The sequence below is a fragment of the Phragmites australis genome, chromosome 21 (genome assembly GCF_958298935.1).
Source record: "Phragmites australis chromosome 21, lpPhrAust1.1, whole genome shotgun sequence".
NCBI lineage: Eukaryota > Viridiplantae > Streptophyta > Magnoliopsida > Poales > Poaceae > Phragmites > Phragmites australis.
The window spans coordinates 25,795,738-25,867,826 of record NC_084941.1 but is presented as its reverse complement, the minus strand read 5'-3'; the positions used below and the strand labels follow the sequence as shown (position 1 = coordinate 25,867,826).

Here is a 72,089-nt window from a genome sequence, read left to right as displayed (position 1 = left end):
ATGTTCCGGTGAAAGCAACGGAGAGCATCGGAGCATTTGTCCAGTTGGTGCCAAATTTGAAGAGGTGCACCGGATAGTCTGGCGTTTCCTGCAGAGAGCATTTGTCTAGTTGGCGCCAAATTTGAAGAGGTGCACCGGATAGCTAGAGTGAGCGCCAGAGTATTCACCGGACCGTTTCCTGTAGAGAGGATGTAGATGGGTATTTCAGAGGAGATAAACACACCTGATGATCCGGTGTTGGATTGTGCTCACGCTGGAGCATGTCACCGGAACATTTGTTGTAGAAAAAAACGTTTTCTCAGGGTGCATGAGTATTACACTCTCCGGATGTTCCGGTGCTCAGTGAGTGAAAATAGTGGAACATCCGATGTTCATGTTTTTCTAAAGGATGTGCTCTGAGCTGAGGTTTTTGTGATTTTGTGGTGGATTAACTTGGTTTGGATTTGGAGAAACATGTTTGAGCAAACATGTTTGAGCAAACATGTTTCTCCAAATCCAAACCAAGTTAATCCACCACAAAATCATAAAAACCTCAGCTCAGAGCACATCCTTTAGAAAAACATGAACATCCGGCCTCCTTGATCGTCTAGCACCAAGCCTCCTATGTGGATTAACTTGGTTTGGATTTCGACAGCGGAATGATCGGGGCCAAATAGGAGGCTTGGTGCTAGACGATCAAGGAGGCCGGATGGAATCAAAGGTGATCCTAGCAGTACACGTGGAGGTCAAGCAAAGCATAAAAGATGGAGATAGCGTGTTGATAAAGTCAAGCGAAAGGGATGCCAGTGCAAGTGATAAGGCGGCCCGAGGGATCGGGAGCGAGAGAGACTTGCTGGTGGTCAGGATCACAAGATGGAGTACATGTGTCGACATCGAAGCGCTTGCTTAAGGTGTAAGCAAGGTAGCGAGTCACGCTTTGAGAAGTGTGCTAGGGTTCTGTGGTTTGGTCTCAAAACAGCAGGAGGACTTGAGGAGTACGTGGCACCAACGTGAAGCTTACATTGAGGCGAAGCTAAGTTGTGAAGGCATCGTGACCGTCTGATGAATGGAGAAGAAAATAGACTAAAATACCCTCGATGGTAGGTAAGAGTATACTACAAGAGAGGGGTATTTTGGGAACAAGCTAGGAAACTTAGGAGTCAAGTTTTCTAGGTCTATAAATAGAAGGGTAGGGCTAGAGAGAGCTTAGAACCAGCCACTTGAGCCTCCTGTGCTAGTCTTTCGAGAGCCTTATGTTTGAGTTTTAGAGGAGAAGAGGATGAGTATTTAGCCTATGTAGTAGGTGAGAGTCTTGAGAGATAAATCTTTGTAATCCGTCTAAAATAGGGTTGACCTCTTTGAGCAATGAAGATAATATTTTTGCATATACTTGGATTCCCCTCATTCTAGTTTCCCTCTATTGGTTCTCTTACTTTTTTTGCAACTTTTTCCTTTCCGGTTGTAATTTTCGCTTTTGGATTTGAGCTTTGATTTCTCCATTGTAGAAAGGTGATCATCTTGTTGTTAGAGGCATAAACATTCACATGCTCAAGTGTTTGAGAGGGTCTTGAATCCCCTTGTCTCTAATCCATCAACTCAGTGTTCATCTTTGTTCTTTCGGTGATTCTTCTCAAGATCCAAGATCTGCATGGGGTTGTGCCATCGATTGGTTTAATGAGGAATCTAGGATTCTATTTCAACCATGAGACCCACCTTTCGTTGGATCTTCAAGTTTGGTTTTTGAATTTTTGATCGCAGTTCTGCTAAATCTTCTAGACTCTCCGGACCCTCCTGAACTTTCGGGTTGGATATAGAATTTCCACTGTATTCTTGTTGCGCTTTGTCTTGATTCTCTTTTAGAGGTGCATTGGGTGACTAAATAGGAGAAGGCCATCTGTTTCTAAAGAAATTTGTTGAGGCGCCTATTCACCCCCCTCTAGTCGCCGTTCTTGGTCCTACACGGAGTCATGACCATTTACGCATGAACCTATAGGGTCATACACTTAACGAGTTGGAACTATTGATTTGGATCACTAGATCCCGTGTATACTTATTCGGACAGTGATTCGTGAGCGATACACATGAACCTTCAGGGTCGTACACAAGGGTCGCACACATAACAAGTTGGAAATATTGTTTCTCAAAGCCAATAAGGACATGTTTGATAGAGCTCTCCCTGATTCAAATTATCTGCGAAGAGTGATTCTCTAAGAGAAGTGATTCTGTAGCTGAAAGTGATTCTCTAGAATAAACTAGTATATGAGAAAGTGATTTTATGCGGGAAATGAATCAGAGGAAGATGTTTTTTTCAGCTCTCTAGCTTCTAATTCATTCTATGGCTGAAAGTGATTCTCTAGAATAAACTATATATAGAAGGTTGTGGATGAATTACACAAAAAATACCTCCAAAAACCCTAGCTGCCACTTCCACCTGACCTCCCACCTACCCTAGCCATGCGCACTGGTGCTAGAACACCGAGGCATGGTGCTCCACCTCTGGATGTGCAGATACCGGTAGAGATATCGTTGTTGTGGCTGTGTTGATGGTTGACTACACAAGGTAAGGCTACTGCTAGGATGATCATGTACTTCCGTGCAGGGAGAAAGCAATTGGCTTTATGAGATTGATTATTTGTTCTAAATAGATGCACACGACGACGTTTTGGAAAGCCTTCTTTGACTATTCTTTAGCTGCACTACGTCTTTAATGGTAATGATCTATGATTTTTTTACTTGCATAGCTTTAATTTCCTGGTCATTGTAACTTGCGCTAGTGTAGCGTACCTATTCCCAACAATAGCTTGCTCAGTTGCTTGACCATCTTGTTTGCTAAATATCTGGTGTATGTTTTGTGGTGTGTCTTAATGTGATGTGATTTGGTACAGGCAGGAACTTATACACATTGGGCGAATTAGGTAGTGGTCCGACTATATCAATTCCCCACGTTGAAAATGGCCATGACAAGGGTATTGTGTGCATAGCTGGTTGGTTAATGGGCCATTTAGAAAAATGCCACTAAACAGTGAAAATGCCACGACACATGAACAGTGGTATTTTTTTGTTTTATGATATTTTTCCAATTTTCCTTTGGTTAATTGATGCACCTGTTTTCCTCACATTGTACACGAGTTTTCAAGTGATTTGTGATTTGATAAAAGTTTTTTGTTAATTAATTCAACCAACGCACTAGGGCACGCGATGCAATGCTTGGGAAGTCAACAAGTATACATCGAACCTGCCATGTGATCCGTGATTACGTACTATGATCAGCAGATGCACGGGCGTGGAGTTACAGAATTATTACTTGAATTATACATTTATAGCACTGACAATTTTTTCCTGTCTAACAGCAACTCGTGTTTAGTGATTCAATAAATTTTGAGGGATTTGACTGTGTGTATCCTGGTTATGCAAAGGCCACGATGAACTCGTATGCGATTGTCTCTTCTTATGTAACGATATGTTGACGCGAAAAGATGTCACGCCAAACACTGAGCATCTCGTGTGCACTCCATAGCATCACATGCAGGGCGTTCAGCAACAGCGATAACTATTGCGCTTTCGCGGCAACAAGCGACCGATTTACGAGCAAGCCGGTAAATGATAACTAACCCGGCGAGCAACATTTGGGAAGCCCAGTCTAACACTATGACGACGGATCTTCATCAACAAATCGTACCCGGGAGGGACCTGTCAGGGCACAGTCAGCCGACGGCTTGTCCTCGGTCATCGAGATCAAGAACATAAAGCAATATAGATGGAAAAAGATAACAGGTCTACAGGAGCTAGGCAAAAGACGAAAGATAATGTAAATTGTGTTTGATAAATTGGATGATACCCTCAATCGGCCATGTCCCTCTCATATTTAAAGGGCAGCAGGTCTTAGCCGCAAGAGATTAGAACTTCTAAATCAAATCGAACAAGACTTACATATATGATTCGGCTATGGCTGCCTGATCTTCAAACTTTCTATAACTAAGTTATCTTTCCTATTTGAACATGTAAAACTCCTATATATCTACCTGAATACACTTTAATGTAGTTCAGCCTTCTTGAATTTGACCAACTCTTCAATCCGTCCGAAGACCAACTGCAGGAACAAACCGTGGTCACTGGTCACCTGGTCATTGGTCATGAGACTACTTATTGTGGTCACTGATCGCGGTCACGTAGTTACTGTTCACTGGTCAGAAATCACTGTTAACTAGTCTGGAACCACTGTTCATTGTGGTCAGAACACTGTTCAAAGTGGTCGGAGGTACTGTTTACTGGTTGGGGGTACTGTTCACTGGTAAAAAAACTTTTAGAACCAAAATTCTTCACAATCACTACTATGAAATCTATTTAGTGGGACGCCGCTGTACAGATGGATCTATTGAGCTGCCTATACAAATGGTAATGGCTCCAAATTAGAAACGTATGAGAAAATGGCAACTAACAGTTGCAATAAAGCTGGACGCTACAGTACAGACGGTTACAAACTACAACCGTCTGTACTGTTCCTTTTTCTACAAACGATTTTAAATTAGAACCGTCTATACTATTGATAGTAATAGTACAGATTGTTCTAAATTAGAACCGTCTGTAAAAAAAGAATAATACAGACGGTTCTAAACTTAGAACCGTCTGTACTAATAATGTCTCACTCATTTTGAGCGTATATCTTATATAGATTATTTTCATACAATGGTCAGTAATGAACGACAGGTGAGGCGGTAAGGAAGGTTCGTGCGAGGTTAGAGGTTGGGAGTTCAACTCCTAGAAAACGCGTTCGTGGTATTTCGTGTAAAAAATCATGTGACTTGCGACCACACCTACATATAATAATATAGGGGGCTGGTGTCGGTAGGAAAAATATATTTTTTAGTTTTTTTAGCTCTAGAAAACTTAGTATAGATGGTTCCGATAACGAGCCATCTATACAAATCTGATTTGTACAGACTTTTTTCCACAGACGATTCAAGAAAGTGTCCCGCACGGGGTTTCAAACTGTCTATACAAATCATTTTTCTACTAGTGAATATGCCAATTTCGATCGTCAACACACCCCCTGTTTTCTTGGTAAAGCTTGCGTGCTAAAAAACATATCTTCTCTACTTCTACGTTTCTTAGGGCGATGATCAAGACATCAGCCATGAATACCTTAGGATGATGGTAACTAATACATCGGCCTTATGTCTTTGCTTATTGATTCACTACATCATTTGACCGAAACTCTGAAGGTAACATAAAAATCATATTAATGTCCATACCTTCGGTTGGTGGAGCATCATTAGTATGCATCATCGACTTTCCATAATCAAGTAATTCTTCAACTTTCTTGTCACCTTGTATAGGCACCAGCGTTGTTGTTGGTGAAGGGGTTGTTGTAGGAACTATTGTGACATCTAGCTTTGGACTCCATACCTGTTTTGCGAGTTGCATTGGCTTAACCTCATTGAAAGCAGCATCCCGTAACTCTTTAACTTGTTGCTCCATCAATTCTTGCTTGTGTAGCCGCTGTAATCTTCTCTTCTTTGTGTGAGATAAGCCTGAGGGACATCACCTCGACTGTAGGTATTTAAAAAGCATTTTGGTGCTACTTGCTTCATGATCATTAGCCCTTGGAACAACTTGGACAACAGTAGATATGTGTTTAGACTTGACCGATTTCAGTCCTTTGCCAAGTTCTTCGGCCAATATTTTTATTGAACCAATCTTAATAATATCAGCAGTAGTAGCACATACTTTATAAACATTAGAATCTAAAATTTGAGTAGAAGCACTATCCTTTGCGGCCTGGTATACTTTCTTCACATCTCTAGTATATTGAACATCACTAGACCAATTTGTACGCTTTAATCGACCATGGACTCGATGTGATATTCTATCAAATACCGGCCTTTGTGGTACTGTCCACATCAAATAAAAAGGATTAAATTGCATAGGAGGGGGTGACATCCACATACCGTTATAGCCCCAAGTTGGGAAAGGAGGAAAAGCCATTTGAGGAGGCATCTAGGACTATGGAACCATACTGAACGACAGGTAGATGTTAGTAGCATTATCCTCCCTTTATTGATGATGATTGCGCACTCCTTGCCTTAAAGGTGATCTTGATCGCTTAGCTCCACTTGGCCGATTGGTATTTACTTGGACCACCTTTTCTTTCTCATATTTAGATAAGAGTTGTTTGAAAGTGGGCTTCAATTTCTCAACCTTGTCATGTTTCTTCGTCTCATTGAGTTTCCACTTGCCAACCTCCGGATTCTTTGGCTTGATCATCTTTGGCTTAGCATTGACATGCCCCCCAGCGACTGAAGTCTTCTCCGCGGTCTTGACCAATCCTTTGCCTTCGAGAGTTTTTTCATGTAACGCCTCTTTCAACAAGTATTTGTTCTCCCCCAAAGGCTTTGGCCTTTCTTCATCAATGATTATATTTTTCCCTTTAGTTGATTCGTCTTGATTTGACCAAATTAATATGCTCTTGTCTTGTAGATCAACCATATTAACCGAGAATGGTTGAAGGTCTACTTGCATCTCTGTAAATATCAATCATCCTTCATTAATGGCCGATTAAATCTGTCGATGGAAAATATTGCAATCATTAGTAGCATGAGAATAAGAATTATACCACTTACAATAAGTTTGCCTCTTTAATTCATCTAATGGTGGAATTATATGACCATAAGGTAGCTTAATTTGTTTTTCATGTAGCAAGTAATTAAATATTCTATCACACTTTGCTACATCAAAAGTAAACTTAATTTCTTCTTGCCAATTCTTAGGAGGCATTGGCTTAAGAGCAGAGCAAATGAATGGTATCAACTTAAAAGACCAAGCCCATTCGGCCACACATACATCAACATCACCGTCGTCCGAATTCTCAGATTCATACCGAAGCATGTGCACATTAGGACGATCCTCTATTACTCTATCATTTGATCTATGAAAATTTCTAGACTCTTTAGTTCAGCTTTCTTGAGCCAGAGCTTTTTGTAATACTTGGCTAACATCTAAGAAATCGTGATTCTCTAGCTTTTCCTTTAAATGAGAAAGTAAACCAGAATAAACTTAGTCGGCCAAATCTCTATTAGAAATTGTCAAATTAAAACATCGTTTTCTTGTTTCTCTAAACCTTCGAATGTATTCAGCGACGGACTCATTGTGTTTTTGTTTAACCAATGTTAAATATGACAATCTAAGCTCAGTGTCCCTAGTATAAAAATACTCATGAAATTTCTACTCTAATTGGGGCCACATATAAATAGAATTAGGTGCCAAAGAAATAAACCAGGTAAATGTAGGACCAGACAATGATAAAGAAAACAATCTCAATTTTAACATGTCACTAGCACTAGCTTCGCCACACTGAAAGATAAATTGAGTGATATGTTCTAAGTAGTTCTACCATCATCCCCAGTAAACTTAATAAACTCAGGCACTCTATACCCTCTAGGATACTGAATATTATCATAGAAATTAGGGTATGGTTTTTGATAGACACGTGCTCTACACTTAGGTTCTACCCCAAAGTGTTCCTTCAAAATACTAGCTATTTTCTCTCTAATATTTTCATGTCCCATAGGTTGCTCGGCCAGGGGCCGAGCAGGAATCACATTAGTTTGTTGTTGATGCCCAAAAGAATGTGGTGGTGTATCATGAGAATGTGGCATAATAGGCTGCGTATATAGAGTACTTTGTGGAGGCACTTTGAAACAAGCTTTCGGCAATGGACCATAAGGGATACCGGAGCCTTGTGGAGCTATAAGTGGTGTACTATATGCAACGGTATTATATGGAGCTACCGGCATGTTTGCTGAAATTTTATTAACTTGGTTGTTACTATTAGCTACATGTGGATGAGTTAATTATACTAGATGTAGTGTTTGATAATGGAAAAATAAATGGTGTGACCTTTGATTTAGTGGCATCTACTGAAGTAGGCGGTGGTGTCACAGCATTGGCCGAACCTACAACATTAGTTCGGCTATAAATTTGTTCCATCAGCATACGTTGTTGTGTAGGCCTCGCTGAATTCTACCATAATTATTAGAAGTTGAAGCACTAGCATCATGTGATAGAGGTTGTTTTAGTGTATCCTTAATATTTTGCATCTTAAGAAAAATAGACTCTAAACGGCTACTGAGTGATTGATTAAAAACCTTAACTAATGCATCGAACTTGTTACTCATAACAACAACTATGACGATCAATCATCAAAGCAACTTTCTCTTCAGAAGGAGGTACTTTACTTAAGGTGGAAGTTACCTCAGTCTTGGTATAGATAGGCGTGAAATCTCCTACCTTCCAGACGATGCCATGCCTCGTATTTTGGTAGCGCGAAGCGAACACCCTGTCGAACTCCATCTTGCATCTTTCATATTCTTGTTGTGCCTCCTCATCTAGCTCCTTGATGGAGGGCACAATGACATTGTCGGGGTCGACTTTGGATCCGTTTGTCACGGCTAAGGTTTTTAAATTCGGCTAAAAGGTAGTTGAAAGATTCTTCCCTAGTGGAGTCACCAAAAAGTGTATTGACGCGAAAAGATGTAATGCCAAACACCGAGCACCTCGTGTGCACTCCGTAGCACCACGCATAGGGCGTTCAGCAACGGAGATAACGTGACAACGAGCGACCAATTTATGAGCAAACCGGCAAATGATAACTAACCCGGCGAGCAGCACCTGGGAAGCCCAGTCTGGCACTACGGCGGCGGATCTTCGTCAGCAAATCGCACTCGGGAGGGACCCCATCACGGTATGGTCAGCCGATGACTTGTCCTTGGTCGTCAAGATCAAGAACATGAAGCAATACATATAGGAAAAGAGAACGGGACTACAGGAGCTAGGAAAAAGATGAAAGATAATGTAAATTATGTTTGAATGATTTGATGATACCCTCAATCAGCCATGACCCTCATATTTAAAGGGCAGCAGATCTTAGCTGTAACAGATCAAGACTCCTAACTCAAACTGAACAAGACTTACAGATATAATTTGGCTATGCCTATTTGATATCCAAAATTTGTATAACTAACATATCTTTCCTATTTGAACACGTAAAACTCCTATATATCTACTCGAATACACTTTATTGTAGTTCAGCCTTCTTGGATTCGACCAACTCTTCCATCTGTTCGGAGACCAACTACAGGAACAAACTATGGTCACTGGTCTCCTAGTCATTGGTCGTGACCACTGATCATAGTCACTGGTCGCAGTCATTGGTCGAAATTACTGTTCACTGGTCTAAAACACTATTCACTTTGGTCGGAACACCGTTCATAGTTGTCGGAGGTACTATTCACTGGTTAGAGTACTATTCACCAGTCAACCAGGAAACTTTCAGAACCAAAATTCTTCACAATATTCCAATTTCGGTCGTCAACACGATGAGAGTCAGTAAAATTTTCATTATCGAAAAAAATAAATTTTGAAGGATACAAAATAATAATCATTACTCCCGAATCAGTGCGCCTCCATGCTTAGCGTGGAGATTTACTGAAGATTGTGGGGATCTACTAAATTTGGGGAGAAAATTTTCTGATAATCAGAAGCTATTTTACACCACCTAGAATCATAGAAGAACAACATAGGATTTACTAAACCCGAACCTTGATGTGTGCATAGGCTATGAGCCCACGTTTTGGAAATGTCGGCTGTAAGCAATGAGCTAGAAAGGACCCTGTGTCCATCAGCTATACAACTTGTGCACTAGCTGGATGGATGTAGCTTCCTAAGGAAACCACCCTTTATAATGATAAAAGCCTTGCATATGATGTATTTCATTCAAACACCTGCACAACTTAAGACACCTTGCATAAAAACTAGATTTCTAACAAACACTAAAGCCCTATGGCCTTATCCTTGAACCTCTCCTTACACATCTATTAATACCTTAAAGTAGTGCTAGGACATACTAAGTATATATCTTTCGTACTCACCTTCGTTGCCCTTCAGATCAAGAACCGGAATACGACTTCACCAATGACATGGACAAGAGTGAAGATTAAGAGTTACGTCTGCACCCAAAATTGCCTGTAGACTTGGGCTTTCCTTGTTTCCACTGTAGAGTTCTTCTATGTGTCGGTCTGTTGGCCATGGTTGTAATAAACCTTATGATGTAAGGCTTTATATGTGTAGTCAAATCTATTTGAAGTATGGTGTGATGCTATCCTATAAGATTCAGTGCATATTGTTGAGGAACAACTGCTATTGGGTGTACTCCAGCGATCCCTCAAGAGAACAATTGTAAAAGGAGACACAATGTAGGAGAAAAGCTTCTATTCTTTATTTATCTGTGTTTACAATGAGAGGTTCTGCCCTGTATATAGTGAAAAAACTCCTAAGAGATAGAATCGATCTCCAAGAGATAGAGACATATTCCAATAAGGTCAAATCTTTAGAGATCGAGACGGACCCAAATTCTATTGTAAAACTCCATGTTTCCCAACACTCCCCCTTGGGCACTTCTCACGAAATGCATATGTCTCATCAAAACTTCCCAAAATCTAGTGGGAAACATTGGGAGAAAGAGTACATATCACATGAATTGTCTCATTAAAAACCTTATCATGGGAAACTTCAGGAAAACTCATCCAAGGGAAAAGAGTACAATTCACCCAAAAATACTTTATATAATCTTCATGATTAACTTTGGGTACTTAATCTTCTTGACTAAGATTTAAATTCTTCATATATATATTATGTGAAAATTCTCCCCCTGAAATGTGCAACTCTCTAAGCCTCATCATCCCAATGCAACGAATACATCTTTCAAAACTAGATGCAGGGAGAGACTTAGTGAATAAATCTGCAAGATTTTCACATGACTTGGTATGCATTGCCTTTATTTCATTCATCTTATGTAATTCATGAGCATGAAAGAACATGGGGTTGATATGCTTCGTTAAGTTATTTTCACATATCCCGATTGCACTTGTGTAACACCTGCTGTATTATCTCCATGGATAATGGTCGGGGTGTTAGTAGTGTTCAAACCACATGACTGCTGGATATGATTGATCACTCTTCTAAGCCATGCGTATTCCCATGCAGCTTCATATAAAACTATTATTTTTTAGTGGTTCGTCAAAGTAAATACAAGACTTTGCTTTGATGATTTCTAGGATATTGCAGTTCTACCACATAGGAAAATATAGCTAGTCTGTGATTTTGTTGTATGCAGGTCTGATAGATACCCACCATCTATGTATCCAACTAGACATAGGTCCTGATTCTTTCTGTAGAACAGACCTAGATCTTTGTACCTTGCAAGTAACGCAGAATATTCTTCAAGCCCTTCCAATACCTTTAAGTGGACTCTGCATTATATCGTGCAAGTAGGTTCACTGCAAACGCTATGTCTGGCCTAGTGCTATTAGCCAGATACATCAGCGCACCTATTGCACTTAAGTATGGGAATTCTGGTCTCAATACTTCCTCCCCCTATTCTCTAGGTCTATAGGGATCTTTATCTGCTTGCAATGACCTTCTAACCATGGGGGTTTTAGCGGGAAATGATTTTTCAAAACCAAACCATTCTAACACCTTCTGAGTGTAGTTTGACTGATGTACAAAAATTCCATCTACCATATGCTCTAACTGCAGCCCCAAGCAAATTTTTTTTACCCAAATCTTACAAATTCAAACTTCAAGTGCGAACTTGCTTCCTCAATTTCTTCTTCTGTGATATTAAGATCATCTACATATACAGATATTATATAGAATCCATTCTGGACCTTCTTATGAATACATAAGGACAATCCTTGCTATTTGTGTAGCCTCATTTTTTGAGAAATTCGCTCAAACGATTGTACCACATTCTACCTGACTGTTTCAACCCATAGAGTGACTTCTTCAATTGTACGCTATCAAGGTGTCTATTTCTTCTATCCTGATCCAGCAATGGTATTCATTTAGGTACCTTCATATAAATGTCTGAATCAAGGCTTCCATAAAGATATGTGGTCACAATATCCATCAATTTTATTTTTAATTCTAGGTTGACAGCCATTGAGATTAAATATCTAAAGGTAATGCCACCCATCACCAGGGAATATGTTTCTTCATAATTAATAAATGCCTGGTTGTTGAGTGAAACCTTGTGCAACTAGTCGTGCTTTGTACCTCACAATTTCATTCATTTCATTACTCCTACGAAAAAAATGCACTTGTATCCTACTGGTTTGATGTGGGGAGGTGTGCAAAACCTCTCTTTTGTTCAGGGACAACAGTTCACTTGTTATTGTCTTCTGTCAGTCTTCCCAATCTGACCTCATTCTACATTCAGTGAGAGATGCAGGCGCAGGGTCATGATCTATAACTGTGGCAATTTTATTTGTGAAGTATATAGCAACTATTGTTGTTGCTCTATTCTAGGATTGCCTTGAATTCACATAGTTTATTGCTATTTCATCATGGGTTGCACTTTCAGGTGCTTCTTGATCTTGCTCTTCATAATTCCTTATAGTTGGAGCAAGAACCTTTAGTTTACCAGCGTCAATTTCAGCACGCGCATTTTCGCTGGTTTCTTCGTGCGTGGGAACATTCAAATCCAGTATGCCTACTTCATGAGGTTCCATACCATCACTAAGTCTCAACTGTCTCTCCCTCTTTTTCCTTTGGGGTATTTTTGTGATCAGCTGTGGTAAGCTCTCATTTCGCACTTTCACCAGACGTCTCCGGCTATTTGGGACTTGAGGAACCAAATTTCTTGTCTTTTTATTATTTTTTGGAGCTCCTAGCACAAGATGAGGGGTACCTTCTTTTGGAACTTCCAACCTCTGCAGTGCATTGCGTACAGGCACATGCAACTTAGTCACATTCTTGAAATCACAAAAATGATCAGACAGATCATTTGCTAATTTCTGCAAATTGATAATTTTTTGTACTTCATCATTCGCTTCACTAGTGCGAGGATCATGTGTCACAATTCCTTCTACCTGCCAAATAATTTCCCGACATTTTTCATCTAAGGGTATATTCCTCCCCCCTAATGGAGAAAAATTATTTTCATCAAAAATGCAGTCAGCAAAGCAGGCCGTATGCAAATTTCCGGTTGTTGGTTCTAAATGTCGGATTATGGATGCAGTCTCATAACCGACATATATTCCAACTTTTTACAAAGGTCCCATAGCGGTTCGCTGTAGCGGCGGTATTGGCACATAAACCATACATCCAAATTTGCATAAATGAAATTTTTTTGGAATTACCCCTTGTACTAGCTGTATAGGTGAATGGATGTTATAGGAGGATGGTCTATAATTAACGAGAGCTGCTGCATGTAAGACTGCATGTCCCCAACATGTAGCGGGCAAATTACAATGATGCAACAAAGATCTAGCAATAAATTTTATTCTTTTGTTCAGTGCTTTGGCTAGTCCATTCTGGGTGTGGACGTGCGGTACAAAATGTTCAACTTTAATTCCCATACCAGTGCAATAATCATCAAACGCTTTAGAAGTAAATTCCCCAGCGTTGTCCATTCTAATAGATTTCACTCAATGGTCAGGAAAATTATTCCTGATCTGTATGATCTGCGAGATCAACTTTGCAAATGCGTGGTTGTGGATAGATAATAGACATACATGCAATCACTTTGAGAATGTGTCTATCAATACCATAAAGTACCAAAACAGGCCAGAAAATGGCTGAATACGACCACAAATATCCCCATGGATTTGGTCCAGGAATGCATGGATTTCATCTTGTACCTTCATGGTAGATGGTCTTATTATCAATTTTTCGGTAGCACATGCAGGACATACAAAACCTTCATGATTCGGGAAATTCTTTAAATTTATGTCATAGCCTTATGAGTTAGTAATTATGTTCCTCATCATTCTAAGAACAGGGTGACCTAATCTATCATGCCATAGAGAGAATAATTCTGCACTATGAAATACAGTCTTCAATGTAGTGAACACATCAGGTGCTTTAATGCGAGTGTAGTACAAGCCACTGCTCATGGAGGCAAGTTTTTCCAGTATTCTCACTTCTTCACGCTTAGTGATGAGTAGGTGCTCCCGACCATCTTCTTCACCAGTTTCTATGGAAACCGTAGTGCGAATATCTTTAAAACTTAAGATATTTCTTGTAGATTCAGGGTACAACAATGCTTCTTCAATGTGAAAAGTAGTTCCTATAGGTAGTATGACTGTGGCTCTTGCAGAACCTACTATGCATTTATCACTACCAGTGACAGTTCTCACTTTTCTAGAGCTATTTCTAATAGACTGAAAATACGCTTTTTCCCTTAAGATGGTGTTTGTGGTTCCACTATCCACAATACACACTTTCTCCATGCGGGCACCACACATATTCTATAAATAAAACATTCAATCATTCACATGCAAGGAAGTAGCAACAAGACTAAATGATTTATTAACTATCGAAAATATTGTTTGTAGCTAAGATTGCTCGTCTAGAGTTTACATTTGTTCAATCCTCCTAAATTCAACAACTAATTAAATGGCTAATCACTTTAATTCTAGACAGAGTCTGCGAAATATCCAGCCACTTCTTCTTCAATGGTTTTCTTTTCCACTTCATCCTTCATAGCATCTTCTATTGCAGTGGAGGAGGACAAAGTAAAGGCCTCTGCATCATTCATTTGGAGGTCTTTTACTGCCAGTGTAGGAGCATCATCAACTTCCATGTGAGATGTTTCCCCCTCAATTGTTGCTGCTTTGTCCACTTTCATCCCCACTACAATGGTGAGGTGTGCTTCTGGCTACTCCTTTTTCTTCTTCTGGTATGCTTCTATAACATGCTTTGGTGCTTTGCATATTGGGGACCAATAGCCCCAAACACCGCACTTATAGCATTTCTAGTTCTGTTCACCGTACCGTTTGACTTCTTTCTTTGTCTTGATATTACCATCACTAGGCTTGACTTTGTCTACCACCACTTTCCTTCCTCCCTTCCCCCGCTTCTTATTACGGTTCTTGCGTGCTTTGCAAGAGTTATGATTGACTTCAAGGCCACTGCTCTTCCCTTGTGGTTGGGATAAGAAGTTCTTATTTATGACTTCATCATGAACTTCATAAAGCTGCAACACGTCAATCAGTTTAGAATACTTCTTGTATTTTGATTGACGGCGATTGCATGCGGATTATGCCGCATTCGAGTGGATGGTGGAGAGAGTCTTCTCAATTTTATTATCTTCTATGATCTCTTTCACACAGAGATACGAGAGTGTGAAAATGCGGTGCAACACAGAGTTGTACCCTCTGACATGCTTGAAGTAACAAAAATGGAACGGAACCCATTCCTGCTTTGCAAGAGGCTTGATGGTGTACTTAAGGCGCTCAAAATGCTCATGCAGTGCGTCCTATAGGGCCTTAGCACTCGTCATTGCCATGTACTCATCCTTCAAAGTGTGGGAGAGAAAGTGGCAGAGAAAATGAAGTGCTTGTTCATTCTCATCCCCCGTGGGAGCCATTACACTACTTGTTCCTAGGCCAATAGCAGCGCGGAGCCTTTTCACTCCAAGTACAATCCGAGAATCCTATGCCTAAGTGAGATAGTTACGGCCTTCTGCACTAAGCTCATCGAACTCCTTGTTTGTGATGCCAGCTATCAATATATTTTAAATGACGTAAGTATTACTACTAGTAAAGTTGCATCATGTTGCTAAATTGGATTACTGCAAATTTTTGATATTTTCTATGCTATTATTCAAATTTAACTAAATTTAAATGCATAATAGGCAATTTAAACTGTAAAAATAATAATTAATAGCATATAAATAATAATAACATAATTAAGTACTACATAATCAATAAAACAGATTCAAAATTCGAATTTTAGAGGTACTTCTATGCAAAATAGAGCCTCTAGATAATTTTCAGAACAACCAGGGGTCTGAACGCAAAAAACATGGACTACGCTTAATTAAAGAAAATCTAGGGGCTTAAAAGAAAAATGTCTGAATTTTTCCTTTTTTTATTTCCACTAGATTTTATTCTTTATTGGGCCGGTCTGCCATCAAATGGGTCGGCCCGGCCCATTCGGCTAGGGTTTCCAAACCCAAGCCGCTACTCTAACCCAACGGCGGTCGACTTCAAGCCGGCGTTGCATGAAGCACGGGCGTATGGTGTGGCGCGTGGAGGCCACGGCGACGGCGAGCGGTGCATGGGAGGAGGTCGCAATAGCCCAGCACCTCGACCGCATGGCCAGTGTGGGGCGGCACCAGCAGTCTACGATGCCATGGTGGTGTGGGATTGCAAGGGCCTGCGGTGGCTAACGACGACTCGAATCCGGATGGCGGCTTGACTTCGGGCGGTGACTTGCGGAGGCATGCGGTGCCTTCAAGCCGACGGCGGCCCGCAAGCCTTCAAGCTAGTTACAGCGGTGGCGAGCACTAGTGGGGAGGCCGCCGGCTCGCATGCCGGTGAGATGACGTGCATCCCTCCCCCTTTTTGTGTTTCTAGTCTGTGCAGAGACAGCGGCCACCGATACCGCTAGGTGGCAAGGTGGCGGCTGCGAGCCCCACCAGATCGGATGCGATTCACTATTGTTCATACATATGTCCTATTGTTCATGCGTATGTCCTATTGTTCATGCGTATACTTCTACTGCTCATGCGATTTGCTATTGTTCATGCGATCACTTTTGTTGATGCGATGCGGTTCCAGATCTATTTTGACACAAAAACAGCAATAGCGAGAATACGTACCGAATTGATCGTACCTTTCAATCCTTGTGAAACGAGATGATATGATTTCCTAGCTTGATCTCTGGCAGAGCTTCGTGCTGATAACGTGTTGAGGAACCACTGCTACCGGGTGTAGTTTAACAATCTCTCGAGAGAACAATTACAAAAGGAGACAAAATGTAGGGGAAAAACTTATATTCTTTATTCATCTGTGTTTACAATGAGAGGTTCTATCCCGTATATATAGTGCTAAAACTCCTAAGAGATACAATCAATCTCTAAGAGATAGAGACTTATTCTAATAAGATCAAATCTTTAGAGATCGAGACTGGCCCAAATTTTATTGTAAAACTCCAAATTTCCCAACACATATTAGCTGCTAATCTAGAGACTAGAGAAGCACAAGACAACTTGAAAATAGGATCCGAAAGAGTAGTATCAGAGTCACATTTGGTAGCAGGACATCCCAACCATAGGTTGGTTGTGAGAAGTCTGCTATCTTGTTTACAAATTATTTTACAAATTTTGTTCTCACCACTACACAAAGGAACATCCCAGAACCGTTCGATAAAACGTCTCAGATGGTTTCAAAGTCATTTGGGATTGGGCGTCAGTAATAATCACTAGCATATCGTAGACTGTTAAAGATCCATCTAGGATGGTAATTATCTCAGAGGATTCTGCTATTTGCTAACCGTCTGAGATAATTTAAGGTAAATATCCTAGACGGTTCCAGGACAGAGCCGGCCAGAGCAATTGATTCCATTGAATAAGTCACCATCTTCCAAATGAAATCATTGGGAAGAGATAACATCCAGATCTCTTCCTTTTGTTCGCACACAACTTGTCTATTTTTTATTTTTTGAGTCATCGAACTTTTCAAATGATCTTTGATTTGATAAAAGTTTTTGTTAATTAATTCAACCGATGCAGTAGTGCACGCGATGCTATGCTTGAAAAGTCAACAGTATAGAGCTCAATCTAATTTTCTTTTGTGGGACATCGAACCTGCCATGTGATAATACACTATTAGTGATGGTTCAATATCTTTATCAGTAGCGGGTTTTGAACCGCCACTGATTACTCGATACTAATAGTCACTGACTATCAGTATCGGATCTAAAAACAGCACTAAAAGATACCATCACTGCTGATTGGTTGCTCCAACCGGTAGTGTTGTTCTTTTCCGCAAAAAAAAAAAAAAAAAAAAAAAAAAAACTGGGCGCAAGCCGCTCCCCCGAGCCGCCTCGAGCTGCTTCCATCAGTTGCCGCTCCATCCACCGCAAACCCGAGCACACAGCATCACAGCCCAATCCCCAAATCAAAGAGCAAACCCTAAGAAATCTCTCGCATACAAGTGTGCAATTCAAATGCTTTTAACCAAACACAGAAAATACACGCGCGCGAACACAACCCCTGCAGCACACACACATGGACAAGATGTTTAAAGCCTCACAAAGCTGGTAATCTCGCTTCATTTTTAGACTGCATCAACAAATCTCATCGGATCAAGGGGTGCTGTCGTGCAGGAGAAAACAAAGGAAATAAGGCATATTATATTCACGCTTACAATTGAAGATGGTATAAATGCAGAGGGAGGTTAATCCCTTAGACTTGCAAGACTAAAACGAGGACCCACATTACTTCTGACTAATCCAATCACCAAACAAAGAAATAATAGTTGGAGGTGCAAACGCATGGTATGTGGCGGCGGTGGTAGTGCTTGGCCAAATTACTTTTGACTAATCCAATCACCAAACAAAGAAATAATAGTTGGAGGTGCAAACACATGGTACTCACAGACCTTGTGGCGGCGGTGGTAGTGCTTGGCTGGTGTTGGTACGCGGCGCCGAGCCCGAGCCTAGCACGCCCATGTCCACGCCGCCGCCGAGCCATGATTGTGTCAGCAGCGGGTCCACGGTGAGCGTGTGGGGGGGGGGGGGAGTACGTGCACCGGCCAAGGTTTAGCCAGATCCACCTGCGCCCATGTTGTGGTTCTAGTAGATGCCCTGCTCCCGCGCACGCGCACAGAGGCCATGCCTGCTCCCGCGCTCGTGCCACTCAAAGACCGCTCCCGCTCAGAGTCTGCTTGTGGAGGCCTTGTGGTGGAAAGGAAAGAGATAAGGAGAGAGATGCGTTGTGGAGCTGGAAGCACTACTAAAAAACCCCTTTCACTGTTGGTTTTGGGACCGGTAGTGGGCAACAGGCAGTGATAGTCCTCGATTATCACTGCCAGCCGAGGGAGCGGCACTGAAGGGGTTATCACTACCGGCTGAAGGCTTCAGCTGACAGTGATAGTTAGACCCCGATTTAAAGTTTTTGAGGCCAAAAAAAAGCAAAACAAAAATCACAACCAGAGGCACCCAACCAGTCACTGCTCACCCGACCGCACCCAACCATTCGCAAGTCACGTGATTTTCACTCGCATGCAGCAACCAGGACTCAAACTCATGACCTCACAGCAGGTGCACGCACGTGACCCCTCCAACCATCTCAGCTATTGTTCGTTTGTGAGTATAATAGCAAAATCAATCCTTTTGACATCTTCTCATCAAATATTTAAACGGATATTTGGACATCTAAATGACCTTAAATGAAAAAGTTATCAACTATAAAGTTGTACATCTTGTCGAGTTCTATAATGATCATGTCAAGTTTTTCTCCATCCGATTTCGTATGAAAAAGTTTATGTCCAATCCGTGCAGTGTTCAGTAAAACAGCCATAGCTTTACATACATAATCCGATTTTGACGTTCGATCTCTACTTTTTAAGTTAATAATGAGGCGCATCCAAAAAAATAGTCTTTAGATTTGTACCTTTTTTGACCCTAAAAAAAGGCTCGGAAGACACCCGATAAGACCTCTGAATTTTTTAAGATAAGCTGTCATCGACCATGGTGGTCAGTTGAAACTTTGTTATGATTATTTTGGTATTTAAATGACTTGAAATTAAAATATTTTGAATTACAAAGTTGTAGATCTTGTCGGGGCCTACAATTTTCATATTAAGATTGTTGCCATCGGAGTTCGTATGAAAAAATTATGAAATTTTTAAGATAAGTTATCATCCATTATCACTGCCGGTTCGTGGCTAGAGCCAGCAGTGATTGTCCAGATATCACTGCCGATTGGTGCCATCAGTCGACAGTGATATTACAGTTGGGCATCAATGCTGGCTCAAGCTACTGGCTGGCAGTGATACCATTCATTAGTGCCAGTTCATAAGCCACATTAGCTTATTCTTCCCGCCTAGCTTATGAACCGGTAGTGATGGGTCGGCATATTATGTTATTTCTGTAGTAGTGAAGAGATAAGGCCGAGCCGGATGTTAGGATCATGAGTTAATGTTGGATTGAAAATAAAATTAGGGTCCGATAGCAAGTATTAGTGCTGGTTCGTGGTTAGAACTGGCACTGATAGTCGGTATCAGTGTCGGTTCTTAGTGACTCCACCATGGTTCACGCACAGGAGATTAAGAACTGATAATGATACATTTGCATGGTCGGTTTGTGTTCAACCGGTACTGATGTATCGCTATTTTTTAGCTGTTCTATAATAATGCCAGTGATTTGATCATAGTTTCAGCTAATTTTTAATGCAATGATACACTAGTGCACGCCATTACTTCCACCAGATACTACGACCGGAATGAAGGTGCGACTATGTCTACTAGAATCACTACCCGAACTATGTCTACTAGAGTGTATTGTGGAAGAAACATGTGCATATATACATATGTACATACATATACATATATATATTGGGGGTGTCAAAATTTGCATTCATTAGTAATATTATTTTTGAAGGACTAGAACGACGACTAGAGGGAGGTGAATAGAAGCATTTAAAAATTCTTCGATAAGAATAAGACCTATGTCCAATTCAAAACCAACGCACTTCAGGAACGATTCACAACTGAGCGCAACACCATGCACAACATAAACAACACAAAAGTATGCTCACAGCGAACAGCGAAAGTTCTCCGACTAGTACTGACGAACAATACTCTGGCCAATATTGATAAACAGTAACTCTGACCAGTACTAATGAATAGTACCTCCAACCAATCCGATGAACAGTATTTCAAATAGTACTAATGAACAATACTCCAACTGGTACTGATAAATAGTATCTCCGACCAATCTGGTAACAGTACTCAGACTAGTACTAATGAACAGTAACTCCGCACAGTCTGATGAATAGTACTCCGACCAGTACTGATGAGCAGTAACTTCGACTTCTGCACCGACTTACAGGAAAGTTCGAAAAAGATCTAGTTGCTGAAAGCACTATTCATGGATGTTCAAGATAGGAACCGAAAGTTCCGAACTGATAGCAGAACTGAAAAACGGCAGTTCAGAACTTAAAATCTAAAACTAGAAAACCAACCAAACGTTGTCCAAATCTAGCGAAATTTTAGCCAAAGGTTCTCGCGTATATGGTGAATCTTTATCCAAAAGATCTCCTCAAAGAATTCAAGAATTCACCCTTGATTTCGTGGATTTGACCAAAATCACGCAGAGAGAGAAAAACAACTAAAAGATGCTCGTGTGAGAAAATTGTTTTGGAATCACTCTAGATGTTCTCACATATGTCCTAGCAACTTTTTGGCCCAACAAAATCACTCGAAAATGATGCCAAAAGCAAAGAGTGAAAAATCAAACAAATCTTCAAGAACAAGAGATTAAAAGGAGGGAGATCACCAACATCACAAATTTGCTAAACAACTAATGAATAGAAATAAGAATATAGCAAGATTCATAGATACATAGCTTGGAAGCCACCCTTCATCCTCCCACTCTTGATGAGATTTAGTTTAGAGCTATGAACCCTAACTTATCTCTTTGAAACTCAAACCAAGCCTAAGAAATATCCAAATGAAACTAAGTCTTAGAGAGATGTTGCCGTGCCCATTTGCACCAGCCCTCTCATATATATATATATATAGGCAAATTGACAATTCCCAAAATGTCCCTAAAGACTAATACATAGATATTATCTCCGAAGAGCAAAACGGTCCAACTATTTTGTTGTCCATTGGATGGACCCGACGCCTTCACGACTCTGCTTCATCTCCAAGCAAGCTTTGTGACGGTGCCACACATCCTCTGACTCCGCACCCAGTTTTGAGGAAAAACTGGAAAAACCGCATTGCATGCTTCTCCCAGCATGACTCCTCCATGTCGATGCGTGTCTGACCTCCACCATAGCCTTTGACGCCTTCAAGCTAGCCTTCACGGTCCCGCCACCGGGCCGTCTCTTGACTTGTAATCACCTTTCTGCTTCGACTTGGTCAACACCATCTTCATCACATTTTCTTCCCACCATGTTTTCTTGTGCCCTCCATGTGAGCGATGCGGATCGCCCATGCCTCCACCCGGCCTAGCACGGTCCATCAACACCAAGCCTCCACTTGCCCTTCACCGCCTTACCGTTGACCGCCATGTCGTATCCATACACCTACACATCATAAGCCATGAACCATATCTCTCCGCCATACTCTGTTTTCACCCTCGGTTAGCCATAAGCATAATCAAACACAATTGAAACATGCTATGAAAACTGAAGGCTCTAAATCAACCATTCCATCTCATCATCAACAACACAATTCTCCCTTGTGTTCTCAATTTTTATTTGAATATAAAGTTTTATTTGCATGAAATATATTGATCCTTGATATTTTGATTCGAACTTGGTGCGAGCGGAAAATAATTACAGGAATTATCTTATCTCATGCAGATACAATAGAATTATCGAATGAAGCCCGCACAAAAGTAATCGACGGCTACGTTCATGTTTTTTTTATGCTAAGCCTAATGAAATTTTTGTGGCACTTAGCCACTTTCCCATGATAACTGCAGGATAAGGAGTGCAGACGATAGGCACTAGATCTTGGTAATATATCGTTTACGGGAAGAATCCACGTCGAACTGATAAGCTTTTTCTTCTTGGAGCTATTTAGTACCAGGTGATCACTACTAATTCATTTCATGCTTTCCCAAAAATGCAGTGTTTTTACACCTAAAATTCCCAGTCAAGCTTGAGATCCCTTTTTTTAATTATGACATGTTGGCCAAGAGAAAAGGGGAGTCTGCAATGGGGAACTTAGCAGGAGTAGACGATTTGCAGGCTTCTTTCTGAGAGAATAATCTTTTTGTGTTTTTTTTTTTGGATCTTGTTGCCCCCTTGTACTTCGCCCGTCTGGGCTTTACTCTTTTTAATATAAATAGGCCTTGCTTGCCCGTTTCGTTTAAAAAAAATTATGGCATGTGCACTGCGAAGATGAGGAGGCTCTTGCCATTGATTCACACTTCGCTTAGTGCTACGGCAACGTACTGGCAAATGCTTGGAAGATAGTTTAGTGACAGAACTTACTGAATATCATCTACTGCCCACTCGCAGAAAAAAAAATGAGCTACTGCCTACTCTATTTTTGCTATCCATTTCTGTGTTAAATTATGAGATTGATGTGTTTGTTCCTTTTGTGTAGGAGAAAAGCAATATTCATCTCGCAATTTATTACTATGTTACTGCCATGCCGGTTTGCTTCTGGTCTTGGTTCTATCTTCATTTTTGTTACTGTATCTCTTCTTTTTTATTTCAATTGATTCCATTGTTTGCTTCCTTGAATGTTGGACCAAAGGAAATTTTGTGAGGTCTCCACCGATACTTGGTGAAGCGGCATTAAAATAAAACAGATGATATTTAGGAAATGCTATGCATGAAGTTGTCAGAACTTATTTTGGTTTGATCAGGTGATCAGCTCCTTTATTTTATCTGCCGATACATTTTTTAATTATTTCCCTTTTTCTTTTTGTGATTATTGCCATTTTCTAAGGCATATCTTGGGCACATATTTTTATTCTATTGGACATATTTCATTTTTAAAAGCTTGCTTTAATTTCCGTTTGATATTTGTATTTGTGATCTTCTAGAGCTGCTTATTGTCCTTCTCCACAGTTTGCTTTAGATTGTTGCAAACATATAGTTGTGAGAAATTTGACCTTCATTTGTGATCTTTCTATGAAGGTTTAAGCTGTGGCCAAACTTCTGTGGTCCTTCCACCCTCACGGCTGTCGTGACTGGCTGGCTGGCCTAGGGTTGTGGCACCAAGGAGGAACTCCAGCTGCTGCGCGTGTGTAACCGACTTCCACGACCACGGATGTGAAGGAGGGAAGGCAATGCGAAGGTGATGGTGGAGGCACGCCCTCGCTGCCATCTTGATCAGGTCTTTGAGCAAACATGGCTAGGAGCAAAATTCACATATAAAGGATCGTCGCCTCATAGATGTCTTATGTAGCAGTATGCAACACCAATATTTTGTTTGTAATTCATGTTTGATATGAAATACTAGACTATCGCTATATCATGCTATCACCGAAGATGCTAACAGAACCCTTTGCGTGCTTTCATGTAACAATAACAAATGCGATTGAATAATTAAATATATGATGTTGCAACGCACGGTACCTTACTAGTATGGATTAAGCAAGTGTACAGACATTAATTTAGAAATATCACATCATGGTTGTGATTCCAATGAGCATCGCGTGCAGTCTTTTTTAATTGGACGATTTATACATCAGTGAACTGAGAGGGGAATTACACCGTGGTTCTTTTATATAGTTGAAGCATATTGTCATTTTAGCTGGCATAGTGGGTGAAGATGATGTCCTCCTTCTGCGAGTGGGTGAAGACCAACGGGGTCGTCCATCTGAAGCTCACTGGGGGAGGCGATGATCACTACCTAACCGAAGTGGCTCTCGACGAGCTCCACCACAAGCTTGCCGAGATCCGTAAGCTTGCAGCGGCGGAGCCATGCCGAGGCCTCATCACCACGTCGTCAACGGGCTCCTTCTGCAACGGCATCGACTACGAGCATGTCCGGGCAAGCATGGAGATGACGGTGGCCGAGAAAACCAGTGTCCTAGCCGATCGCATGGCTGCGGTGATAAAGGAGCTCCTGACCATGCCGATGCTGACGGTGTGCGCGGCGACGGGCAACGCGGCGTCCCTGGGGCTGGCCCTTGCGCTCGCGCACGATGACCTCGTTGTCCTTGGTGGGGCAAGCTACAGGCTTGGGATGGTGGAGGATGGCGTCGCCGTGCATCCACATATCGGAGCTCTGATACGGGAGAAGACGGACCGATGGTACACGCTGACGACGCTCAAGTCACGGAGCCGCTCTGGAAACTGGATGAGGCGTTGGTATTTCGCCGACTGTGAAGGAGACAGCCCAGATGATGTGCTGCGCGAGGCACAGAAGCTCGTCGACGGGTGGACCAGCAATGACGGGGTGGTGCACGCCAATATGAGGAAGCAGCTCTACCGGGAGACCTGGGCGGCAGTGTCTGCCATACTTCCAGAAATGAACTAGCCAGGTACCTAGCTAGTTGGGCATTCAGCCCTGTGCGTTGTTTCTTCATGCTTTTACTTTTCGTAGGGCATTGTGCAATAAATGTAACGTTGTGATCTAGGAGGAATAAGATGTAAACTTGGTCCCTGCTTTTCAACTATTTTTTACTGTGCTTGTCAAAGTTTTTATATGTTAAAGCTATATATCTAGTATCTGATGCCACCTATTGAGTTCATGAAATCAATCTCTTGTGTGGCATTTAACATTAGCAGATAGCACGAAATTACACATATGTAGATAAGTATTACTCCATTCGTTCAGAAATAGTAGCTGGATTTTGATTAAGTTTTTTTCACAAAATATATCATTTATAGCTACAAAACCTATATAGTGTGAAATTATTTTAAATTATAAATCTAGTTGTATAATTTTTATACACTAGACATTCTTATAATTTGATTAAATATTAATCAATGTACATAAAATTTAAATTTTTTTAAAAAAATATGTCTACTATTTCTAAATGAAGGGAATATGAGGGCCCATACATCTATTTAAGTCAATAGAATAGGATCTGAGCCAATCAGAATACACAAAAATATCCCGATTCCATCTTCACAACCTCTGCCGCCCAACCTCCAACTTTTCATTTGCTCGAGCGTTGCCATCCAAGGGTTTACTAGAAGCGGCAGCAGATGACTAAAAGTAGGGATGTGGATGCAGTCCATCAGAATTCAAGTCCCAGACTTTACACCGATGTCGACCAATTTCAGTACCAGTAGTACACAAAAATTAACCTTCATCTTCAGAACCATCATTACAAATGGCTCACTATATGAACCATCATAGATCAACCTCCAATTATTGCTCATGATTTTTTTTAAGTAGCAGAGCCACATAGGGCCCCACCGGTGCCACCGTGGCAGCCTGGGGCGTGCCCCAGCGTGCGTGAACCCGGGCGGGTCCGCTCCTCAACGGGAGTCGGTATCAACCGAGCTACGCTCGGCTTGCTCATGGTTATAGAACCACTAATGATAGTAAATATTATAAATTCTTTTCTAATACGAACTATCTGAGATATCAGACGCATCACAGATCTTCGAATAGCCGTCTGAGAATTTCTGTATGTGATATCCTCCCACCCGTTTTGTAATTGTTCTTATTTCGGTTTGTCATGCCCTCTGCACAGAATTAAAATCACAGATAACTATGCTAGAACATAGAACTCACCCATATTTTTTTACAATGAACATCACGAAACAGGCAAGCTGTTCTCGAATTTGTTCCAGTTTAGCCGACACGAGTACCTTGAAAGAATTTTCATGTGCCGTGAAATAAATTGTAAAACTGTTAACATTTATAAGGAAAAAGAAAAGTAGGCAAAAATAGTTGTGTTGCTAGAATGACAAACCTCATGCTGGCAATCTACGATTTTTTGCATATGTTGGCAAACATCATAGTCACAAAGGTTATGTGAGATCATGTGTGATGCAAATATCAGTTGTGGGAGATTGTGTAGTCTGTGCAAACTTGCCAAACGCTACTATGTTACAGGGTAGTAAAAAAAGGACAAACATTTAATGAGTTAGAACTATTGGTTTGAATTGGATCATGTGTCAGCTTATTCGGATAGTGATTGATGAGGAATAATTAATTATTAAATTACTATAGTCAATAATTAGTGAACCGTCCATCTTACGAATATGTGATAAAAGTGGGGATACTCCCTCCTGCCGAATCAAACGTCAAAGATAGAGATTTATACAGGTTCAGGCCTCCCAGAGGATAATAATCCTACGTTATGTGTTCTTATATTGATCTCGAGACAGATTACAAAGGGGGTTTTAGCTAGCCTAGATGAGATCTACAACTAGTTGAAGGCTCCTTGCGTATTGTCTGGCGAGTTGTCAATGCAGATGACGATTGTGCTTCTGATTGGGATTGTCTAATTGGGACTCTCCTCTCCGTAGGGTCCCCCGAATCTATATATAGGAGGGGTGCCGTGTAACGTCCGAACTGCTTCCCGAGTAGGATTCTGTCATCCTTAAACTTAGGGATAGACTTCCTTGTTTAAGAGATATCCAGGTACCTGCGGGTAGTTTTCATACGTCCAGAGATTCCCTCCCAGATATAGCCGTATGCTTCGAATATCTAGAAGATCCCTAAGGATTTGTATATTTATAAGATCATTATATATAGTAGATTTATACTACTTATCATCAAGCCCCCCATCAATACATGAAACGAGGCTGTGACGGGTCAAGAAACTTAGCTCACCCAAGGAAAACAGCTCGATAGGGTGCCTCTTCAAGTGGTAACTTGCGTCTCCGGGTAGGATGTACATCTAATCGGATTCCTAGTTGTCCTCAGGTCATCTAGTCGAGATATTAAGCCTCTTCAGAGTAGCTCTGTGAGCCTCTGAGAAGAACTCTCATCCGAGTAGGAATTCCAGGTCAACTAACAAATATCATCCCAAATCCTCAGAATGCGGAAACTTAGCTCTCCAACAGGTGGGTTTTTCAAAATTTGAACTGTCACGGTGGAGATTTCGCATGGTGGTGAAATAATATTTTCTCTTTTTGGAAAAATATCATGATGACATATGGAAACCGAAGTGCATTCATCAGGGACATGCACCTGCACTCCTTGGATTTCGTGTTAAATGTGATGGGATATTGGCACAAACAACATAGCTCCAAGTAGTGCTCGGAACCGTCATGGGGCTTGTTAGGGAATTGCTGTGCGCCTCTATAAAAAGGATCAGGGCGGCTCAGTAAACACTTTAGCTTCCTCGATCTTCTACCTAGCATACATGTGTTGTGATAATGGCGGTTCTTTTGTATTAAGTTAATAATGTTATTGTAATAATGGCACTGTGATGATACACTGATGATGTAATGTATGTATGAAAACTTGATCCTAGCATACATGTGTTGTACCTGGTTTTGTTCCTTTAAAACCGAGTGTTACAAAGTTGATGACGATGCCGAGGGAGGTAGTGAGCGACCCCCTCGGTGGGTAGACACGGCGAGGCTCGACGGAGGTGAGCCCGTCTGGAGCGTCATGACGAGGCCAGAGGCGAGGTCGACAGCGAGGCCGAGGGAGGTAGTGCGCGATCACCTCAGCATGTAGCCACGATGAGGCTCGATGGAGACGGGGCCATCTGGAGTGTCGTGGAGATGGCCGGAGGCAAGGTTGACGATGAGGCCGAGGGAGGCAGTTAGTGTCCCCCTCAGCGGGTAGCTGCGGCGAGGCTCGATGGAGGCGGGGCTGTTTGGAGTGCCGCGACGAGAGCCAGAGGCAAGGTGACAGAGGAAGTTACGCTCGACGCGACGGAGGCATACGACTTTCGAGGTGGCGGAGGAATTTACGCTCGACGCTATGGAGGCATACGACCTTCGAGGTGGTGAAGTAATTTACGCTTGACACGACGGAGGCCTATAGCCTTCGAGGTGGTGGAGAAATTTACGCTCGATGCAACGGAGGCATATGGCCTTCGAGGTGGTGGAGGAATTTACGCTCGACGTGACAGAGGCATGCAGCCTTCGAGGTGGCGGAGTAATTTACGCTCGACGCAATGGAGGCCTATAGCCTTCGAGGTGGCGGAGGAACTTACGCTCGACGCGACGGAGGCATACGACCTTTGAGGTGGCGGAGGAATTTTCACTCGACGCGATGGAGGCATACAACCCTCGAGGTGGCGAAGTAATTTACGCTTGACTTGACAGAGGCCTATAGCCTTCGAGGTGGCGGAGGAATTTACGCTCGACACAATGGAGGCATATGGCCTTTGAGGTGGCAGAGAAATTTGCGCTTGACACGACGGAGGCATACAGCCTTCGAGGTGGCGAAACTTGACACGACGGAGGCATACAGCCTTCGAGGTGGCAAAGTAATTTACGCTCGACGTGATAGAGGCCTATAGCCTTCGAGGTGGTGGAGGAATTTACGCTCGACGCGATGGAGGCCTATAGCCTTTGAGGTGGTGAAGAAATTTACGCTTGATGCGACAGAGGCCTATAGCCTTTGAGGTGGCAGAGGAATTTATTCTCGATGTGACAGAGGCATACGACCTTCAAGGTGCGGAGCGAGTGCCACTGTGATAGGCTTTTTCCATCATCGTGAGCTTTTGTCGAGGCTCGTGGCCGTCGAGACAGTGCATCGCGTGATCGAGGCTTATAGCCTATGAGGTACGGAGCAAGTGCCACCCTAATGGGCTTTTGCCATCGTTGTGGGCTTTTGCCGAGGCACGAGCTGTCGAGGCAGTGTATCACGCGACTGAGGTTTATAGCCTACGAGGTGTGAAGCAAGTGCTACTGTGATGGGCTTATGCTATCATCGTGGGCATTTGCCGAGGCTCATGGCCATCTAAGCAGTGTGTACTTTGTGCGACAAAGAGGTAATGCACCCTAGGCTTTGATAGGTATATTTCAAGGTCTCATGTGTTTTGCCTGAAAATATATGCTATAGCTGCCAGATATTCTAGCTTGACTGATGTTGTATTATTAATGGCTTGATTAATATGATGCATGTGGGTTGTATGAGATGTGTTGTGATGGGCATGCACACTTTTTGACTGATGTTTCTAGCTGTAGCCTTTGCTTTTGGTAGAACACGGGGCTTATACCACTTAATCCATGACACTAAGCTCGACTGCGTGCTACTTCCATACAGGATAAATAAGTTTAACAGGATAAATAAGTTTTAATCATGGCACTAAGCTTGACCACATGCTAATTCATGCTGTACTTGCCAAATACAAGCTTTTTCCTGCATCCATATGAGCGAGCATACATATGCATACGCACGCGCGCACGTGTTTTCTTATCACCTGGTGCCATACATGCGCACGTGTTTGCAAACATGCATGCATGTCCGCACAGTGAACAAGCATCAGAATTTAACTTAGAAGCCATCATTATGGACCGAGTAGCAACCGACGTACCTGGTGGTTGGTGGGAGCTCAGGCATGCTAATTTAGGCGGACGAGGCCGGAGGTAGAGCCTGCGAGGTCAGAGGGGCTCGCGCGCGCGCACGGAGGGACTCCACTAGTGTCGGGGCTAGCAAGGTCGGAGGCATGCGTGAGGCCGAACCGGGCTCGATAGGAGCACTCCATCGGGCGTAGCGGTAACAGAGGGTGTCAAAACTGGAGGTCAGCTCCGTGTGGGTCCTCGGCCGGGGCCGAGGCTCGTGCCACGGAGGCGGCAAGCTCCAGCTCGGAGCCCAGGCCCGTGATGTGGAGGCGGCAAGGCTGGCTCGGAGCTGGTGGTACGCGCAGCGGTTGTCGATGCTTGGGCCACGCGCTGCGTGATGCCGGACCCTAGCTCTGAGCCGGGTTTGGTCCATGCGAAGCTGGATCTCAACTACTCCTTGCTCCAAGGCCCACTCAATATCCTGCTTCCTGCGTATGAAAAATAGAGAAAACTGTGCGCACATGCATGCATATCACAGAAAGCAAGAGATATATGCATGCGCTCTGGCCGTGCTACGAAGGCCCATGCGGATGTCGAAGGCTTAAGACGACAACAGTTAGCGGAGGCCGTGTCGGCGCGGAGGCACCTTGGTGCAAAGGACCGCAAAGGCACGGCGAGTTTTGTGATGCCACTGTGTGTCTGAGAAAAAGCAAATGCTCCCTACATGGTTAGCGTAGACACGAGCAGATGCTAGTAGCAAATATATCAATGCACTAGCTTCTACTATAGCCATGCTGCACGACCGGTTAATTAGCACGGAGATAAATAACTTGACAAGACATGACTAGCTGACAGTCCTGCACTGCGCAGAGCATAGTATGCTAAGACAGTGTGTGCTACATGTATACTTTCATGGCACGCTACAGTGTGCTCTAGACACAAACGGTTCTACTTAAGGACTTAAGCTATGTAGTACCAACTGGCCAGTCCTAGGTTTTATATGCCTCATGTAGCGTTGAAGAGTATTTTTTGGTAATTTTTTTTTACTTATATTGTTGTTAATAAGTAAAGTAGCACTATATGATATAGGGTTTAGACATGTATGATATAGGGTTTAGGGTTTAGAAAATGCTATATTTAGTAGAATATTGTCAATATTAATTACGACATGGTAGGATAGCAATTAAATACATAGTAGTATTTGTAGTATGGTAGTTTCGAATATGTAGATTGTATAAAGTAATAATTGTAGGTTAGTTTGGTTAGGGTAGTATTGTATGACATAGGGTTTAGCACTGTATGACCTAGGGTTTAGCGGTATAACCTAGGGTTTAGAGTTTAGAAAATGGTGTATTTAGTAGAATATTGTCAATATTAATTATGACATGGTAGGATAGTCATTAAATACACAATAGTATTTATAGTATGGTAGTTTCAAATATGTAGACTGTACAGAGTAATAATTGTAGGTTAGTTTGGTTATGGTAGCACTGTATGACATAGGGTTTAGCACTGTATGACCTAGGGTTTAGCACTGTATGACCTAGGGTTTAGCGGTATGACCTAGGGTTTAAGGTTTAGAAAATGCTAGTATATGATCAATATTAATTTCGACATGGTAGGATAGCTATTAAATACATAGTAGTATTTTTAGTATAGTAGTTTCAAATATGTAGATTGTACAGAGTAATAATTGTAGGTTAGTTTGGTTACGGGTATTATTGAAGAACCTATTTTTAGGTATTAATTGGTGTCGGTAATTTTTTTAGTTCCAATAATCAGAAATATAGTTTGTCGGTCTTAACATTGGTTATATTTGCGGATGTTTCCAGGGATGGCAGATAAATTATTTTTTTAGATATATTATGGTGAGGGTGAAATTAGTTATGGTCCTAACGGTGTAGATCTGTCTGTGTTTCATCATGTCGTCAAGGGTCTTAGTAAAGCCAATGAGAGGACCATTGTGGGTGTGTGCAAGTGGTTGATGCGGTTTTTTCAACTAGATCCGCAGCAGCATCATCTTAAGCTGAAAGCTGTCCTCAGCCGTGCTAGTCAGGGATACTTTGGCGAGCTTGTCCCGATCGAAGCCACATCTACTTGGCGGCAGTATGTAGATATATCATGTGAACGTAGGCTGCCTCTGATTTTGTTAGCTGAGGTGTACCAGAAGGATCAAACAGAGGTAAACTCTGCGGAAGCAGTAGCGGGACCAAGTGAGATAGTGGTAGATGAATTAGACCCGGTAAATGTCTGGGCCAGGGCAGATGTTGGGGATATTCCTGAGATGCAACCGATGGGTGTAGCCGATGAGGGGGAGCACATCCCTAGCATAATTGAAGAGATGGAGTTGCAGGATCAAGAGCTGGAGGAAGATGTTGCCGATGAGGATTCATCTGATGAGGAGGGTAATGCTCCAGTTCCTGCAGAGTGGAGGGATCAGGATTTTTCAAAGCTGGTGGTTAGTGAGGCTAATCAGACACCGTGGGAGTATCATGAGAACGAGATGTCTCAGGATGCTATGTACGCTACAAAAGAGGCTGTAATTGATGTAGTTAAATTCTGGTCGCTGTCTCTTCAGAGGTAGTTCAAGGTTGTTAAATCCAGTAAAAGGGAGTATGATGTGAAGTGTTTGGTGCCTGAATGTCCTTAGCGGGTGCACGCATTCAGGGGGAAATAGGTAGACTACTGGCAGTGCTCAATAGTCAGGGAGCATAATTGTCACATTGAGGAAATAGAGTTCGCCCACCAGAACCTGTCATCTGCTTTTATTGCTAATGTTATGTATGGGGAGATTGTGGACAACCTGAAGTATGAGCCACGATCAATAATCCGTGCTATTGAGCAAAGGTTTCAGTATACAATAAACTATGTGAATGCATGGAGGGCGAAACAGAAGGCTATTGAGATGAGGTTCGGGACATAGGAAGATTCATATCACAATCTACCTCGTCAATTAGCCATAATATGTGGAAGAAATCCAGGCAGTTACTATGATATCAAGCATTACCCCTCAACTGATGTGGAGTACAGCGGGAAATGAGTATTGCAACGTCTTTCTTTGCATTTGCTGCAACCATCAAAGCATTTTGGTATTGTCGACCCATCATTTGCCTGGACGGGACATTCCTGTCTGGGAAGTACAAATGACAGATATTGTCTGCAATTGGGGTCGACGGTAACAACCAAGTCCTGCAACTAGGGTTTGCCTTCGTGGAGAGTGAGAACGGGGACAACTGGTATTGGTTCCTTGAGCGGGTGAAGCATGCTATTGTTCTGGACTGGCCAGATGTGTGTTTGATTCATGATAGACATGAAGGGTTGTTGCAGGCTTTGCTGGATATGCAATATGGTAGTGCTCGACGAGGTGTTGCATCAAAGTGACCTGACTTGAAGAGCAGGTGGTGCATGAGCTATATGGGTGCGAACTTCTATAGACAGCTTAAAAATAAAGAGTTGATGAAGCTTTTCAAGAAATTGTGTAGTCGAAACCAGCAAAGGAAGTTCAATGCCCTATGGACAAGACTGGACAAACTAACTTTGAAACAGACAACTGAGGTTGTAGCCACAGGTGATGAACCGATAGCTCTTGGACCTGTCCCAACAGATACTCCTCAGATAGTAAGGAGGTCAGGGTTAGCTATTATGAGCTTTTCACAGTGGATACGTAATGAGCCAAATGAAAAATAGGCTTTGCTGTACAACAGTGGTGGGGCAAGGTATGGAATAATGACAACAAATCTTGCTGAGGTTTATAACTGGGTCATGCAAGGTATGAGGTCCCTCCCACTTGTTGGAATTGTAGAAGGTATTTTGCATGGGACTTGTAAATACTTTATTGATCGGTACGCAGCTACTTCCAAGGTAATGGAAGATAATCGTATGCTTTATGGACGGATGCTATGTGAGTATATGGAGAAGGCAACAAAGAAGGCACACATGCATCGCGCTAAACAAGAGGGGACTGCGGAGCACAGGTTCAGTGTCCTATGCCGGAATAAGGGTCTTAGGGGTGGAAGATGTGAGCGGCACGTGCAAGAGTGCGTGCTTAGGCGTGGGACATGCATTTGTACTTGCCAGAAGCTACAATTGCTTCACAAACCTTGTACACACATCATAGCTGCGTGTGCGGAGCACAATATGCTTTCCAGGTAATATGTTTCAATGTACTTCATGAAGGATCAGATACTGAACACCTGGAATCATGAGTTGTATGGTTACGGCATTGTTGATACATTTACAAGTAATCTAGGCCCTTTACGAATCTATGTGCCTGATTTGGAAAAGATGAAGAACGCACTGGGTCATCAACAAACTCGTCGGATTCGCAACAATATGGACGAATCCGAGGCGGGTCCAAGGGTCAAGCGATGCAGCCAGTGCAATGAAACAGGTCACACGTACAAGTATTGTCCTAAAAATGCACCTGTTGTGCAGGTGAGTATTGCAGCGTGTTCTAGTGTGATTGCATTTAGCGTACCTTGCTGTTATATTTGTACTTCGTGCTCTAGCATTTTAACCTTACATTTGTAAGTACATGTCGTAATATATTCATGTTACTTTTCATGTAATAGACTGTACGTATTAATCATGTACATACAATTGCAATGTAAATTTCCATTAAATATATATTGTTCTTGTCTACATGTTGCAATATATTAATGTACATGTGGTTTTAATGCAGATATGACACACCCTCCGACCCCTGAGCTTCTCAACCCTGTAGTGGATAAGAGGCACCACAACTTCTTGTCCGCCGTGCACCAGATGGAGTTAGGAGTATTCCGACCATGTGGCCCTAGAGAGCTACTTACGGTCGATGATCGGTGGAAGCACCGGTAAGTCGATACATTTATACGCATGTGCCGATTCATTTATGTATTGCATCCCCCAGTTTATTTATATTCCCAATGGTGCAGATTGGCAGCAGCGGGACTCCTACCGTTTTGTCATTTGGTGGAGGCCCGATCGACGGAGAACCTCGATTCTATTTTGACCGCTCGCTGATAGCAGCCCTGGTTGACCGATGGAGACCTGATACACATACTTTCCACCTCCCCTGTGGCGAGATGACTCCGACCTTGCAGGACGTAGCCTACCTCTTAGGCTTACCTTGTGCGGGAGCTGCGATTAGAGTCATCGACATGGATGCTGACTGGATGAACATCATGCATCAGCGCTTTGGCCCGGTTCAGCGGACAAACGATGCACCCCCCTACGTGCCTGAGTTCTTGTCCGATCCACGAGGGCCCACGAAAAAGTGTATCCTACAGTTCCAGGTACTGTACGATGCAACTTCTCATTTACTTTTCGAGTATCTAGTTTTGTTCCTTACTATCACTTGCCATAGTTACAGCATGCGTACATGCACCCGGAGGCCGATGTGTACTCGGTGTCCAGGCATTTGGAGGCCTACCTGCTTTGGCTGTTTGACTGGGTTATGTTCACCAGTGGCCAAGGCCACCTGGTGACGAGGACCCTTGTTCCGTACGCGAGGTTGATAGCAGATGCTGTTGGCGAGGAGGTACCACATTTCAGTTGGGCATCTGCTATCCTTGCTGTGACATATCGGGCGCTGTGCGACGTGTGCACGAAGGAGCCACTTGCCACTTTTGCTGGGTGCCCACTACTACTACAGCTGTGGTCCTACGAGCAGTTCGCCATAGGCTGACCAGTGGTTGACCGCTCCCCATACCCTGAGGAATGGTATTTTGAGCCCGAGGAGGACGCGCCTATTATGGCCTCGCTGTGGTGTCGACGCCGGGTACATACTTTCTTTTGAATACTTCAATTGTCACATGTTTTTGTTATGGATGTTGACCATGTTTCTCACATGTTTTTGTTATGAATTCTGACTATATTTATTACATAGCCACACTGGGCGCATGAGTAGGATCACAACGCGTATGAGATTTTTCGGTCACAGTTCGACCGGCTGTGTCTGGATGACATGGTATGGACGCCCTACAGCTTCTTGGCCATCCAAGGTCGTGCGGGTTTGGGCCTGTCTCCGTTGTGTACCCGCGACGAGGAGTACTGGCTTACGAAAACACCGCTTGTCTTCGACATCTACATCAAGGAGTACTCACCGCACCGCGTCATGTGGCAGTTCGGCCGCCACTAGGCTTTCCCTCTCGTCCACATTCGCACTGTTCCAGTGCATGTCCACAGGTAAATATAATGAAGTGAATAATTTGTAACATTCGTCTTACTGTCATTCTATTTAACGTGGTTCACTTGCAGGTATAGACGCAAGGGACAGCCGGCTAGCAACCACAACCTCTGGGCAGATCGCTTGGCCCCGTACGTCTCAGCATGGGCCCAAGCTCTTCAGGATGTCATGGAGGAGGCGCGTCCGTTCGACGAGCGGAGCTTCGAGGAGTACCTACGGTGGTACGTGCCATGTACACGTACACGGGTCACCTTCACTCCAGAGGGTGTTCGGCCCCACGTCACGTCGACTACGGAGGCCTACCCGGGCCACTGGGACGAGGACGCTGCATTGGCGGTATATGTAATTTACATCTCATTTCAGTACCACATACTCGCGTAACAACGACTATAAATTGAAATTGTTATTTCTTGTTTGTTTCCACAGGCCGATATCATTTATGATATCCATAGGGACACAGCTGGTACCATGGACCGCCTCAGGCAAGGGGTGCACCTCAGTGCGGCGGACGTAGCGGGGTTCGTCAAGTGGGTTTTCGATAAGACCGCGCGGGCCTTGAAGCTTACCTCTTGCTGGTCCACTACAGACGTCGCAGGAGCGCCTCCCAAGTCGAGTGGGGTCCACGTCGAGTCATCCAGAAGGTCTGATGTGCACTACCGTCCATCGGTGTCAGCATCCACACGGCCCCCTGTACCACGACCTGTAGGCCTGGACCATATAGGTACGGATTTTTCATACGCACGGCATTTAAATATATTTGTTTCTTACTAGTGCATTGATTTTAAACAAATATTACGTGCACCTACACACGTCTCGACGTTGCCACCTAGATCGAGCCCAGTGCCGACACCCTCACCACTCGCAGGGCACTCGGGTATTGGACGACACTACATTGCCGTATTCAATATATTTAATAGTACATCTAATATTGTCCACAGGTTATTTCGGTGATGAGGTTGGGCCGTCTTCAGCTGCACCGCGACCGATCCCACCACCACCGTTCGACCCCTACTACGGCACGCACGCCTGGCCATGTGCTGCTACACCGGCATACCACATAGGTACAATAGTGCATTTTGTACAACTACTTTCATTTCTACATTTTCCATATCTAATACATTCATCTGTTCGTAGGCCCCTCCAGCTAGTACATATGGACGCCCGTGGATCCTTCTCAGTCTTCATACCCGAGTCAGGAGGATGAGCCTGGGCCAGACCCCCCATTCGACCTCGTGCGGGACTTCTTCGGGGGCACACCAGACTACGTCGTCCTCCAGCAGTCCCAGGTACCCAGTGTTCCACTTCGGACATAGCACACCCAGGAGGAGGCCTCGACACCGGTATTCCCTACTAGGCCTACCAGGCAGGTCGGTCCACCCGACCCCCTGACCTACTCTAGGGGCCACGTGAGGGCCAACCAGTGGCAGCAGCAGCGAGACCATGATGGGGGGAATGGTCGACGGCAGCGGGGGAGACAACAGTAGGATTGCACATTTGTTTTTGTAACTTAAATATGCATATTCGATTCGTGATCTATTCTTACATATTCAGACGTGTGTAATCTTTATGGTCCACTTACCATGTCGTAACTGCATTTCTTATTCCAATGTGATCGCACGCTAGTTGCATTTCTTAATCCAATATGACCACACGCTACATTCTATTATCCTCAGCCATGTATGAACCGTTCACGACAGACCTAGAAAAGTATTTCTTACAAAGCTACTTATACACGAAGTGACCGCTTGAAAACTCTATCGGGAGTCTAACTTTAGTCACGAAGTGACCACACAACTGAACTTTAACCATTAAACGACATCACCTCTTTCCTGACGTAATCTGCATACATGAATTGACTGCACTACTCAACTTTAACCATGAAATGACAACATATTTGTCCTTGCGCAAGCTATAGACAAGAAGTGACAACACCGGATAGCTTTTACCAAAAATTAAATGACAACACATATACCTTGACACATGGAATCTCTGTCCAGCATCAATGCCATAACTTTTCTATTCTTCAAGAGGAAATACAATGCTCCTGCCCCCCTCTAAACCCTTCCACCCACTCCTTTTTCAAGAGGGAATCCAATGCTCCTGCCTTCCCCCACCATAAATAACCCAACCTTCATACATGGATACACCACTCATTTCTCAGTTCTCTCAACTGTAATGTCTTCCTCAGCTCCACCAAGCCCACCCAAGAAACATTGGGGGATTTTCATCCCTTAGGGGGTCGAACCACCGATGTGCTTCTGTGGTGACCGTTGTAGGCTTCACGAGTCCTAGGACATATCATACACCTATGGGCTGCGCTTTTTCATGTGTGCCAACTACCAATACGATAAACCTCAACATGGACCGTATGAGTATCCACCGGTATAGAAACAAAGATCAGCCACATCTTTCCCGATTTCACACCCTGTTTTACTAATCTCTCATCTTGTTCTATTTGTCTAGTCCCCTCCACTGATCTGTGACTTTATTCAATGGCTCGACTTTGAGCAAAATGAAGACCAGAAGCGGTGGGTCGACATGACCATGCGGTGGAGGAGGGAAGCTTACACACACCGGGAGTACGAGCAACAGCAAGTGTAACTATACCTGAAGCAGCAGGAAGAAGAGCGCATGAGGAAGGCAACGCGGGACTATACCGCGGCTCAGGCTCGAGAAGCTGAGAGGGCAAGGAAGCGGGAGAGGGCCCGTCGCGCTAAGGCGGCAGGTCCCGATGCCCTGCGAAAGGGCAAATATCCTAGGTGCACTCAGTAGAGAGTATCTAATGTAACCCGACATGTTTTCACTCCCTAAGGTATGTTATGATTAGGAGCAGCGCACTATTAAGTAGGTCTTTGTGCGAACCGTACATGCCACCTTTTTTTTCTCGTCGTGTCGTCGTGGTTACAGTCTCATGTAATGTTTTCCACCATATGTATAATCTTATGTTTGTCACTGTTTGCAACCTCATTGCCGCGTTATATGCTGCGAGTGCTTCACATATATAATTTGTTCACAAATATTGATTTTTTATCCTCCGAACAATACGTAAACTACTCCAAAATCTCGCTTCCCCAATATACCGTTTTGGCCACTTTTTAACCATTTTAATTCCAAATTTTGCAAAAAAACCAATTTCAAATATTGAGCAACGTTTTGCAATAAATTTTGCAACTTTTAAAAAAAAATTCCTACCCACCCATTGGGAGGGCGGTTGGAAATGTACCCGTCCTCATTGGGCGGAAGACCCTACCCGCTTCCTGAGAGTGCGGTTAGCCCCCTTGCCGCCCTATCAGAGGGTGGTTAGGGCATTCGCCCTATCAGGAGGCTGCAGACGCCTATTTTTATAATTATTGTGACGAGAAATCTATTTATTTAAATTTTTAATGAAAAAATATAAAAATAAAAAAACTCTACCTGCGAAGGTCGGAGGTCTGGCTTGAAGACTCCGTAGAGGCCCGAAGTCGGTGGCAAGCTGAAGCCTTGCGGAGATCTGGGCCGGAGCCGCAGAGAGCAGGAGGCCTAGCGCGGAGCCTCGGAGGCTCGGAGGCAGGCCGGAGCCTAAGGGAGGCCCAGTCCGGAGCCCGCCGAAGCCTCGCAGAGGTGGTATGGTGCTAACCGAGCGTCGTTACAAATGCCTGATTTTGTCTGAGTTTTTTTATTTTTATATTTTTTCGAGTTTAAATTTAAATAAATAGATTCCTTGCGAAAAGATTTGCAAAAGTAGGCGCCCGGTTACGGGTGCTAACCGCCCCCTGAGAGGGCGGTAGGCCTAACCGCCCCCTCAGAGGGCGGCAAGAGGGGCTAACCGCCCTCTCAGGGGGCGGTTAGTCCCTGGGGGGGCGGTTACCCCCTAGCCGCCCTCTGAGAGGGCGGTTAGGGGATTTTTTCATGTAAAATTAATTTTTTTCTATTTTTTCCTATAAAAATATATTATTTTTTAATTGAAGGAAAAAAAAGAAGGGGTGTAAGGAAATTAAGAAATTAAATTTGGAGTAGGTTATGTAATAACGGGAGGAAAAAAAATCAGTAATTAGTAGTTGCAGCATTTTACGTGGGTATGGGGTGCGAACGAGGACAAATATAGTATTGAACACATGGTGAAAACATTACAATACACTGTAACTGCGACGACACGATGAGGAAACAAAGGTGGCATGTACGGTTCGCACTAAGACCTTATTAGTGCGCCGATCCTAATCATAACATGCCTTAGGGAAGGAAAGTATGTCGGGTTACATTAGGTACTCTCTACTGCGTGCATCTAGGATACTTTCCCTTTCGGAGGGCATCGGGACCTGCCGCCTTAGCACGGCGGGCTCTCTCCCGCTTCCTTTCCCTCTCAGCCTCTCGAGCCTGAGCCACGGTACGGTCGTGCGCTGCCTTCCTCATGCGCTCTTCTTCCTCCCGCTTGAGACGAAGTTCCTCTTGCTGTTGCTCGTACTCCCGACGTGCGTACGCTTCCCTTCTCCACCTCATGTTCATGTCGACCCACAGCTTCTGTGAGTCATTTTGCTCATTGTCGAGCCACTGAATAAAATCACAGAGCGGTGGAGGGGACTGAACAAATGGAACAAGATGAGCGGTTAGTAAAAGAGGGTGCGTAATCGGAAGAGATGAGGCGGACATCTGTTACCGTACCGGTCGATAACCAGTTGTTGCATTGCGAGGCTTGTCATACTCGTAGTTGGCACACATGAAGAAGCGTAGTCCATAGGTGTATGAGATGTCCTGCGACTCGCGGAGCTTACAAAGGTCACCACAGAAGCACATTGGTGGTTCGAGACCTTCAGGTACGGTAGTCCCCCAATGTTTCTTTGGTGGGCTCGATGGAGCTGAGGAAGATATTGCACTTGAGAGATATGAGAAATGAGCGATGCTTCTCCGTAAGGAGGTTTGGCTACTTATAGTTGGGGGAGGCAGGAGCATTGGATTCGCTCTTAAAGAAAGGAATTAGGGCATAGGCGTAGCTGGCGGGAGGAGCATCGGATTCCATCTTGAAGAATAGGACAGTTTTGTCGTTGCCCATGGTCAGAGATTCCACGTTTATTGGTACCCGTGTTGTCATTTACTGATTTGAAAAAGATGGGTAGTGTTGTCACATTGTGTTGTCAAGTCATGGTTAAAGTTTAGTGGTGTGGTCACTTGTTCATTGAACGTGTCTGAATATGAAATGCATTTACGAAATGCTAAGTCGACCATACAAAGTGAACGTGTCTTAATACATATGAGCACATCACGAAGCGAATACGCATATGTTAGTTACAAAAAATGTAAAATGCTACTCATGCCTCCCTCGTTGCCGTCGTCCGTGCGCCCCATCGTGGTCCTGATGCCGCTGGTTAACCCTCACGTGACCCCTGGAGTAGGTGAGGGGGTCAGGTGGGCCGACGTGTCTGCTAGGCCTAGTAGGGACCACCGGTGTCGAGGGCTCGTCATGCGTGGGCTGGGTCCGAAGCGGTGCACTGGAAACCTGGGACCGCTGAAGGACGTCGTAGTCAGGTGTGCCCCCGAAGAAGTCACGGACGATGTCGTATGCGGTGTCGGGGCCAGCCTCATCCTCCTGACTAGGGTAGGAGGACTGTGAAGGCTCGGCAGGCGTCCATGTGTACTGGCTGGAGGGGCCTCTGAACAAATAATCACGTTAGATACGAACAATATGGTATTGAAAGTAGTAGTAAAAAATGTATAATTGTACCTGCGTGGTACGACGGTGCAGCAGAAGAAGGCCACGCTGACGTGCCGTAGTACGTTGCAGGGGGGGTAGGGTGTGGGGCCGCCGAAGACGGACCGGCCTCGTCACCGAAGTAACCTGAGCACAGTTCTAACTTATTTTGCTGAAAGTACTAGAAATTAGGAAGAAGGGTTCCCGGAGTACCTGACTGTGGACGTACAGGGCTCAATCTGCGAGGCTGCGTCGAGACTTGTGGAGACGGACCTAATGAATGTTTAATAACAATAAGTAAAGGATATTGATCAATAATTTTCAAAAGTATAATTCGTACCATGTTGCTCGTACCCTCCAAGACGTGATAGGAGGGGTCGTGTGGGTGCCGACACTGAAGAACGTCGGTGCACGTCTGACGGCCGAGACGACTCGGCGTGTGCACCACTCGTCCTGGGAGGCGGCCCTGCTGCATCTGTGGTAGATCGGCAGGAGGTGAGTTTCAGGGCGCGCGTCGTCTTATCGAAAACCCGTCTAATGAAGCTCGCAACATCCGACGCACTTAGGTGATGCCCTTGCCGGACGCGGTCCATGGCAGCAGCTGCATCCCTATTTACATCATAAATGATATCTGTCTGCGGATACGAACAATAGTAAACAATTAAAGTATACGGTTATGTTCATTCAATATGTAGTACGGACTTCAGAAAATGACTTACTGCTAAAGTAGCGTCCTCATCCCAATGCACCGGGTATGTCTCCGTTGTCGATGCGACGTGGCCCCGGACATCATCAGGGGTGTAGGTGACACGAGTCCGCGTACGAGGTACGTACCACCGTAGGTACTCCGTAAAGTTTCCCTCGGTGTGGGGACGCGCCTCATCAACGACGTCCTGTAGCGCTTGGGCCCATGTTGCCACGTAAGGGGCCAAGCGGTCCGCCCAGAGGTGACCAGCTGGCTGGCCTTTCCGCGTGTACCTGCATTGAAACCACGGTAAATGTAAGGCAAACTGAAACGAAGGTTGCTCAAACAAAAATTTATCAAATGTACTTGTGGACGTGCAAGGGGACTGTACGGATGGGGACAAGCGGGAATGCCTGGTGACGACCAAACTGCCACATGACGCGCTACGGTGAGTACTCTTCGACGTAGATGTCGAAGACAAGGGGCGCCTTGGTGAGCCAGTACTCCTCGTCACGGGTGCACAAGGGTGACAATCCCGACCCTGCACGTGTATGAACGGCCCGAACGTTGTATGGCTCCCATACCACATCGTTAGGACGTAGCCTGTCAAACTGGGTACGAAAATGCTCGTACGCGCTGCGAGGTTGCTCGTGGGCCCAGTGTGGCTGAGTGACAAACATCAATACAGATATTTAGAGAGTAACATAGTACGAACGAAACTGTTAATGTAAATTACGTACCCGTCGATGACACCACAGCGAGGCCATTGTCGGCGCGTCCTCTTCCATCTCGCCGTACCACTCCTCTGGGTACAGGGAGCGATCCACCACCGGCCTACCTATGGCGAAATGCTCGTACGACCATAGCTGAAGAAGAAGTGGACACCCGGCAAAAGTGGCTAGCGCCTCCTTCTTCATGCATGCGTCGCAGAGCGCCTGATACGTCGCAGCAAGAACAGCTGATGCCCAGCTGAACTGCGGTACATCCTCTGCATGCGCGTCCGCTATCGACCGGGCGTACGGCACAAGGGTCCTCATAACCAGGTGACCTTGGCCACTAGTGAACATCACCCACCCAAACAACCAAAGGAGGTAGGCCTCCAAATGTCTCGAGACCGCGTATGCGTTGGCTTGTGGGTGGATGTATGTCGGCTGCATATATGACTGGTGTCAGAAATAATCATTACGACATAATTTGTTAGGAATCGATAGGTCGCATGTTACCATACCTGGAACTGTAGGATCCACTTCTTCGTTGGCCCTCGTGCATCGGCTAAGAACTCAGGCACGTACGGGGGTGCATCCTCCTTTCGCTCCACCGGCCCAAATCGCTGATGCATATCGTTCATCCAGTCAGCCTGCATATCGATCACCCCAACCGCAGCTCCCGCGCAAGGAAGGCCTAAGAGGTAGGAGACGTCCTGCAGGGTCGGGGTCATCTCTCCGCACGGTAGGTGGAACGTCATCCTCCCCTCTCCTCTCCTCTCCTCTCTTCTCCTCTCTCTTCTCAATTTTTCTTTTTTTCTGAATTTTCTGGTTCTTTCTCCAATTTTCGGGGTTTATATAGACTCAGCGCGCAGGGGGCCGGCGCGGGGTGGCGGGCGGGAGGCGCCCTTACCGCCCTCTCAGGGGGCGGTAAGGACCTCTACCCACCCCCTGAGGGGGCGGTTAGCTGTGGGGCCCGGGCGGCAAGGCCTACCGCCCTCTCAGGGAGCGGTTAGCACCCGTACCCGCCCTCTGAGAGGGCGGTGGGCGCCTACTTTTGCAAATCTTTTCGCCGAAAATCTATTTATTTAAATTTAAACTCGAAAAAATATAAAAATAAAAAAAACTCGATTTTGTCTTGGGGTGGAGGTACACACCTTTAGCTCACCGATGCATAGCAGCACGGGGCGCCCCCATCCGTTAGTCACATTTTCGAAGTGAGGTGTACCGGTGCTTTGGGCCACATATAACTGCTACAGTCATGACTCGACTGCAGCCACGTGGCCTGTCAGTGCTGGACCATCCTCTCTTTAAAGCTAGCAGCGACCTTTATTGAATAAACAAATCACCAAATCAATAAGCCTAGCAGTGTGATGTAGCCATGTGGCTTGTCACCCACTGGACAACACTAGCAGTCACAAGGCGGAGGGTATGATCACTATTTTTATCTATACAGTTGTGACTTAATTGTTTTCATATATCACGCAATGTGGTACCGAGGAGGACTTGTGAGTTTGGCACGTGGTACATGTATAGTGAACACGTCCTTACAAATAAAGGCAAAGATATTGATGGAGTGTATAGATTAATACTCTTGTCTTGCTCCTAGTGGCCTTTCGTGATAACAGGATGTACTAGCTGATTATGGAAGTAGCTATCTGGCTCGTAATGGGTCAAAAGTGTGCCAGGCCGCTATGACGGGTTCCATCACATTGCGTACCTCACCTGCCCAACATTGTTGCTTTGCGAACGCTTCTCAACAAGAAGTCAAAACACACCAAGATACGTACCTAGCGCTTAGCCGGAGGGGTCAAAGAGGTCCTCGTGTTCCTTTTGGAGGGTGTGCGAGGATGTTCTCCGACTCGTGCTTGCAGGCATGGCCAGGTGTGAGTCGGCGCGCGCACGCGCGCGGTCAAGCGGCACTTGTCTCACATGGTCAGCGGCACGCTGGGACTGAAGACGGCCTGCACGCCAGCATGACAGCGGTCAGCGAGGAACATGCCACTATCGGTGGGTATGCCGCACGGGTGCTTCTATAGCATGGCGTGCGCACTGCTTCCACGATTGCCTTGCTCACCGCAACGACACATCACCTCCTGATGGTCTGTCCTCTCGCCGCTGATGTGCCTTGTTTCGCGGTGGTTGGTGCCGTTTCTCTTGCTCCCTCCTTCCAGCAAAGTTCTTTGTTCTCATCCCCATGAATGATGCCATCTGTTGGGAGATGAAAATATGCGCCAAAGAGATTACGGTGAGAGACTCTTCCAACAAGGAGGCTCAAACTTATAGATGAACTAAGAACTAGAAAGAGAGAGAAAGAGACCGAGTCAGTGTTTGGGGGAAAAATCTAGAGCCCCCCTCCCCCTTCCCTTGAGGGCTTATTTTATAGAGAGAAGGGTAGGAGAAATTATCAGCGTGCCCCTAAAATATTATGTTACAACCATATGTATAGTAGGGTATTTTAGCCGTTTCACCCCTTTACCTATGGCGTGGTAATTGAGATACCACGATCACTATAGTAATACCACAATACATTGTTTAAATATCTCAAGACTGGGACGTTTCCCCAACACTGTTGAACATGAGTAGTAAAATTTATGGCTTACATTATATTGAAATGCTCAAGCTCTTGTGTGTGATATTTTATTGTGGTTGTCATGTCTATCTTTGTGTGTTTAATTATGGAATCATGTTAATCGGAAAGTTGTTTAAACATGCTGTGAAACAACAGTCTAGAAAAAAAAGAGTAACAGTCACTCACTCAGATGTCATTAAACCTGACACGTTAGATGGGAAGAAGTGACACATCACGATTATTGTGTGGTTGACCGACCTGAAACTATCTTGGTTCATGGCTGCTGTTATCCCATAGGCTGTGCCAGCTGATGCTGATGTGATAGTTAATGCCACCGCTGACACAGAAAGGCTAAATGGGAAGAAGCAAATTAAGCTGGCATGTCTCGTTTGCTGTCTGTTTGTTGTCTACTCGGGCTTCATTTAGGCCGAGGAACTTGTCACGTCCCAAAAACACTAATCTAGTCTTTAAGCATGCATGAGTATTTAAAAACGTTTCAAAAATGGTTTAACGATGATTAGGAAGCTCCAAAGTCCTTTAGGAAAATGAGGTAAAAGATAGGAAGAAAACGGGAAACGACCCCCTTGGCGGTCCAACCGCGATTCTGTTGGTCTGACCGCCAGAGGCGTGCAGAACCCATAGAACCTCTTTCTCACTGTCTGACTGCTAGAGCTTAGAGCGGCCACTTAGGTCCCTCGACCCACCCTCTCAACCACCCCCTCGTTCATTTTTCCCCAACCCGAGTGAGAGAGCGAGGGAGAGAGAGGGAGAGGAGATCCCCCACCTTGAGCTCCACGGAGGCAAAATATCGAAGGAGATGGTCATCCATAAGTCCCCTACATCATCCTCAAGCTCATCCCCAAGCCTTCCCCTCCCTAGAGCAAGCCCCAAGCGAAGGAGAGAGAGAGGAGAGCTCCACCTCAACCATCACGATGGCTGGAGATAAATGGAGATGACTTCCCCAAGCTTCTCGAGGACTTTCCTGAGCTCATCCCCTTCATCCTCTTCGCCGGAGAAGATTTCACGCGAGCTTGTTCCCGTCAAGCCCAAAACTGCCCCGGAGCCCGATCTCCAATTCGGAGCTTCCCTGGATCGAACCAATCTGATAGGAAGTTCCCCTACGCTGAGGTGAGGCTTCCCCTACCGTTTTCCTATCGATTCTAAGCTCTAATTGGTTTCCGATTTGTTTAGATCCGAGCAACCCTAGCTATAGATCTCACCCATAGGTTTTCCAAGTTTGGCCTATACTTGTCATCCAAACTACCTTAGAAGCACTCCACTAGTCTCCTAGATTATTTTGGTACCCTTGTAATTGAAGGCATTGCCAGAGCCTTCGTCGACGACCTCGCTGAGGTGGCGCTGGTAGGGTCCCATGGTCTGATCGCCATTATAGCCGGTCTGACCGCCGGGATGAGACTTAGCTAATTAGTTCCATTTTAGACTCCATAGTTAGGAGTCAGACTACCACTAGGGTTGGTCTGACCGCCAGACCCCATGGTTTGACCATCCAAGGGTCTGGTCTGACCGCTAGACCACAGATCTCTCTGTCCACCCACGGTCTAACCACCACCCCTTTCTGATCTGACAACCAGGCCCCAAAATCTCTCTGCACGCCAACAGTCTGACCGCCTCCATAACACTGGTTTGACCGCCGGCAACTCAAAGCTTTATGAACTTAGGACGTCTTATCTGAGGTTTAAACCTTTTCTAACCCAAATCGTTTGGCTATCTGTTGCAAATGTTTTTGAAATGCATCGCTTTTCATACCATTTGCGATTCATACCTCATGAGCATACATATTTACCATCGTTACTTATGCGATGCATTCTTCATCTCTTTTAGTGATCGATGAGCTGGAGAGTAATGGGTTTTCATGAGAAGGTTCTATATAATCTTGAGTTGAAGCACGCAGTAGGCAAGCATCTAAGCATATTCTACCTATTACTTTGGATCATGTGTTGTTTAATTGGGTAAATTATCACTTTATGTATATTTGCATGTTATCGAGTCAATGTTGGGTTTTGGGTAGAACCTATGTTGATGCATTAATTCTCCTGCCTTGAATTCTTGATGATCCATATCCTTGTCACCTGGGTTCAACATGATGGTGTAACCTAAAAGATATCCGAAATGCTTAGCAATGCATAGGTCATCGGTAGAAGTCAAGCGGTGGGATGTTCCATCGTTCATGAGTATAGGATTTAATTACTTTCACAATGGAAATAATGATGTTGGGAAGTATGAGTTGTGAGGATGAGGCGAGATGTGGGCGGTGCTAGGGGTAGGTCGGGAGAGGAGTCCAGATGCCATAGACCGCTTGGGTGTAGTGGGCATAATAGGCTTGTAGGGGTATCTAGTTTGTTCGAGGAGTAGTTCTCGATGACCCCCGCACTTAGAGGCGCATGTTCAAACGGTTGGGGCTTATTTGGGAAAGGTTATCACGAGTACCCCGTTGTGTGGACTTGTGTAGTCACACAAGCCGAATGGTCCTCAAGACGTGTGTGTAAAGAAGTAACCCCCTGCACGGTGTAAAATGAATTCGAATTGCCACGCTCTCGGTCATGAGCATGCTTCTGTCTATTTGCATCGGTCGTAGAGTTCTGAAATTGGGATGTTGTGGTATGTTGGGAAGTGTTGTTGGTTCGTATCGGATGTTTGATCAAGATATAGTTATGTTTATGTTGATGTTCTCAGTATAGGAGGGCACAAGTGTTAGGTTGTAGATGCTCATGCATTCGTGTCAAAACTGCTTTTGCATATGAAATTTTCTTAACCTTGTGGCCGATTCCTTGCTAATTCCTCAAATGCATTCTCCTTGGAGTCGGGTTATTATATGTGCCCAATATGGATTAAGTATTGCGAGTACCTTCGTACTCACGTTGCTTATTTTCTTTTAAGGTAAAGTTAGGTGCCGGCTACTTATATCCCACAGAGCGGTGTGGTGGCAAGCAGTTGATATACTACTCCTAACCTCAATCGGTTGCCTTGTGGGCAAATGGTGCCACCGGTTTTTGTTTTTCTTTAGATTTGTTTTCCGCTGCGATTATGTATGTTTACGCTAGATGAACCTTGTCTTTGTTTAATGAATCAACTTGTAATGTTTTGAACCCTAGTTTATCTCGATGTTGTGATATTCATGTTGTAAAGGTATGTGTGGGTAATAGCTTTTCCTGGGAATTATCAAAGCACACATACCAGGACTGCTGGAATTGGATGCTAGCTCTCGTCACAACGATCTTAACCACTAATTATTAATTCGAATACAATTTGGACAGGTCCTGATAGAACTCTAGTAAGAGCCGGAGAATAAATTCTCGGAAGTGGATAACGACAACGAGTCATTCACCACTGAAAACTTCTTCAACTTTAAAATGTCTGAGGGAATGTGTATGATGGAGCAATTGCAGGAGCTTCAGCTCATTGCTAGGGACTTATTCCAGTACAACTGCATCCTCCCAGATAGTTTTCTTGTGAACTTGATTCTAGCCAAGCTGTTGTCCTCATGACGTGAATTTGTGACCGCTTATCAGCACATGAAGAAGCAAATGATGCTCTCTAAGTTGTTTGCTACTATCAATGTCGAGGAACGTGCAAGGGCCAATAACAAGCCGCAACCATAAGTCAAGGTTCACCTAGTGGAAAAAGGCTCAACATCGATGTTCCAGACGTAGAAGAATATTCATGCTCCTACTCCTCCCTAGAACCAAAACTAGAACAAGACCAAAGGCAAGAAGATGAAGAAGAAGGACTTCATTTGCTACGTCTGTGGCATGACTGGGCACATTGCCCGAGGTGCCAGGACAGGAAGGGCTGACGATGAATAATGGATAGTTACCATATTCGGGTACCCCAGAGTGTCTCGTAAACCTCGGAGCATATCTTTATCTCTGGGAAGGGGATACCTGGAAGAAAGAAAACTACTCGCAGGCATTCTGTAACCAAGAATGTCTATCTCCAAGAATAGGAAGGAAGAGTCCAGAGGACATACGCCACCCCTCATATATATATATAACCAAGGGGCCCTGTGGAGGAGGAGGGTAACAAATCGTCACGAGAGAGATGAGTTCTACAAGCCAACAGAAGCCAAGGAAGAAGTCACCGACTAGGTTTAGATCCATCTAGGGTAGCCACACCCCCTTGTAGTAGGCTCAGATCAATACAAGACAAACATGACGTAGGGTTATTATTCTCATGGAGGCCCGAACCTATCTAAAAACCCCTATGTGTTTCCCTTGTGATTCATCTACTCAAAGAATCCCCTTATTCTTCAACAAGTTTGTTAGATCGATGATTTACGAATCGTCAACAAGGGCAAAGGTCCTGCTCCTATGCAGCACAAGGAAGTACATGTGGCGCTAGGTCCCTCCATCTCTAACGGGTACATACCACAAGTCTTTATGGAAAGCCCATCTAATGATTGGTGGATTGATTCTGGTGCTACTGCACACATATGTGCTGAATATTATGCATTCAAGGTGCAACCAGTGACCCCGTCTTGATGGGTAACGGTGTACTGGCAATAGTACATGCGATTGGACTGGTCTATCTGAAGATGACTTTGGGCAAGATGATCATCTTGAAGGATGTGTTGTTCATGCCGACCATGAATTGAAACCTCATCTCGGTGTCACAGTTGCTTCGCCAGGGTCTTAAGTTAGTTTTTGGGTCCAATAAAGTCATTTTGACAAACTTTGGTAATTTCATAGGGAAGAAAATGAGTCTGGTGCCTGCATGTTTGTAATAAACAACTATTCATTTTCTGCTATTCATGAGTCTTGTAATAAGAAACATGATTTTTGGCATTCTCGATTATGTCACATTAATACGAGGGCCATTAAACATTTGAGCAAATGAAGTTGATTTCTGAATATAAACTTTAATGTGAGATATGTGTGCAAGAAAACCACCCTATTCTACCATTTAAATCGTTTTTTTGGATGAGGGTTTGTACGACAACTTTACCCCTCTTCCTGGCGAGCGGGTGATCAATCGGGTGAATTTTGACAATGAACTTTCCGGCGACGATTCAAGCAATGAGTTACCGACAATATGGATTGTCGAGATACCTTCATGGAGTAATCCGATGACCAATCTATGATGGATCTAGACTCCTCTAGTGGAGATTACCCCCAAGAAGTCTTCACCCTTGGAGACAGGGATGAAGGTCTAGGCAATCATCATGATGATGCCCTTGTCGTGGCCTTTCGCAACTTGGGGGCTGGATATTCTAGGGCTCTTCCTAGTAATGCCTAGGGGATTCAAGTTCCTTTTTGTCTCCATCGGTACCTTACCAAGAAAGGACTCAAGTGCTAATACGATCAGCCAAATATCAAATCCCTCCGGAGCTACTACAACTAAGATGTCTGGCAACGAACCCTCCAAACTGAGAATTGGTTCTATGACCTATTTAGAGCTAACGTAATGACAACAAGCTATCCCTAAAGTGGTAGGGTCTCTACATGGTGGTCGAGTCTACTTGCCCTAGTTCTCTTAACAATGGAGGATGGATGAGTCTTTAATAATTCTTGGAACGTCAACCAACTCCAAATGTTTTATGTGTAAGTACTAAGAGTAAGTTTGCACTAGTAAAGGTTCATATTTCCTGTAAGGTCACTTGAACCTCTTTGTGTTCTTGTTTTTCTTCCCTAAACTAAACATCTGACACCCGTAAGACGAGTACACTGGCGGTAAGCCTCAATCCAGGTATCTTTACCTATCACGCACACTCGGATAAGCCCGGACAAGGTCACACGGGAACCGACTTCAGGAAAGTTGAGTTTCTATGACCAAAGGAGAAGTATGAGCATTGAATTTTTTCTCTTACCCCAGTTAGTTGATTCATAATGGCCGGTCGGTAGTTTTATCTTATTATCTTTGACTGCCTATCTGAGTTTTTTCCCTAGATAACCAGTCAGGACTAGATGAATACAATATACCAAGAGCTAATGACAACATATTGTGCGTGTGCCAAAGCGACTTCCTTCGTGTGGGTACGATGTTCTAAGTTATGACCTTGCGGGATGTGATAAAGGTTCCTTATCACGTCCCTGAGTGCGCGGGGGCTATGATGCCTCCCAATTATACCAGACCTAGAGCTGACCCGATTAAGCTCCCCGATTAGTGACAAAGTCATCCTACCCAAGCTGGAGGAGGAAGGGACTAAAACTAAGCATCCTAGGTTATCGTTATCTCCTCGGTATCGAGTTCCTAAGAGGTCCCACCGATTTCATTTACATTTTTTTTTGTTTTTTACTAATGAAAGAATAAGTTTCTAATCCCAAGCACATGTTACAGAAGAAAGCCTAAGCGGACTCGGCGATTCTTCGACTAGCCACCACGGTGTTTCAGAGTACTACTCAGAGCTATGAACTTCTGTGTCGGGGTCCCATCACATTTTCTATTCTGGATCTCTTCCGGCGCACACGGGGGCTGTTGGTATGAAATACCAGGGGAGCTGGCGCACTACACCAACAAATGCGGTCAGTTTTCAAACGTCATCATGATCTTTTGCCAGAAAAGGAGGAAAGAATCTCTTCACCACCACATAAAACTTCCGCTGCGATGGTCCAACTTCCAAACCCGGCCAATGATAAAATCTTTTCCTCCCTGTCCTTTTGCAAGGACGAGATCATATTTTCGGGTTGATCAGAAAACCAACTCGGATGGAACACCTTCTCGAGGACTCGCTTGAGAATTCGAAGGCATTCAAAACCTCAAATAGATAATCTAAGTACACAGGAAACCTAGTTAGATGCTTCACCCTAATAGGGGACCCGAGTCTTACTCGATGACATGGTCAGACAAAATGCTTATCTTTGCTAGCCATATACTTGATCCATCAAAAACTCGTTTCAAGTACTGATGGGGGGATTAACGATGAATAATGGATAGTTACCATATCCGGCCATCCCAGAGTTTCCCGTAATTCTCGAGGCATATCTTTATCTCCGGAAGGGGGTCCCTGGAAGAAAGGAAACCAAACGTAGATACCCTAGGCATCCTGTAACCGGGAAGGTCTATCTCCAAGAATAGGAAGGATGAGTCCAGAGGACGTACGACACCCCCATATAGATACAAAGCCAAGGGGCCCTGTGGAGGGGAGGGACCAGGAGCAAAAAACAGGTCATTATAGGACCCAAACCAAGTCATTACAAGTGATTTCGAGTTCCACAAGCCCATACAAGCCAACAGAAGTCAAGGAAGAAGTCACCAACTAGGTTTATACCCATCTAGGCTAGCTACAACCCTTGTAACAGGCTCAGATCAATACAAGACAAACAATACTTAGGGTTATTATCCTCCACGAGGCCCGAACTCGTCTAAAAACCCATGTGTGTTCCCCTTGTGATTCGTATACTCAAAGCATCCCCCCGTTCTTCAATAAGTTCATTAGATTAGTGGTTTACCAATCGTCGACAGTTGCATACTAGATACGACGACCGTCGAGGTTCTGGAGGCGATAGAGGGGCAACCAGTGACATGAACTTCTTTGGCCACTGGATGATGCAGTGGACAGCCTCCCCGAGTGTCATGACGTTGACCTCTCGGGGAATAGGAAGTCGGAGGGATGTGCAATTCCCATATACCATGTCAACTAACACCCTGGCGTAACTAGGATGTAGCGGGACTCCGTGAATCGTCTATTCTCCACAACATGGAAATGCCAAACCCGTGCCGACCTCAATTATGTGATCAGAGCCAACATTGGTGGGCAGTAGGAGCTTGCACTTGGTGGTTGCCTCTATGTCATCGACGGGGAATCTATCGCTAAGTACCTCTTGCGGATTATCATCTGGAAATCCGCCGATAGGGAAGTCATCTAGATGGAGGATGTTATATGGAGAACCAAGTTGTGCGGATCCGCAGCTACTTCGGTTTCGAGCCAGTGGAGATTCAAGGATTGTCGTTGCATCCAGCTGCTTGAGAGCATGTACTTTTTGTTCCATATCTTTTTTTTTTTCATATTTTCCATATTTTCTTTCATCCTTGCTTCGATTCCATATGGCAATATGTTGGGAGATCTTTTCACTTACAGAGGAGGTCATTACACTTTGATTGGGTGATATTTCTTCTTGAACGAGCATATGGCAATATGTTGTCATATGAACCATCGATTCCATATGGTACATCATTTTATTTCTAGAAAACTTTGTTCTAATTTATAGAATTCTGATACATGCTCTACAGCACAAAACTAAAACAAAGATAGAAAGCTGCAAATGCCCATTACTGTAAGGTTGAGCCGTTTATGCCATTTACTTTTTCCCTGTGAAAATCACGTGTTCCATGGTTCTAAACGTATAACAATACTTTTTTAGTATATTTGCCAGTTCACCTCCTATTATTTTAGGCCCAATCTTCCTCTCCATCTTATGAAACAAGATGTACTGTCCCCAAATGCATGCTAACCATTACTTGAATTTCTACAGCCTCTGTTGACTATTGAGCAGATCTCAAATTTCATTCATCTCTATTATCTGCAGCTCCAAAGTATGCTACTGTTGTCGCTCAGGCCATGTTGTATGGTCAGTTTTCCACCATATATCTCTTGGCAGTGTTGCTGTATTGGTGAATAGACTTTTCCCATATTCTGATTCGTGCAATTATATGATCTGCTTTACGTTTCTCTGCATTCATTACTATAGAAATAGGCTTCTACGTCAGCCCATCACTGCCGTTTTGTGATGAGCCGGCAGTGATAGAATATCACTACCGGTTCGTATCATGGACTGGTACTAAAAGACCATTTAAAAAGAACTAGCAGTGATAACCTATTCACCGCCGGTCCCCGGACCGACAGTGATAGTCGGGGACTATCACTGCCCGTTGCTCACTGCTGGCTCCAAAACCAGCAGTGAAACCCCTTTATGGGCCGGCAGTGAAGGGGTTTTTTTTTAGTAGTGATTTCACGCAACAGTATGAACGGTGCCCAAATGCAAGCAACCCATTTGCTTATATAGTGAGCATATCTTTAATTTCATTTACCTTGGTGATCACCTATGGGCCAAATTGATATTTTATTTCTCTGTGCTACCTGTTCATGTGGATCTCATGCTTGAGGTTTACTTACTTTTTCATTAAGGTAATCACTACAGGTACAATGGGAGATTTGTACTGGAAAAGTTAATAATTTTCATATTGTTTTTTCTAATACTTTCAAGTATCTTGAAGGTTGCCTAAAAAGAGTACATAATTTTGCATCCTGGAAACCACAAGTTGGCGGCTCATATTATCATGTTTGCATGCATGGACCTATTTGATTACAGAAATAGAGACATGGAACTGCTGGGTATGTTCATAACATCAACTTTGTTTTTAATTCCCATGCTCAGGGCCTAAGCATTCGACTTCGAAGTACTAGGAACGGGAGCAAAATTTAATTCCCATGCTTATAGCCTGTAGTTAGCTTACTTAATTCCTTTGATCTTCCCCTTAGTTTTCCTTTTGATTATGCCATGAAAAGATGAATAGAATTAATTTTATGATGGTCCAAAGTAGTTATTTTCTTTGGACATTTCTTTAATTTCACTCCCTGATTTATCTCATCTTGTTGGACTTCCCTTTGTTATTTATTTTTGTCCTTCCAAATCACAATTCGTTAGCTTGCTCATGATCCTTTTCAAGCAAACTATGAAGTTTTTAAGCTCTTCCACTCTTCGTATTCAAGGGTGATGAATAACATATGGTAAGTGCATATTGAATCAAGATAGCAAGCACTCCCCTAAGAAGGAGGAGGAAGAAGAAGAGAAAAGGAGGAGGAAGAAGAGGGAAAGCCCCCCTACTTCGTAGCTCTGGATCCGCCACTAGAGAGTGACGATGGAGGTAAAGGGAGACGACTAAAAAGACAGAAAGGCCTGTGCAACATGGAATGACCCCAAAGCACTAGAGATTTCCTCGTTGTCGATATTGCACAAGGAGTACTAGGGATTGTCATGCAAATACATTGATGCACTTAGAGCTAAATAAGAACATGAAGCATGAGCTCTAAAATAACTAAGTGGAATATCAAGTCAACTTGCTTGCTCATACAAGCCAAGTTCTGTTCTATAATTTAAATTCCCACAAGTTCATAATAAAAATAATGAGAATAAACAATTAATCTCAAAAACTAATAACTTGCCCAAATCAATATTGAGCTAAAATGAAAATGGTGCCTCTCTCTTTTTTCTTTTTTGAATGGTGGCTTCTATTTTGCTTCGAACTCTTTTTTTTGTGAGATACCTTATAACACTGATGATTACAATAGCACGAATTACACGAAGCACATTACAAGTCTAGAAACATGAATAGCTATATGAAAAACTAAAGACATGAAGTAAAGCGCCATAAATAACTGGCTTGCTCATGAAGACCTGCATCAACTAAGGATGCTCATCCTTGGAATATGCAAGCCAAGTTTTTATAATGTAAAGGCGAAAAAAATGCTTTCCACTAAGCATGCACGATGATGTTGATGCTGATGCAATGGCAATATACTCGGAATGACAATAGAAACGCCATATAGGTAGGTATGGTGGAAGAATTTGGTTTCGAGGATTTGGATGTGTATTAGCGAAGTATGCAATTTCTCAATGAAAGAAAGAGCGATGCTAAGTACCAAAGAGGTTAGCAATAAGGGAAATTTATGACCAAAATATGAGAGCACAAGTTGATCTTCCTACTCCACTCACGAATGCAAAACATCACAAAAGCACGAAGCAATTGACATGAGTAACATGAAGAGAGTCACGAGTATAAAAATGTTTTTTTTCTTTTCAGCTTGTGCTAATGGTGCATGTTCATTTTGTCCACTATCAGTCCACATGTAGAGACAACTCAATGAGGACACCCTGGGCCGCTGCCCCTCGGTCCACCACACCACCACCGACCCGGCCCCGCCGTGTGCGTCTGAAACCAATCCTCGTCGGCCGTCGCCTGGAGGCGCCGCCTAAAACCAATCCACTGTCACTCGTCACCGCCATGCCGGCAGCCACCTGCCTTGCTTCCGCACGCCAGATACCTCACCTCCGTGACGCGTCACCCCCGTCCCCCGAGCTTTTTCAGCGATGCAACCGCCGCAGCTGTCACGTCGCCGAGCAGTACGGCGTGCTCAGCAGGCTTGGTTATAATCAATGTCATTTTATTTTTAACATTTTGATTTTAGAGTGATATAATTGTAGCATCAGGTTATTGTTTCCCAACGCCGTCTGACCTCTTGTTGTTTCAGTGGAGAGGAATCAAATTACAGTATATAATGAGTGAACATATATAGCATCTTCAGATGATCAGAAGTACTCATGCAAATTATGCTAGTATAGTCTTCTCTACTATACAATCACAACACCAAATACTTGTTTGATACAGTGCGATATTAACATGAGCAAATATTTCCATCAAATTCCATTTAATACAAAACTGATCAAACAATCCATTGCATAAAACAAATGATACATACGTAAGGATTTCAAGCATATTACAGAACGTAGATGCTGTGTCCAGGTTGCAAAGAATTAATTCAACAGGTATAAAGGATACAACTAAAACCACCAGCATAATGCTCAAGTTGATATTAGCCATTTCTACCTCAACAACACTAGGACCAGAATAAATCACAAGTTGAAATGGACAATTATCTAAGCAAACGAGGCCTTCAACTTTGACCTTCCTAAATCATGCTTGTATGTATCAAGACTTAAATTTACTGCTCAAGAAAATTTCTAACCAGCTGCTCTGTTCTCATGTATGAACTGTTCCAGATTGTTGCTCGATGTGGAGAGGTGGCATATCAACTGGACTTGTCTCCATCTCTCTCCACCGTGCACAATGTGTTCCATGTGTCACAATTGAAGAAATGTCTCCGAGTCCCGACAGAAGTTGTCGATGTTGCACCCCAACAATTGCAACCGGACTTGACATATTGTGAGCGGCCACTCCGTATCTTGGACGAAGCTGAACGCCAGACACGGCAAAATTCCATCAAATTCATCAAAGTCCAATGGAGCAACCACTCGGAAGACGAGGCAACTTGGGAGCATGAGGATAAGATCCGCTCCGAGTATCCCGAGCTCTTTGCAGGCTTGGAAAAGTCATTGTAAATTTTGCACAGTTGGAACATTTTGCATGTATGTGTTCATTGCCTGTTAAATGGAAATGTTCATTGGATTCTATCTCTCATAGCGTGGTTCCTAGACTCATCGTGCTCTTCCCCGACTCGTACCGAATCTCGGGGCGAGATTCCTTTTAAGGGGGGGGAGGTTTGTCACGTCCCAAATTCTATAATCGTGTGATTAAGCTTAATCATGCATCATTAGTGTCATAATTATTTTTGAGGTAAATTATTTTGGCGCACTAGAGCACTTTGCTGAAATCAATTGGATGAGAGAAAGAAATTCAGGAGAGAAAAGAATTAAATTCGCAGTTAAAATAGACCTCTTTCTCTCTAACATGTGGGACCCACCTGGCCCCACACCTCCTCCACTCCAAAGGGGCAGCCCACCTACTCTCTCTCTCTCCTCCTCACTCTCCCTCACTCCCACCCGTGCAGCAGGAGCTGCTGCCCCTCCCTCTCAAGCTCTCTCTCCTTTCTCCCTCAAATCCGCGCTTTAGGAGCCGAATCAAGGTATGCATGTGGTACCATTGCGATCACAAGCATTCCATTCCTCCAATTTGTTTACTCATTCCCAAAGGATTTGAGCCTATTTGGATATCTTTTGGTGTTAGGGTTGAAAAGTGAAGAACGCCGGAATTCTTCGATTTCCCACCGTTTTCTTCATCACCCGGCAGCCACTAACCTTCACAAGTGCCGTGGGTAAGTCCCTTAGGCTCCCTATGGCATGAATTCGTGATTCGATTGGTCGATTTTGCAAAAGAGTGAAATTCATGAGTTTTTGTGAGTTTAACCCTAAATTGAGGAATTAGATGAATTTGAGTTAGGAATGGAGTTGCTAGGTTGTTAAGTGAGTTCTAGAACCCTTGAACTAGCTCAAACATATTCCCTTTTGGTTTGAAGAATCGCAATTCGTTCCGGGCATTTTTCCCCTCAAAACAGTCCAGTTCTGGAGCTTCCCCGGAGTATTCGGTCTTCGCCGGAGTCTCCGGGTGAGCCCCAGCAGAAAATAACAGAGAGGGTGCTATCGGAGAGTCTCCCGGAGTCTCCGATACCCCGGAGTATCCGGGTGTACTGTTCATCAGAGGATTTCCTCCTCTGCTGATAAATTGTAAAATTCATAATTAATTCATATGAACTCAAAAAATCATGAAACTAGTTTTGTTGGTTTCATTGTAACATACTCTACATTTTAAAAATATCTTCATCCTGAAAATAATTAATTAGCTTTTTGAGGCTAATTAATTAGGCTTAAGCTTCATTAATTCACCATTAATTCTTTACAAGTCCAAAATGGATGAAACCAATTTTGCTAGTCTTCTTATGACTTGTTCTAGCTAGTAAAAATGTTTTCCTACATTTTAGAGCCTATTTTCATGGCATTTCATTGTTTGCACCTTGTAGCATGCATTGTTGCATTTCATCCATACTAATGGCATTGCACGCGTTATTTTTTTTAGAGAACATCGAGCCGGTGTTTCAGGAGATCGAAGGAAATTTTGGGTAGCCACCTGAATAGCAAGGCAAGCAACTAAGCATATTGATCCCTCTTGTGTAATTGGATAAGTCTAAAATTGATGAAATGTGCTTATGTATGTATGCATGTTTAGTGAGTCGGTGTCGGGTACCAATGGGTAGAACCTATGCCGATTGCATTCTTCTACTTTGAATACTTGTGTATTTACATTCTTTGTAGCCTTGAGGTGTTGTCAATGTCTAATTATGAGTTTGACTTATATGCTTAGCTATGCTTAGGTCATTCGGTAGAAGTTGAATGACAGCGCGTTCCGTTGTTCGCAAGCATAGGACCTTCTTATGGTTATACACACTTGTTGAGGTTGAGGTGGTTGTATGAGTGGTGAGTATGAGATGAGATGTGGGCGGTGCTAGGATGGTGTTTTGTCCTGCCCGGATGTGGAGTTCCCCTAGGTAGGCCGGTAGAGCAAGACCAGACACCGTAGACCGCTTGCATCGTTTAAGGCCGATCGTTGGGGTAGTTGGCTTTAGCACTTACCTTACTCACCACATGCCGATCTAATGGTAAGGCGAGCCGAATACCTTCGCAGCTGTGGCTTTGTGGGGCTTGAAGGCCTGAACAACAATGGTGTGAGCGGGCGGGCTTGTAAGCGGTACTGGTTTGCTCCGGGAGTAGTTCTGGTACCGCGACGCCGAGCGTTGCATGTCGCACACGGTTGGGGCTAGTTGGGAAAGGTTGTCACAGGTACCCGCTTGTGTGCACTTTAGCGGGTGGCACAAGCCGTATGGTCCTCGTGTCGTGTGGGTCCAGGAGTATCCCCCTGCAGGGTGTATAAACAGTTCGAACTACCGCGCTCTTGGTCATGAGCATGCTATTATTTCATTTGCACCCGGTCGTAGAGTTTCGAGTATGGTTTGTGGTTTGGTATGTGGGAGATGGTGATGTGGCACTTGTTACTTATTGATATACATGTTGTTCAGTTACATGTTTTAGTTGCTAGATGCAGGGTAGTTTTCATATGCTTGGTAAAGTTTTAGTCGCTCACACATATGTCAAGGATGCTTAGTGCATATGTTTTACTTACCTGTGGTTCATCCTTTCTAATGATCAATGCATAATCCTTGGAGTCAAGCTATGTATATGTGCTCTATATGGTTTAAGTCTTGCGAGTACCTTCGTACTCATGCCTGCGCTTTTAGGTACTCCTATCGTTGAGGAAGAGGCGGTGTTTGGCTACTTTGTGCCTGCCGATCAGGGTGGCGGGCAGGAGTAGCACACTCTACTCCGAACTTGGTGCTCTTGGTATAGAGCCCAAGGGCATGTGGCTCCATATCCTTTTGTTGTATAGCTTTTAGTCTTCCGCTGCTTAGTTCTTTTGCTGGTTAGGAGTTGAGGGGTTTTTGTCTCCTCTTAACTCTCTTTTGCTGTAAATTGTGATAACTTGTTGCATGCTTAAGAACTTGTAATATAATGTTAATTACTCGCTCTTTCTTAAGCTTTGTTGTGATGTACATGTTCGAAGGGCATGTGTTCTGATCCTGGGCACAAAACACGTGCTGGGACTACCGGGATGATATTCTGGTTAATCATCGAGGTTGTGATTATGAATAATAATCCTCCTGGTGATTAATTAGAATATTATTTGGACGGTTCCCCACAGAGGCCCTGACCAAAGCTGTCACTGACCTCACCACAACAATCACTGCCATCGACTAGCCCGTGGCCTCCTTGGAGCCCTTGGTAGCCCTGGTGCCGCACATCAAAGCACCGGATGGCATGCCGTCCAAGGTGACCAACCTGCAAGCGTCGGTCTCTGATGGTGCCAAGCATGTCCAGGCCCTCAACCTGACAGTTCTGCGGCTGCAGAAGGCCGGGTCACCGCCACAGGATGAGACATCCAATGCCGAGGAGCATGGCATCAACACCAGCTTGAGGAATGGCATCCTCGGCAAGCACACCGATCAGTCGGGCCGCTCGGTGCACCCACACCACAACGGCCAAGCGAGAGGCAATAGTGGCGATGAACGCGTGCCCCCAAGGTTCTTCAAACTGGAGTTTCCCATCTTTGATGGCATGGAGGATCCACTTCCATGGTTGAACCGCTGCGAGCAGCTCTTTCGGGATCAATGCAAGCCAGAACACCGCAAGGTGTGAATGGCTTCCTACCATATGATCGGTGCGGTGCAACTTTGGTACTACTGGTTGGAAACGAACACTGACGAACCATCCTGGCGGTGTTTCGTGCAGCTCATCCACATGTGCTTTGGGCCACCTATGACAGAATCTCCCATGGGTGAGATTATGATGCTCTGTCACACGGGCACCGTCGCGGACTACTGCAACAAGTTCCTTACTCTCGCTTTCCGCGACACAAAATTATCCAAGCACCAGCAGTTCGTGGTAGGCCTCATCGAGCCATTGAAGACAGATGTGACTCTACAACGACCGGTGTCCCTTGACGACACTATCATGTTGGCATAAGCGTATGAACCGTGCCATCGCCTGCCAGCTTCGTCCAACACCCGCTCCTCTAGCCGACCTCTGCTAGCGCTATCGATATCGGCGACCAGCAGCAGCGGGAGCACCATGACGGGTACCCAAGCTAGCCTTCCCCGCAAAGGCCTCTCACCCACTAAGACGGCATAGTGCAGTGTGGATGGCCTCTGCTACAACTGCGAGGAGAAGTATGTGCCTGACCATCACTGCAGGAAGCTGTTCGTCCTCACGGTCATGCTGATCGACGATGATAACAAAGTACTGGAGAAGCAAGTGCTAACCATACAAGACGAGCCCGCAATCTCAATACATGCTCTCACTAGCATCATAACCAAAGGGTGTCAAACCATGAAGGTATGTGACGAGGTATGCGGCATGACACTCACTGCGCTGCTTGACTCCGGTTCATCCAACAACTTCATCGATGTCAATGCCGCACGACGCGCCGGTCTGCAAGTTCACTGAAAATATGCCAAAAATACGAATTGCTAGTTGGCTGAAAATACGCACGCGGATATTCCGATGTTCACAAAGAAAATACTTCGGTGTTCATAAAAATTCTTTGGTGTTCACAAAGAAAATACTCCACCATTCATAAAAAGTTTGCAGCGAAGTCTAATACATGCCGGATGTTCCGACGTTCACAAAATGAACACGCCAGATCATTGTTTGTAGAGAGGTTGAAAATGGCTCGGTTGGCATCGTACGCAAGCCAGATGTTCAGGCATTCATATGAGGACATCACGCCGGATCTTTCGGCGTTCACAATGAGTCTGAGTGGGTTTCCAATGGCTAGTTCATAGATGATGTATATGTCGGATGGTCCAGTGAGTACAATCTGTTTACACCGGATCATCCAGCGTTTTAAAAAAATTGAGTTGGTGGAGCAACGGCTAGTTTGCGAGGTTGAGGCTATAAATACCCCCCTCCCACTCGGTCATTTGAATGTGCTAGAGTCTAGAGAAGCTCACATACATTTGAGAATACATCCAAGACACCAAAGTACTTAAAGTGATCATCTAAGGCAATTAAGCACAAGATTAGAGAGTGATTAGTGCTAGTAGGTCTAGATAGAGTTGTTGCAAGGTGTTGCTGCCTAGAAGTGGACCAAGGAGTGATCCTACCATGTACCTAGAGGTACGCCAGTACCTTGGAGTCTTGGTGACTCGCTGGCACCTTGGGCCTTAGTGGCTCAAGCTTGTTGACCCACTGACTTGGTGTAGAGTGGTAGCAAAAAGTTTGTACGAGAAAGCGGAGACCCTTGCCTTAGTGGCTCAAGCTCCGAAGTGAAGACCGCGACAAGTGACAGGAATAGAGGCTTGGTGTGAGCCTTGCCTTTGTGGCTTGGTGGCTCATGAGTCATGACTGGAAGAGTCTTGGCGACCAGGAGCATATCCTTGGTGAAGCTCAAACATGGACTAGGGGTGGCATTCATTCCATCGATGCCATAGCATAAAAATCTCATGTCCCGAGTTTGCTCTCTCTACCTTATTCACGTTTTTGCATTTACATACTTGCAATTTACCTTCATATAGTAGGTTGCAATCCTTTCGAATGGTAGAGTAGATACACTAGATAAACCTAGATCATATTTAGATAGAAATTGATATAGGTTTATCTTGTGATATTTTTGGAGCTGAATAGTTTTAGATATCCTAAATCACCCCACCTCACCCCTCTCTTAGAACGTCACCGATCCTTACAGCGTGCCATTGCATCAACTCGGCATGTCTTTTGTTCACAAATAAACACTTCAAATGGGGGAATATAGGAAAATACCACACCACATTGATGGGAGACCATTTCTTCTTTCCTTCACCATCAATATCATCATTGTCGCGCTTGTATCGTGTTGCACCACAGACGAGACATGCTTCCAAGTCTGCATGCTCTTCGCGATACAACATGCAATCGTTTGGACATGCATGTATTTTTTATACTTCCAATCCTAATGGGCAAACAACCTGCATGGCCTGCTATATATTTTCTGGCAGCACATTCCCTTTTGAAAATAATTTTTGCAAGAACAGTAACAATTATGTGAAGCTTATATCAGACCACCCATTGTTTGCCTTCAATTGTAACAGTGAAAGCACAGTATGCAACTTTGTGTGTCCCTTATTGCAGCCCGGGAACAACATTGTTTTAGAGTGCTCTATCATACGCTGGAACTTTTGAAACTCTCTTTCATTGGTGAAGTCCCCCTCCCCATCGTGCAACATCTGCTCTAGAACATCGGTGATGGTGAAGGCCAACATATGCTCTATTTCATCATCGACCAACGTATCTTCGACATGTAGCATATCAGTATATTCATCAGCCGGCATATGGGTGCACAAGTCTTCATCTTCTCTGGCAATGTGCTGATCTTTCTGTACGATCTCAGCTTCACCGTGCACGGTCCAATCGATATAGCCAGGCATAAAGTCCCTTGGTATCAAGTGGGAATGTATCTGTTGGATGGTAGAAAATTACTTCTTGTTCTAGCAATCGACACACGAATAACACATGTATTGAGATTATGTATTTGACTTGTGCATCGTGGATGTTACCAAGAAATATTCTATACCATTCTTATACTCTGCCCTCACACAGCTTGCATCGTACATCCATCTTCTATCTATCTACAATTATAACATTATTGTAAATTCATATTCAAAATATCTAGAAGATTTTGGAATCACCTACAAATAAATTATCTCGCCATCTCCTACGACAATTGGGCTGGGTTGGAGGAGTCACCTTTTGTATGCTTTCGTATCCGCTTTCGATGAGTGTTTGTTGGTGCCATCCCTAAAAATTTTCATTATTATTCAACCCTTATGTAGGACTAAATAAGTAAAAAGAGAAAAATATATACCCTCATACATAAAGTTTCTATATTGAAGCTTGCTAAATAAATAAAATATAAAAAATAAAGTTGGATCTTGCTACATACCTAAATATCATGGCTAAATTTTCTAATACATTAAAAATAAAAAATAAATACAATCATACCTAAAGTTTCCATATTAGAGCATGCTAATTAATTAAAATATACAAAAAAATTAGAGCTTGCTACACACCTAAATATCATGGCTAATTTTCCTAATTCCTTAAAAATAAAAAATAAATATGCTCATACCTAAATTTTCTATATTGGAGCTTGCTAATTAATTAAAATTAAAAATATAATTGGAGCTTGCTTCATACCTTAATATCATGGCTAATTTTTCTAATTCCTTCCAGATGAAAAATAAATATGCTCATACCTAAATTTTCTATATTGGAGCTTGGTAATTAATTAAAATAAAATATATAATTGGAGCTTGCTAAATACCTTAATTTCATGGCTAATTGTTCTAATTCATTAAAAATAAAAAATAAAGACGCTCATATCTATAGCAAATGTAAATAATAAAGACACTTTTCGCCATAAATTACTAATTGAATCTTCCATACTATAACTGAAGTATAATTGCATCTACATTGTCTTAAAACATTATGGTCATAGGTTCATCTCCATTATTTCGAAATCTAAAGCAATTTAGTGAACAAAATCAAACTAGAAATGGATTGGAGATGAAGTTACATACCTTGGAACACATAAAGCATGATGATTCCTCAAAATTTTGATGCCCCAAAGAACTTGGTGACCAAAAATATCTATCATCGAGCAAGAACAGAGATACTCTCTGAGCTTGGGCTAGGGGAAGGGGACACTAGAACAAAAACATGATTCACTACCGGCTCCAAAACTACTTTCATTGGCGGTTTTGGAGCCGGCAGTGGACAACGGGCAGTGATAGTTAGAGGACTATCACTGCCGGTTGCCGAGCCGGCAATGTTTCCCATTCCAGAAAACAAAAAAAATTGAGCCAGCTTGGGATCCGCTATCATGGTCACTCAACGCGGTGCTCCCACCACCACTGCTGCAATCAATCTCACCAACAATCATCTCAGCAGTCGTCCAAGTGGCCGCGAGATGCATGTGGAAAAGCATGATGGTGTTGCCTGGGTGGAGGTAGTTCTGTACGGCCAACTTGATGGAGAAGGCGGACTCGTCGAAATAGTTGACGGCGATGGCAATGCATCAGTGCGGGGAGGACGGGTTGGTCCCCGTGAGCGAGGAGAAGAAGAAGCGCGGGGAGGAGGGATGAATTGCGGTCGCTTGCACCGGCGTCGGGGCCAGGGGGAAGGAGGAGGCCATGTGGAGCTGGTGGAGAGGAGGAGAGCCGCACCGAGGCCGAGGCTGGTGGAGCAATGCCATCCTTGCCTGCCACCACAGGCGCCGCGCTTGCCGGCTCCACACACCCACCACGCCCCCAACCCCAGCCGACACCTCCTCACATCTAGATCTGGAGCGAGTCGGTGGGGAGGAGGCCGGTGCAGAGGAGCGAGACATTGGGAGGATAAGGGGGGGAGAGAGAGAGAGAGAGAGAGAGAGAGAGAGAGAGAGAGCTGGATGTGGGTGGATAAGGAGCCCGCCAAACGTGAGAGATAAGAGAGAGAGAGAGAGCCAGATGTGAGTTTCTACGTGCAAAAGTCCATTGGAATGAAATTTCGGGTCTGACCACACCTTCACTGCCGGTTGGTACTATAAACCGGCAGCGAAGGGCATCACTGCTGGCTCAATTTATCAGTCGTCAGTGATTCCCCTTATCATTGTTGGTTCGTAAGCCATATTGGCTAATTTTTCTCGCAATGCGTTTGGACCGGCAGTAAAGCACCATCACTACCGGCTCATTAGGAACCAGTAGTGATGGACAAGCATATATGACCGATTTTGTTGTTATGGGACGGCAACAACTTTATATCGTACACATCACTGCCGATGCATACCATCAGCCGACAGTGATGTCTTTCTATCACTGCCGACTGGTGCCCTCAGTCGGCAGTGAAACTACAGCGGGGAATCACTACTGGCTCAATCCATCGAATCCACTTTTCACAGTTGGTTCATATGCCACTTTGGCTGGTTCTTCCCGTGTGCCTTATGAACCGACAGTGATGCCCCATCACTGCCGGCCTATTAGATACCGGCAGTGGTGGACCGGCATATAAACCCGGTTCTATAGTAGTCATAGTATTAGTGTGCTAAAAATCAACTATCAATGTCGTTCACATAAAGAGGCATGGATAGTTGGTTTTTAATGTCGATTTTTTTCGAATGGACTTTTAGGGTAGGTTTTTGACATGAATTGGCAGCAATATGTTTTCATTTTTGGTTCTAGAAAACCGACACTAGTATAGAGGCATCTATTTGAGTTTCTGTAGTAGTGGTGGTAGTGGACGGAGAAAATAAGAAGATGGTGATGGTGTTGGTGTCCTCTACACCCTAGTTCTTAACCAGATCTGTTGTGGAAGGATTTACGTAGACACGTGAGGTATTTGTAAGCACGTACGTGAGGTATTTGTAGAAACATTTGGTAATGTATTCAATTCTCTATAGAAATTTACGTGCAGTTGCCGGTTGATCCAACGTGAATTAGCCATGTAATTCTTTAAATCTGAGGTCAATTATTTCGTTATGTAAAGCTAGAACTTATACCAGTTTATTATTGAACCGTCGTACATAACTCAACGAATAAATATGCTTAGTTATATGAAATGCGCAAATGTTGTACGTGGTAATATATGCTTAGTTAAGTACGTTGTTTTCACAAGACGGAAGGATGGTCATCCCAACTTTATTCATACATGCACAATGGACTTTCGCATATGCAAAAGCGCACGCATGTACTTCTCGATCGCCCTTCGTGCTCCTCGCACAGTAGACGAGTTTTATTACATACTTAATGTAGTAGCAGCACTTTTATTTCATGGGAGGTACAGTGCATGCTGCATGCACACTTGGACGACATGATTCTTTCACATCTAGCCGAGGACGGCCTGGCTAGTAGCATGGGCCGCTCTGGCAGCCACTGCCGCAGTAGTCGCCGCCAAGGCTGCAGTACCCGTACTGGCTGCAGCAGAGGTTGTTGGCGCATATCGCGCCACTGCCCTGGCTGCCGCACTGCTGGGCACACTACTACAGAACTTCACATAATAGCCGTCACCTTCAGTGTCGGTTCAAAGGAACCGGTACTGAAAGAGGTATCAGTGCCGGTTCTAAAACTCCCGCCCGCGATCGAGGACCTGGAGTTAAGAACCGGCACTGATAGTTACTATCAGTGCTGGTTGGTGGTTAGAACCGGCACTGATATATCAATGCCAGTTATAATAACAAACCGACTTTGATAGTGGTATTTCAGTGCCGGTTCCTCTTTAAACCGGCACTGATAGCCTTCTACAGTATATATAGCTCATCTTCTTCCCCGTCTCGACCCAGAACAGAGCCACCGCCGCCGCAGCCCAGTGTTACAGCGCCTCCTTGCCATTTTTTTTTGGCGATTCAAGGTTTTTTTTTTGTGTGGGAGCCTCCAAAATTTGGAGGAGTCAACTGTTTTAAGGTTAGTGAGATCTATATTTCATTTTTGGATAGATTACTTGGTAGATTGCTCTAGGGTTGATGATGGATGGTGCTTGTTCTATGGTTATGGATTTAGAGATGTAGTTGAGATCTAATTTAGGTAAAGTTTATAACTTTGTCGTTGTTAGATGTATAGAGATGATCTAAATTTGATTCTTAGTTGGATTTTAGTTGTTAGATTTCTCTAGGTTTGAATTTAGGTGGTTGTTAGTTGGTGTTGAAATTTGAAATGAGCAAGAGCTCAAATATCCATATAAATTAGAGAAAGGTCGCAATTTTATCATTGTAGATGATTTAACGAGTTGCAACTTTGCAACTTATTGAACCATTATTGCCATTCAAAAATTGCAAAAATACCGCTAGAACTGTCATTCGAGTGGCATCCAAAGAATAAAAAATCAGGGAGGTATTTGTAAAATGTCTCTAAAATCTAGCTCTAATTTTCTAGTATGTGGATTGCGTATATTTTTAAAGTCATGAATTTTAATAATAATCCAGTGGATTTCCTCTGTTAATTAATCAACATACTGAATTTAACATGTACAGTTCATAAAATACTGTGTTGTAGGGATGGCACATCCACCCACAGGTCGCAATCAGACTCAGCAGCCTTTGGAAGGCGGGTCCCTCGACCCGGCCCAAGTACCGGAAGGAGATGGGCCCTCAAATAGGGACCAATCAGGATGCGAGGTAATTCGATGAATATGTTCTAGATTTTAAAATGTTTAATGATTATAAGTCCAATGTGTTTAATTATAATGATTTGCAGATAGACCGGTCATGAATGTACAAGGAACGAGGGCCAGAGTTCATTGTTGGCATCGAGGCTTTTTTGAGGGCTGCCGCGGCGTACAAGAAGCCAAAAGGGAAGCGTGACGAGCACTATATATGCTGTCCATGTGTCGACTGCAAGAATGAGAAGCAGTTTTCAAACATAGAGCAGATCCGTGCATACTTGATTCGCAGGGGTTTTAAGGCTGGCTACACACGTTGGACTGAGTACGGTGAACTTGCAGATGTTGGGCGTGAAGGGCAACCAACAGTCGAAGGTGACGGAGTCAACGATCCGACGGCTAACGAAGACTTCGATATGTCGGCATTTGAAGATACTTTTGTCGAGAACGATGATCGGGACAGTTTTGTTGGCAACAATGAAGAAGGCATAGAACAAATGTTGCGCGATGGGGAGGGGGACTTCACCATTGAAAGACAACATCAAAAGTACCAGCGCATGATAGAGGACTCTAAAACACCAGTTTACCCGAACTGTAAAGATGAGCATAGCAAGTTGCATGTGGTGCTGACACTGATGCAAATGAAGGCTAGCAATAGTTGGGCCGATAAGGGTTTCAATGAATTGTTAGAATTCTTGAGGGAATTGCTTCCAGAGGGGAACACGTTGCCCGAAAACACGTACCATGCCAAGCAGGTTGTCTGCCCGTTGGGATTGGAAGTAGAGAAAATACATGTATATGGAAACGATTGCATGTTGTTCCGCGGCAAGGATGCAGACTTGGAAGCGTGTCGCGTTTGCAATGCACCGCGGTACAAGAGCAGCGTTGTTGATATCGAGAGCGATGGCGTAGGGGTGAAGAGAAAGAAGAAAAGACCCCCCATTAAGGTGGCTTGGTATTTCCCTATAGTCCCCCGTTTGAAGTGATTGTTTGCTAACAGAGCGAATGCCGAGTTACGCCGAATAGCGCAAGAAAGATGGAATGCTTAGACACCCTGCTGATGGCATGCAATGGAGGAGATTCGATTCGAAATACAAGGAATTCAGAGATGAAGTGAGGAATATAAGGTTCGGGTTGAGCACGGATGAGATGAATCCTTTCGGCAACACGAGAAGTACTCATAGCACTTGGCCTGTGACTCTCTACATCTACAACCTTCCACCTTGGATGTGCATGAAGCGGAAGTACCTTATGATGCCTCTACTGATTAGTGGGCCGAATCAACCAGGCAACGATATCGATGTGTACCTCAATCCATTGGTGGAAGATCTTCTTGTACTGTGGAAAGATGGCGTACGGGTATGGGATGAGTACAGACGCGAGAATTTCACCCTGCGCGTGATGCTGTTCATGACGATTTCAGATTGGCCTGCTCTTGGTAACCTATCAGGGCAGACTGTAAATGGGTACAATGGATGTGTTTAGTGCTTGGAGGAAACGGAGGGGCGGTGGCTAAAAAACAGCCAGAAAATGATCTTCATGGGTCACCGTAGGTTCCTCCGTCCGGATCACCCATACCGCAAGAATAAAAGAGCTTTTGACGGGACAATGGAGCTTCGTCAAGCTCCGAAGATTCGCAGTGGAGAACATGTATTTAAGATGGTTAATACACTTAGAGTTGTACTTGGAAAGGGGCTAGGCAGTACAAAAATGCAGGCTGGGCAAAATGCTCCCATGTGGAAAAAGATGTCAATATTTTGGTTGCTGCCTTATTGGAAGTATCTTATGGTCCGACACGCAATCGACGTCATGCACGTGGAGAAGAATGTGTTTGATAGCTTGATTGGTACCTTACTAGACATACCCAGCAAAACAAAAGATACACTAAATGCACGGCTGGACCTGGAAGAAATGAACCTCAGGAAGGACCTACACTACATACAATTAGACAACGTCAAAAAGAAACATCCCACAGCTTGCTACACTATGAGCAAGGAAGAGAAGACCCGCCTGTGTGGTTGCTTGCGTGATGTCAAAGTTCTGACCGGTTACTCCTCCAATATCAGGAACTTTGTAAACATGAAAGATAAGAAGTTAGTTGGCATGAAGTCTCATGATTGTCACGTGATGATGACGCAGATGCTTCCAGTTGCAATTCGAGGTATTCTGCCGGATAAGGTCCGAGACGCAATCATTAAGCTGTGTTCGTTCTTCAACGCAATTTCACAGAAGGTCATTGATCCGAAAAAACTGGCAAAGCTGCAGGAAGACGTGGTCCATACTATATGTCAGTTTGAGACTATTTTCCCTTCGATATTTTTTGATATAATACCCCATCTAATTGTTCACATTGTGGGTGAGATAAAGAGCCTTGGCCCCGTGTTTCTGCATCAGATGTATCCTTTCGAAAGGTTCATGGGGGTTCTGAAGAAATATGTTCGTAACCGAGGTCATCCGGAAGGTTGCATTGCCCAAGGGTGGAGTACGGAGGAGGTCATTGAGTTTTGCATTGACTATATGAAACTGAACGCGATTGGTATGCCTATATCTCGCTATGAGGGGAGGCTAAAGGGGAAAGGGACGATAGGTCATACTTCAATCCATATCAAAGATCGTGCTTCATTCACTCAAGCACACTTCGCAGTTCTGCAATAGGCAGTTGTAGTGATCCCGTATGTCAAAATGCATGTGAGCATGCTACGCTCCACAAATCCAACGAAGTCAGATGATTGGATCGCAAAAGAGCACATAGATAATTTCGGTAATTGGTTACGTCAACTCATGATGGGTAAGGATACCGACGATGCTCTGTTGGAACTGCTGGCAAATGGCCCGTCAACTACGATTCGCACATTCCAAGCATACGAGATTAACGGATATACATTTTATACGCGAGCACAAGACAACAAGAGCACTAACCAAAATAGTGGTGTCCGTACTGATGCCTGTGACCGCGCTGGCAACAGGGAGACCTACTATGGATTCATAGAGGAGATTTGGGAACTTGAATATGGCGAGTTGATGGTCCCTCTGTTTCGGTGCCAATGGGTCAGACTCACAGGGGGAGTCAAGGTCGACAAGTACGGTATGACTACCGTGGACCTCAAACTCGTCGGATACAGAGAACAACCATTCGTGCTTGCTAACGATGTTGCACAAGTCTTCTATGTAAAGGACCTGGACCCAGCTAACAAGGAGGAGCGTCACGTGGTTCTTCAAGGAAA

General features: G+C 44.0%; 1 protein-coding gene and 1 long non-coding RNA gene across 2 annotated transcripts; one reads left to right on the top strand and one right to left on the bottom strand.

Moving 5' to 3' along the window:
* The first annotated feature begins 24,260 nt into the window (after positions 1-24,260).
* LOC133903762 (enoyl-CoA delta isomerase 1, peroxisomal-like) lies at positions 24,261-25,135 on the top strand. The gene has a single exon (XM_062345224.1). It carries the CDS (start codon positions 24,288-24,290, stop codon positions 24,996-24,998), a length of 711 nt encoding a protein of 236 aa, XP_062201208.1. The 5' UTR covers positions 24,261-24,287; the 3' UTR covers positions 24,999-25,135.
* Positions 25,136-41,396: 16,261 nt separating this feature from the next.
* Positions 41,397-42,006, bottom strand: LOC133903720 (uncharacterized). The gene is made up of 3 exons (XR_009907332.1): positions 41,935-42,006; positions 41,755-41,868; positions 41,397-41,681 (listed from the first exon to the last, which is right to left on the bottom strand). It is a non-coding gene; the product is annotated as an uncharacterized LOC133903720 (long non-coding RNA).
* Positions 42,007-72,089: the final 30,083 nt, after the last annotated feature.

What these genes read in the sequence shown, in the direction of transcription:
- LOC133903762 (XM_062345224.1), top strand. Translation starts at nt 24,288, where the DNA reads ATGATGTCCTCCTTCTGCGAGTGGGTGAAGACCAACGGGGTCGTCCAT.